The sequence below is a fragment of the Theobroma cacao genome, chromosome 9 (genome assembly GCF_053813885.1).
Source record: "Theobroma cacao isolate CCN51 chromosome 9, ASM5381388v1, whole genome shotgun sequence".
Classification (NCBI taxonomy): Eukaryota; Viridiplantae; Streptophyta; class Magnoliopsida; order Malvales; family Malvaceae; genus Theobroma; species Theobroma cacao.
This window is the reverse complement of record NC_142647.1, coordinates 12,093,807-12,151,794: the sequence shown is the minus strand read 5'-3', so window position 1 is coordinate 12,151,794 and position 57,988 is coordinate 12,093,807. Positions and strand designations below refer to the sequence as shown.

The 57,988-nt window shown below is 32.3% G+C and overlaps 1 protein-coding gene across 1 annotated transcript; it reads left to right on the top strand.

The window, feature by feature from the left end:
* Window positions 1-36,068: 36,068 nt before the first annotated feature.
* LOC18589218 (FGGY family of carbohydrate kinase) lies at window positions 36,069-47,276 on the top strand. Its single transcript, XM_018127977.2, has 15 exons — window positions 36,069-36,414; window positions 37,027-37,106; window positions 37,301-37,418; window positions 37,552-37,730; window positions 39,060-39,142; window positions 39,252-39,436; window positions 41,742-41,803; window positions 42,008-42,116; window positions 42,205-42,324; window positions 42,670-42,789; window positions 42,869-42,989; window positions 43,083-43,239; window positions 44,698-44,770; window positions 46,228-46,355; window positions 46,954-47,276. Exons 1-15 carry the CDS (start codon window positions 36,195-36,197, stop codon window positions 47,074-47,076), a joined length of 1,878 nt encoding a protein of 625 aa, XP_017983466.1. The 5' UTR covers window positions 36,069-36,194; the 3' UTR covers window positions 47,077-47,276.
* The last annotated feature ends 10,712 nt before the right edge of the window (window positions 47,277-57,988 follow it).

Sequence of the window (57,988 nt, the reverse complement as noted above, 5' to 3'; positions counted from 1 at the left end):
ATCCATTAATATGTGTCCCTTGCACCATATCATATATAATAGCTCATTTTTTTTTCAAAGTCTTTACTCTAGACTCTACATGGGGCTTCGCTTTCTAGTTTGCATTTGGTAATTTTGTTGCAAGTATATTTTCAAGTTCTATTAAATAACCCCTCTAAAACCAGTGTCAACATTGTATTTTCTTATATTGTGCAAATCAGCAAAGCTGAAATAAGTGTAACATCTTCATGATAATTCCATTTTCTTTTGGTTCCCTTTGAACTTTAAGAAGTTAGGGTTGAAGATACAGACATTGTTTTCTACCATACACCAAATATTTTATTATAAAAAATTAATTATAATGCTAAAAAAATAAAAGTTAAAGAGATATAACCAATAATATATTAAAACTTGTCCAACTTTATTCACATGATTAAAAGTATAATATAAACAACAATTAACAACAACAATTGACAAAACATTAAGACACTAATAACAAATTAGAAAAAACACAACTTGTACCGACAATGGAAAGAAACACTAAAACAATCCTTCAATTAACATTATGCCTAACAAATGTCAATCATCATTTTGCCTAGATGCTTGCCATTCATTAAACATTTGATTGGCTAATTCCTTTATCAAATTAACCCAAATATCAGTAGGATCAATAGTACTTATAAAATCTTCCTCAACTGCTGTGTTGGTTTCAATATAATTCCCTAAATTCGCTTCAATAGGATCAAAACTCATCTCTTTGCTAATAAAATTATAAAGCAAACAACAAGCTATAATAATCCGATTATGTATCCTAATCGGATACAATGATGGACTCTTAAGGATACCCCACCTCATTTTCAACAACCCAAAACACCTCTCTATAACATTGCGAGCAGCTGCATGTTTCATATTAAAAAATTCTTCTGGATTGCTTGGTCATGGCCTTGATGCCATTCATTCAAATGATATCGTTGACCTTTAAAAGGTGCAAGAAAGCCCTCACAATTTGTATAGCCTGCATCAACTAGATAGTAATAACCTATATAAAACAAACTAAATAAGTTATTTATTTATTTAATTAGAATAATCATATAGTACATAATTTGAAATACCTTCTTACTATCATAGGAAAGCTTACCATGAGGCACTTTAAGTCCATTTCTTCTCCTTAGTGCATCTCGAAGAACTCTACCATCAGCTACAGACCCTTTTTAACTAGAAAGAACAAAGACAAATTACATGTCAGGCGCACATACACCTAACATATTTGTTGCAATATCCCTTTTACGAGTGCGATATCTAGGTTTATCTACACTTGGCACCTTAACCCTGATGTATGTCCCATCTAGAGCACCTAAACAATTCAACAAATCCAATGTAATGAATTACTTATAAGTAAACCTATTAATGTTTTGTATATATAGTTATAAAGGTAACAAGATCAATAATCTACCTAAAATCACTTCCACCGATTATCTGTTGAGTTTGTTGGAATAGGCTTAAGTTTTTTAAACTAATGTTCTTGCAATTTCAACACTGCATTTAAAACATTATGAAAGTGTCGACTAATTGTCTCTCCTGACCTTTTAAAATTTAAACTAATTACTCGATTCTTAACATGATGAGCACTAATATTTAAGAATATTGCTACTTGCTCATTTACAAGCATGTTCTTTGTTGAATTCAACCCTCCAATACTTTCAACATTTCACATAATTTAAAAAAGACTTCTCTATTCATCCTAATTTATGAAATACATGAAATATCATTATCATACATAAGTCACCTCACATACTCTCGATTTGCAACAAAATCTAATGCACAAGATCTTACTATTGACCTATAAGTACATAAAGTCGATGCTGCAGACAGTAAAGTCAAGAATGAACTAACAGCATGACAAATCTCCATATAAAATTGAAACATAGCTAGTAGCCTTTTTGTCGTTCAGCATACTCTTCTCAAACACAAACGAACCATGACTGCAAAAAATAAATATTCTAATCTATTTTATTATGTACAAAAAATATTAAAGCCATATGACATATAAAAGTAAGAAAATAAAACAAAATAAATAAATAAATAAATAATTTTAATTTATGACCATGCTATATGTATCTTTGCATCAATACCCAAAAATAATGGATTTAATTTCAACTAACTTTCCCAAAGGCCCTTTACCTTCCTTAATTGAAATCTTATTTCAAAACCCTTTACCCTAAATTTTTTCCTTATTCACTTTTTTTTTGAACTTTTGCTTGGATAAATAGAAAGCTATGGATAATGATAATAAGTTTTAAGGTTTAATGTATAGAGTTGAACACCTAAACCAAATAAAAAGAATATAGTGACATGGGGATTAAATTATTACAGTGATGCAAGCAATAGGTTTTGTTTTCAATTTAACAACATTGTCTTGTTTCTAAGTCTTTGTTTAAAAATTAAATGTTTACCAAAAAGAATGTTGTGGTTTATAATGAAGGAGGTTTTTTGTTGTTTATTATTATTATTATTATATTAATAATAATGGGATTATGTGAAAGAGTTGGTGAGCATCTTATATAATTGTCAGCACATGCGTTATCTTATTTAAAGAAGTTGAATTCGAATTCTCTTATTTTAAAGTTATATTTATCAAAGAAGTGAATTAAAGATTTTATACATTCTTCTCAATTAAAGAATGACATGAAAGGTGCTATGAAAATTGGCATGTGTCATTGTCATTCCGGAGTTGGATCAAACCATTCATTTTTAGAAAATTAATTCAACACAATTAGATCTGCTTGTATGGAAATGGTTAATAACAATGTTTTTAATTAATGCTTATCCTCAAATGCAATTAAAATAAACTCAATTTTGAATTTTTAGCTAAAAGATCAATTGAAGATTAAGTTGAAACTCTGTTTTTCCTGTTAGCTTTCTGTCCTTGAACCTTCATAGCAAAATTAGTGTTTATTCTTTGAAAATATAATTGATATTTTAGATCATTGACTGCTCAACAACAACAACCTCAGTAAAAAAATGGACTTGGGTATGGGTAAGTGACCTCATGAGCACATTTCAGCCCTATAAGCATATAATTAGAAGGCATAAATAGGCTATAGTATCCTTCGCATATTCTTATTTCTCTTTGTAACTGACTAATTACTTTGCTTAAAATTTTTTTTTGAAAGCGAATGGATTTCATTCACAGAAATCATAAGTTCCCTGGATACAAAAAAAGCACATGATTTTAAGATGCTATGCCTTGATCAGCATATCACCTCAAAATCATGTTGACAGTAAATTAGGAGAAGCAGGTCAAAAAATAGACCTCCAACATACTTTGCCTAAGTTTGTTAAAGGGAATTCATGTATCTATTTTTTTTCTTAATCAAAATTGTTTTAAATTGTGAAAGGTGGTGCGGCTGGGTTAGAGAGACAAGCAGAGAAAAGTAAATAATTCATGTTTCTAAATGCTTGCTAACAGAAACAAAGGAAAGATCTAACTTTGATATATACCACAACAGTTCTATTGTGTGCTACAAATTGCTTTAACGTCACAAACATATGTGTTTTTCATAGTGCAGTGATTTAAAATTAGCATATCTAGTCTAGAGATGCTTTAAATATATGCTTAAAAAATAGATGAAAAAATATTATTTAAAAAGCAGTTGAAAAAACATCACAAGGAGAAGTGAAATATTAATTAGGTGCTATGTGATACTCATGAGGAAGAGGTTTCTCAATATAGCTTTCTTGTATAACAGAGTATTGAAAACCTCTTAAAAGTTTCATCTTGATAAATGACAAATAATTGTGTTGACCATTCCCTTTTCATATCCTTTATCTAGTACTTATCCCTTGGTTTTGGTTTGACACATTAATTCCCCAATTTCTAGGTGACATTTCCTTCCTTGGAAGAACTACGGTTGGAACAAAAATCTTTTTTGAAAAAGATTTGGCTTAGACAACTTCCAGCTATTTAGTATTTCCCTAAACTAAAAGTCTTGAAGCTCGTACGCTAACCTAAGCAATCAACTAATTTTTCATCTTGCTTCTTTTGGTTTATTTCCTATATTCCCAAGGTTATTGTGAGTGATGCTTCCTTTAGTAAAATATTCCAATGAGAAGAATTAGATGGTGAGGAAAAGCATGCATGGACACCAAATCAACTACATGAACTAAACCTATCTAAACTTCCTGAGCTAACACATCTTTAGAAGGGAAAGTTTGAACCCAGATCAGTGTTCCAAAACTTGAAAACCCTAAAAATATTATGATGTAACAAACTAAAGAGTTTAGTGCCTTCTTCAGTATTTTTGCAAAATCTTTTCAAATATTGAGAAGTGTTAAAGTGTCATGGACTTATAAATTTGATAACATCTTCTACTACTAATAGCATGGAGCAACTTGAAATAATGAGGATAACTGATTGCAAAGTTATAAAAGAAATCATAGCAGTTAAAGGGGATGACGGGAAGGATGGCATTGCTTTTCCCAAATCACAGCCATTAAGCATAATTTATAATATTAACAATGAATCAAAGAAAAAAAGGAGAACAAACTCGACCTACAAAGAAAATATCGAGAACTACATAAGTCAAATAAAAGCAAATCACATCATTTTCAAAATAATTCAACATTAGGTCATGCCACCTTCAACAGAAAACAAGAGCACAATAAGCAAGTACCTGGGCTATAGAAGAGAGTAATGTAACTAGAAAGGTGGATGAGAGAGGCGTGCTACTAGCGAAACCCTAAACCGTGGAAGAGAACCATGCAACTGAGAGAAAAAGGGAAATGAGGAAGAGAGAGAGAGAAAAATGTTTTATATGGATAGGGTTGTAATTTTTTAAATCTAAAAAGGGTAATTTAGTCATAACAAGTTGAACAGCTATTCCATGAAACATGGAATAGATAATACCAAGGGGAGGATCGAGTTTAGTTGAAGAGGAGTTTTTACCCATTTTAAAGAATAGATATTACTCAGAGATTCCTTTACTTGTTGCACTACTAAACCAAACAAAGTTATAACTAGCAGCTAGGAATGTTATTCCCTATACTAAACGTGCAATTTGAGTTAGTTAGTGTATGGTTGATAACTCTATTATATGGAGTTATTTTGACATATTTTAAGGGCTTAAGTAGCTAGACTTTTGAGATTTTATATTCAGATTTTAGCATTTTAAGTGTTTTTCTAGTTTAAGTTTGATTACTTGTTGAATGGTTAATTTAAATTATTTTAGTTTAATTTTATGTTATTTTGTTTAAAATTACTTTAAGAGTAGTATTACTAATTTCTCTTATTGCTTTTGTAGGAACTTTAATGAAAAGGACTCATTTGATGAAAATTCGTGCAAGTATGGTGTTAGCTTCATTCGTATATATTTTGGTATCTTAACCATATCTCTTACTACAAAACTCCAAATGAGATGATTGTATAATCACTAGAATTCTAAAAGGAAGGGCTACAACTTTTATGTTTACCACTTTACCTAGTTCTGATCAAATCATGGTCAAAATATTTATCTAAGTCAGAGCATTGAGCAGCATGCATGGACTAAATATGATGAGGTATTGGGATCATATCTTTCAATCCAAAAGTCCAATTGATGTGATTCTTAAGCCATTGAAATTTAAGGGATAGGGCTACAACTTTTATGTTTATCATATTTCTCAATTTGGACTAGATCAAGGTGAAATCCACATTCGAAGTTGATAGACTGTTGTAGCGTTAAGAGAACAAGGCTGCAACATTGGTGAAAGGAAGCGCACTACACATTTTCCCAAGGCTAGAGTGTCGCAGCACTAGAAGAGGATCACTGCGGTGATACTTTAGCAAAAACTCGATGCCACAACATCAAAAAATCAAGGTTAAAGAGTGGGGTAATTTTTCGAAATTAAAAATAACGAGATTTTGGAAATTAGGTTACTTGGAGCCTATTTAAAGGACCTTTTTCATAGGGAGGCAGCAAGCAACTATTCAGAAGATGTGGAGCCAAGAACAAAGTAAGAAAATAACTGCACGTTTGGTATGATAGCTATTCCCCCTTTATTCCTAGCCATTTATTGTACCTTTGTTTGGTTTAAAAGTGTAACAAGGAATAGGCATTCTGCAGTAACATCTATTCCTTAAAATGAGTTAAAAGTCTTCTTTAACTGTAACCAATTCTCCCCCTGGTATTATCATTCCATGAGACATGGAATAGCTGTGAAATTTGTAATGACTAAAATACCCTTATTAGATTTACAAAATTACAACTTGATCCATATAAAATAATTTTTTTCTCTCTCTTCCTCCTTTCCCTCTTTCTCTCAGCCGTTTTTCCCCTATTTCTCTCAACTGCTCTTCCACGGTTTGGATTTTGCCAGTAACATCGCCTCTCTCATCCAACTTTCCAGCTACGTTAGTCTCTTCCATAGTCTAGATACTTGCTTATTGTTGTCTTGTTTTTTGTTGAAGGTGAAAATAACCCAGTGTTGAATTATTTTGAAAATGCTTTGATTTGCTTTTATCTGACTTGTGTTTTTCTGGATATTTTGTTTGTGGGTCGAGTTTGTTCTCCTTTATTTCTTTAATTGTCAATGTTGTGATTATGCATGTTGGCTGTGATTTGGGTTTGTTGTGAAAATATTTTGAGTTTGCTGTGATTATGCTTAGTTTGTTACATCCCAATTATTTTAGGTTTTCAAGTTTAGGAACACTGATCTGGGTTCAAACTTTCCCTCCCAAATATGTGTAAACTCAGGAAGTTTATAAAAATATAATTCATGTTTCTTTCAGCTAATAAAAATCCCCCCTCACATGACTTTGCCAAAAAAAATAAAAATAAAAACCCAACATCAAAATCCAATAAAAATAAAAGTCACGTAATAAATAATTACAACTTAAAAATAAAAAATTTTTCGATTGTTTAATTAAAAATCAAAGAGCACCAGCCCCCGCTCCCATTTTTTCTATCTTCTTTTTGTTGACAGTTTGTATTTTAATAACTATAGTTTCCCTTTCCCCAATCACATTCTTGTATATGTAATCAAGTCTAAAACTACAAATATTTCTTGAACCGTTTGATTAGGAAACCCACGAAAAAAGAAAACCCATTTGTTAATTAAATTCTAATTGACTTTTTATCAATCTGTTTCTTTCACTTTTGTTTTGATATTAAAAACCTAAAAAATAACATCATGTTATCGTGCTTCCAAAGATTTTACTCCTACATTGCTTGCAATAATATTACATCAAATTAGTAGTAACTTAATCCTTCCTAGCTAGCAGGACATTGCTTGCTGTGGCTCCATAAATAACTGTTAATGATTTAACTCGTATAGCTTTACAAGTAGGGATTTTTTCCTGATGAAAAGAAAAGCCATTGATCGGCTTGCAAGTCATAATTGCCCCACTTCTTTTGACCATTTCCTTTGACAACGTATCAATGTAATTCAGGACAATAATTCCAAATCTGTAAATGTTGTGTTTTGAGGATTTAATTGACAAATGGTTAAACTTTACTGGAAGAATACATTTCAATTTTATTCTACTAACATTAATATTCGTAGATATTATTATAAAAATAAATATATAATAAATTTCTTACTCATGAGTATCACATGGCACCTAATTAAAATCAAGACTTCTCTTTGTGATGTTTTTTCAATAACTTAGGCAAAGTAATTAGTCAGTTACAAAGAGAAATAAGAATATGTGAAGGATACTATAGCCTATTTATGCCTTCTAATTATATGCTTATGGGGCTCAAATGTGCTCTTGAGGTCACTTACTTTTTATATGCCATATGGCTTTAATATTTTTTGTACATAATAAAATAGATTAGAATATTTATTTTTTGCAGTCATGGTTCATTTGTATTTAAGAAGAGATGTTGAATGATGAAAAAGGTTACTAGTTATGTTTAAATTTTATATGGAGATTTGTCGTGCTGTTAGTTCATTCTTAACTTTATTGTCGGCAACGTCGACTTTATGTACTTATAGGCCAAGAGTAAGATCTTGTGCATTAGATTTTGTTGAAAATCGAGAGTATGTGAGGCGACTTGTATATGATAATGATATTTAATGTATTTCACAAATTAGGATGAATAGGGAAGCCTTTTTTAAATTATGTGAAATGTTAGAAAGTATTGGAGCGTTGAAGTCAAAAAAGAACATGCTTGTAGATGAACAAGTAGTAATATTCTTACATATTATTGCTCATTATGTTAAGAATCAAGTAATTAGTTTAAATTTTAAAAGGTAGGGTGAGACAATTAGTCGACATTTTCTAATGTTTTAAATGCAATGTTGAAATTACAAGAACATTTGTTTAAAAAACCTGAGCCCATTCCAACAAACTCAACAGACAATCAATGGAAGTGGTTTTAAGCTAGATTATTGATCTTATTACCTTTTGTAACTATATATATACAAGACATTAATAGGTTTACTTATAAGTAATTCATTACATTGGATTTGTAGAATTGTTTAAGTGCTCTAGATGGGACATACATCAAGGTTAAGGTGCCAAGTGTAGATAAATCTAGATATCACACTCGTAAAAGGTATATTACAACAAATATGTTAGGTGTATGTACACCTGACATGCAATTTGTCTTTGTTCTTCCCGGTTGGGAAGGGTCTGTAGCTGATGGCAGAGTTCTTCAAGATGCATTAAGGAGAAGAAATGGACTTAAAGTGCCTCATGGTAAGCTTTCCTATGATAATGGGAAGGTATTTCAAATTATGTACTATATGATTATTCTACTTAAATAAATAAAGAACTTATTTAGTTTGTTTTATATAGGTTGTTACTATCTAGTTGATGCAGGCTATACAAATTGTGAGGGCTTTCTTGCACCTTTTAGGGGTCAACAATATCATTTGAATGAATGGCGTCAAGGTCATGAACCAAGCAGTCTTGGAGAATTTTTTAATATGAAACATGTTGTTGCTCGCAATGTTATAGAGAGGTGTTTTGGGTTGTTGAAAATGAGGTGGGGTATCCTTAGGAGTCCATCATTTTATCTGGTTAGGATTCATAATTAGATTATTATAGCTTATTGTTTGCTTCATAATTTTATTAGGAAGGAGATGAGTTTTGATCCTATTGAAGTGGATTTAGGGGAATATATTGAAACCAACATAGCAGTTGATGAGGATTTTATAAGTACTATTGATCCTACTGATATTTGGGGTAATTTGAGAATGGAATTAGCAAATCAAATGTTTAATGAATGGCAAGCATCTAAGCAAAATGATGATTGACATTTGTTAGACATTTTGTTAATTGAATGACTGTTTTAGTGCTTTTTTTCTTTGTCAATACAAGTTGTGCTTTTTTCTAATTTGTTCTTAGTGTCTTAATGTTTTGTCAATTGTTGTTGTTAATTGTTGTTTATATTGTACTTTTTATCATGTGAATAAAGTTTGACAAGTTTTAATATATTATTGGATATATCTATTCATCTTTTATTTTTTTAGCATTATAATTAATTTTTTATAATAAAAAATTTGGTGTATGGTAGAAAACAATGTCCACATTTTCAGCCCTAGCTTCTCATGGTTCAAAAGGAACCAAAAGAAAATGGAATTATCATAAAGATGTTTCACTTATTTCAACTTTGACTGATTTGCACAATATAGGAAAATACAATGCTGACAGTGGTTTTAGAAGGGGTTATTTAATAGAACTTGAAAATATGCTTGCAATAAAATTACCAAATGCAAACTTGAAGGTGAAGCCCCGCATAGAGTCTAGAATAAAGGCTTTAAAAAAAGAGTGGGTTATTATATATGATATGGTGCAAGGGACACATACTAGTGGATTTGGGTGGGATGATCAAAGGAACATGGTTGTTGCTGATGATCCTGTATGGGAATCTTACATACAGGTAAGTTTTTGGGTTGAACTTATTTAAGTATTTTCATATTAGTTTCTTAATAATAATACAACTAATAGTCTTTTTTTTTTTGTTATTAGAGTCACAAGGAGGCTACCCCTTTTAGAAGAAAGAGTTTTCTTTTCTTAAATGAGCTTAGTATTATTTATGCAAGAGATCGTGCAACAGGAAAAGATGCACCAACTGCAGCAGATATCCTCGAAGAAATGCAGGACTGTAATGATACAATAAATGAGAAAACTGAAGGTGAAAACCTAGTTAGATATAATTTCGACGATGAGGATTTCTCCAATATTCAACCTCAAACATCAGCTCCTAGAAGTGAAACAACTTCAGCAACGAAAAGGAAAAGGCTAAATGAGACAGGTGATCCTATTACATCCGAATCAATTATTGCTGCTGCCACGATATTGGGTGAAAACATAGAAGAGGCTGGAATTTCGTTTAACAAAAGTGTTGGGGCAAAGATGAATATCCAACAAAAGGCTCAAGAGTTAGATGGGATTTTAAGTCAAGTAGAGGGATTGACAGCGAGGGAAAGGGTTCTTGCTTTAATTAAACTTCTTAAATCTCTAACTCTTATGTTCGTGTTTTTTAGTATTGATCCTAACCAAAGACTTGAATGGCTGAGGACAATTCTTGCTAACCGTTAAGCTTGGATGGCTTTGAAACTTTTTGTGAAGGTAAGTTCCTAATATTGTAACTTTTTGGCACTTGTAGTTAATGTTGATACTAATTATGAGGTTCATTAATAAGACTAAACCCTTTTGAGTTGACCGTTGTGTTGCTAGTTTTATAATAGTGATGTTATTGTAGCTATTTTATTAGTTTTATGTATGTTGTAAGTTAGTGTAATAGGATGAATATTCATCCATTACTTTCAAGGTCAGTCTATTTTTGTAAACTAGACCTTGGCTTTTGATTATATATAATAATATTTTCATCTAAAAGGCATTTATAGTATGACAAGGCTCTTTTATTATTTATTACTTTCCATGCTAATATGCACTAGTTATACTTATAAATTGTCAGTTTTTTCCCAGAGATGGAATGCTTATCTATATTGAAAGACATGTTATTTCTCTATTTGACATTTATGTTTCCTCAACACCACATGCTTGGTTCAAAGAAATGATTTTCTTCTTTTTTAAAAGGTAATATGAATTTTTATTTAATATATCAAAAGACATAATTTACATTTTTTGTTAGGAAAAAATTGAAGGCCATCTTTCTAATTTCAAAGATATGATTTTCTATTTAATATATCAAAAACATGATTTTCTAATTCTTAATGTTTTTTCGTTTTTTTTCTCAAATATTTATTCTCCAATATTTTGTCTATGGAATATTTTGAAAATGATTCATAATATGTGAAGAATTTACTAAAAATGAACATCTATATACAAAATTTAATTGATTATGATGGATAAAATATAATATAATTATATTATATTTTAGAATAATTATCCATTTATAAAAATATGTGAGTAAATTATAATTATTTTTAGCAATTGGAATAAAATATAATTATGATGGATAATTGTCTTTTGAGATAAATATGTATTTAAATTATAATAACGATAATTTTATTTTTTATGAAAATAAATGTTAATATAATCAAGGTTAATTTTGTCTTTTTATCACCTATTCTTTTCTTATTTCAATTTTATTTCTACCAACCAAACATTACAATAAGTTATAATAACAATTCTTGCTCTATTCCATTCACTATACCAACAAAGTAATAATTATTCTATTCTATTCCTATTTTATTCTATTCCCACAGAATAACTATTCTATTCTATTTCTATCTATTCCACGAACCAAACGTGCCATAAGAGAATTTAAGAGAGAATTGAGATTCCAAAGCTTCAATAATTAGTTTCTTTCTCTACTTTTGTTTTTCTTTTATTTTCTTTTACTTGGATTCATGACTAAATTTCTTTGGATATTGTTTATATTAATTATTATTAGCTAAATTATCTTTCTAAGATTGTAGTGGATTTCAACATGTAATCTGAATATTTGTTTCTTTTTTATTTACTATAAATAGGTATAGTTTTGCTTATTTAAATATGTTCTTAATGTTTTTAATTGTCTGGTCAACAATTAACTGATTTGTGAATCTAATTGAGACTTGACAAAGAGATTTTAGATTGAACTAAGGTTTGAATAGTGTATATTCACGTCACTTAAGTTATCTGATTCGTGATTCAGGTAAACATACGTCAATTGCCATACATAGCAAAATTAGAACACTAGCTTAATGAACCTTATTTAATTGATTCCTATAAGTATATAGTGACCTAATTAAGTTACGTATTTATGCAAGCATCTCGACAAAGACTTGTATATAGCTTTGGATTTTAGGTTAGTAAAATCACCCACGAATATAAACAACAAGAAAAGTTGGTATCAGATGAAATGTTAAATGAATCCATAATCGTAGGTCTTTAATATACTGTTTTTTCTCAGCTTATTTTGTTTGTTAGTTAATTTAGTGTTGATTTTTAATTGTTTTTAATTAGTTTTTCTTCGATTTTCGGATTACTTAAATAAAATTAATTTATTTTATAATTTTAGTACTTGGTGAAACTTTAGAAACAAATTTTTGTAGGAACGATACTCTACTTCATCACTATATTACTTGTTCAATATATATACTTGAGTGTGAAAAATTTACAACAACTTTTTATGTATGGTACTTTTAAATATTGAACTAATTTCTATTATTGTTTTATATTTGTTTCTATATGTTTTTTTTTTAACTGGATACTTTCACAGGGAAAAAAGGAGGCATGAATGTTTTACAAGTAATTAAAATTGAACTTCATAGATATCTCACTTTTATTTATTTCTATATGTTTATATGAGCTATTCTTTTTTATAGGTTTGTGTTTTGTTTGGTGCAAATATTGAAAAGCTCCACTTGTTTTTTTTCATCTTTGTTATCATTTTTTTTGTAGGATTTGTCTTTTGCAATTTTTGTCAGTGATATTTTGTTTGTAGTATTTTACTGCAAATTAATTTTTTTGCTTGTAAGTTTTGCTTTTAGTGTTTATTTTGGTTTTATTTGTTTTGGTTCTTACTAAATCATTATATTTTGCATGTTATATTGTGTTTAATGATTGTTATCAATTTCTTATATACTTTGTTGAAATTAATATTTCACCTTTGAAATTTTTTTTTATTTGATTATTAATGTTTAGAAATATTTATGAATGAACATTTCAATCTCTTAATTTTCAAAAAAAAACATTTTTCTCTTTTTTTATATTTAACTAGTTGTGAGAAGAATATTGCTCTTGCAATTGACATAAGAATAGATTAATCTACAGTTGAGAAAAGAAATGAAATATATTTTAAATGGTTCCATTGAGTGATACATTTTGATAAGTTTCGTTTATATTTTAAATATCTATTTTCTACCATGTTCTGTTACTCTTTGTGTTTATCTCTTTTGTTTTTGTTTTCTGTAATGTTCAGTTTGGTTTTTTCGTTTTGTTTTCCATAAGAAAATGATGATTAATTTTGACAAGGTTTATTCATAAAATTTTAATAGTTGATTATTACTTTATTAAAGAGACATTCAAGCACTGAAACAAATATACCATAAAGTTGCCAATTTTCCTTTTGCTTTAAAACTATTATGTTTCTTTCATTTCAACTATATGTTAGCTTATTTGGTTTAGGGTTTTGTTGATTCTATTAGATTGTCATAGCTAAATTGTGAATACTTAAATATTTTATTTAAAAAATGGTAGCATTTATTAATGCTATTTAAACATATATGAAAGCATAACATTTTTGTTAACGTGCATTATTAATGATTTTTATTGACATGTTGTTTTTTATTTGTTGATTGTTATGCACCTTTTGAGTTTTGTTATATAATTATTACCAAATAATATTATTTATATGTCCATTAAATATAACAGCTACCAATACCAACTTCAATTTACCTAAAAAATTAATTGTGTTGCTCGTGCCCATCGCATGGGTTACACTTTAGTTATATTTAATTTTTAGTTGAAACTAAGTATGATGATATTTAATCACTAATGATTAATAATAGTTCAAAGAACTATTTGATGGAGTAGATCATGCATATGTGCGTAGTTGTGCAGTTAATAGTCAACAGAGGAACTCATGGGATAATGTTGAAGCAGGTGTAATTGAAAATGACGGTATGTTAGGTAATTTGATTGCCAATGGAGGAACAGATAATCCACGTCAGTTAGTGAGGCCAGTGAAGAAGGGGAGATTGACAAGAAATTGAAAATGACAGTTAACTATTTATTGGAACCAACAGTGCATGAGGGTCATAATGACTTGCACCACTTGTCAAAATGAGGATAATAAGTTGGAATTGTCGAGGGCTTAGGAACCCTTGGACAATTCATATGCTTATCAAATATTTGAGAAGTAATGATCCTAATGTAGTCTTTTTAATATAGACTAGAAGAAATAATATGAAGATGAAAAGGTTGAGGTTGCTCACAGGAATGGCTTTTTGCTTGGCAGTGGACATCGTGGGATGAGTTGGTGGACTTGTAATGTTATGGAAACAAGGTATAAATCTTTCTATAAAATCCTATTCTAACGATCATATTAATTCGAAGATAGCTCGGTGTAGGGAAAGTTGGAGATTGACAAGGTTTTATGGATATTTAAATGCTTCAAAGAGATTTAAAAGTTGAGACCTTCTCCAATTACTAAATTCACAAATACGGAGTCCATGGCTTTGTTTTGGGAATTTCAATGAAATTCTTTTGATTATGAGAAAGAGGGTGGATTAGGTAGACCAAAAGCACAAATGAAGGATTTTAAGGATGCTTGTAGTGATTGTGAATAACGAGACTTGGGTTTCAGAGGACTACTATTCACATGGTGGAACAATAAAGAAGAAGATGACTTCATTAAATGTAGGCTTGATAGGGCGTTTACAGTGTCTCCATGGTCTGACAAATTTCCTTGTATGACAATCTTTAATCGAGTTGTGGGTGCATCGGACCATTTGACTCTAAGAATTGATTTATTTCATAGAAAGAATGTTAGATGGAGGAAGAGGTTCCACTTTGAAGTTAATTGGTTAAATGACGATAACTTTGAAAAAAATAATTTTAGAAGAATGGAGCAATCAAGATCACATATCTGGCGAGTTTATCAACAGATTAGATATATTTAAAGAGAAATTGAAGCTGATCAAGAGTAACGCATTCAAAAAGATATAGAGTAAAATCTCGATAAAGAAAAAACAGCTTCAATGGGTGCATGAGTCCTTAACCCAAAATTTTAATACAACGCAATTCAAAAAACTTCAGAATGAATTAAATATATAGGTTAGAGATGAAGAACTAATGTGGAAGTAGAGGGTGATGGTTGATTGGCTTTGCAAAGGAGACAAAAATATGAAATTTTTCATCAAAAAGCTACAAAGAGAAAGAAGAAAAATTTATCTAGGCTCTAAGAAAAGATAATGGCAAGTGGGTGGTGCGACAAGAAGATGTGCATGAGTAAATTCATGAATTTTTTTCCAAACTATTTGCTACATCCCTACCATCTTTAATTGATGAAATTTTAGAAAAGGTGCTGCCAAGAGTTGATGTCGTGATGAATGAGGGACTTATTAGTGAATTTTCAATGGAAGAAGTTAAAACTGCTTTATTCCAGATGAATCATCTGAAAGCTCTAAGGTCTGATGGTATGCCAACTATTTTCTTTCAAAAGTATTGGCATATTTTGGGGATTGGAATATACTGGTTTGTTGTTGATTATCTAGAAAGTTATATTGGTTTTGGCAATTTCAATCACACATACATTGCCCTTATTCCGAAAATGTCTCAACCTGAATAAGTTAGCCAATTCAAACCCATTAGCCTTTGTAATGTGATTTATAAGATCACATCAAAAGTGCTCACTAACCAATTGAAAATCCTACTTCCATACATTGTATATGAGAATCAAATTACGTTTGTGCATGGACAGTTGATCTTAGATAATGTGATTGTGGGGCATGAGATTATTCACTATCTAAATAACAAGAAACAAGGGAAAGTGGGTAATTTTGCTTTTAAATTGGACATGAATAAGGCGTATGATAAGGTGGAGTGGGCTTTTGTTGAGGGCATACTAAGGAAATTGGGTTTTGATGGGAAATTTGTTTGTATGGTTATGAGATGTATTTCGTTAGTTACATATTTAGTGCTTCTTAATGGTACTCTAGGAAATAGCATTACTCCATCTAAAGGTCTTCATCAAGGGGATCCTTTGTCCCTTTTCCTATTTGTTCTTGTTACGTAAGCTTTATCTATTATGTTGGATGTGGCTAAAGGTAACAAAAGTATTTCGTTAGTAGAGGTAAGTAGAGGTGGTCCCAATGTTACTCATTTATTCTTTGCTGATGACAGTTTAATATTTGGGAGAACAAGGACACAAGATTTTGGCAATTAAAAATATTTTGGATTAATATTAGCAAGCTTCTGGTTAAAAAATCAATTTTGAGAAATTTGCTATTTTGTTTAGTAGAAATGTTGGTGACATGGAAGTTGTCAATATATGCCAAATTTTGGGAGTTAATAGAGATAGTTGGGGAGGAAAATATTTGGGTACGCCGATTATTTGCTGGGGCTTAAAGTGACAAATTTTTAGATATGTCACTAATATGGTACAAAAACGAATTTTAAATTGAAAAAACAAATTATTATCAATAGCTGGCAGGAAAGTTTTGATCAAAGTTGTGGCTCAATCAATACCAACTTATGTAATGAGTAGCTTTAGATTGCCAAACTCAATTTGCAATGATATTGACTCAATTGTGGCATAATTCTGGTGGGGAAGCAATGACAAGAAATTTAAGTTACATTGGAAGGCTTGGAAATTTATGTGCAATTCAAAACATTCAGGAGGAATGGGTTTTAAAGACACAAGGAATTTTAATGTAGCTATGTTAGCTAAGCAGGGCTGAAGACTTCAAAATAAAGTGCTTTCATTAGCTTATGAAGTTCTTAAGGCTAGTTATTTTCCAAGAGTGGATTTTATAGATGTCGTAACCCAAGTTATGTATAGAGAAGCATTAGGGAGAGCTAAAACCTTATGAAGAGGGGTTTTATTTGAAAAGTTGCAGATGGAGGGATCTATTTGTGACGAAAGATAATTGAATTCCATATGATTCCCCAAGACCAGTAGCTTTATGTGATGATTCGGTTAGTGAATATATGTTTGTTAGGGAATTAATTGATTTGGAAACAACGTCTTAGGATGATTGCAAAATTAAGAGATTGTTCCTTTCATATGAATATGGGCAGATTAAATCTATCTTTTTGAGTTTTAGAAGACCGAATGACTCAATAATTTGGTTGGATAATCCTAATAGGGAATATTTTGTTAGATCGGATTATAGAAAACTATGTTTAAGGAGTATGGGTCTTAACAACGTGGGGACATCGCAGAGCAATACTACTTTTTGGAAAAAATTATGGGACTTAGCCATCTCAAGGAAGATATTGTTGTTTGCTTGGAGGGTAGTTACGAGTATTTTTCCTACAAAGGTGGAGCTTAGTAAGAGGAGAATTAATGTCACAACCCGAAACTCTCATCGATCCCGTGACAACCGCCGCGAAGCCTTGACAAATATTCTTCACCCCAACTGCCAATCGAAACCTCGCAAGGCTCTCGTATCAGCTTTCACAATCAAATATCGTAATTCGAAGGATTACAAGTCATTTCCAAATCAAATCATAACATTTTGTTTTCTAGCTCACAGGGGCATTTTCGTCATTTTTTGTCGAAAATCTCAAAACTTGCTAAAAATGTAGTAGGTAAGCAGAAAATATATGTTTAGTGATTTAAAAACAAATCAAGTATCTAAAACGTTCATTTGAAGTGAAAATTTGACCATTTGAATATAATAAAGATATTCAATAAAATAAACTATTTTCTTGTAAAATAATTTTTAATAAAGCTATCGGTAAATAATTCTTATAGCGTAAAAGTTAATTATATTCATATATACTAATAAGCAAATAACCAAAGCATAAAATTACTTTTACAGTGACACATGAGCCCCTAACTGACCAAAAAGGTGTAGGGCTACGAACCCTTACTTTTTAGGATGCAACTCCGAGATTAATTCTCGTCTTAATCAACTATCAACAAACTGTCCTGAGCTTGAAAAATGGATAGGAAGAGGGGTGAGATTACATAATCCCAGTGAGGAAACAGACACCATCTAAACTATCTAAAGGCGAGTAAATGGAGACGAATTAAAATATTATTTCCAATATATGTTTCATAACATGAATATTGAGTTTACTCAAGTAATCAACATGGCTTATATATCTCACAAAACTTGGCTCCTGCCAAAAATCATTCCCGGGGATGCCTTGGCCTAGGCATCTGACCGAGACCACCAAGGCTGTTAAATGTCTTTACATCCGAAATTCTAGCCATGCCTTGGCAATGGCTGAGTCTCACTCTCACGCGGTGGTCCACATGAAGTGCACTCAAATCTTTACCTCAAGAGATACTTCATCCAATATCTCCCCCCCGGAGGTAAATATATAATTAGGTTATCGTGCCCCTCTCATAGGCAGACCACGAAAACCCCCACTACTGCAGTGACTATGGATTATTTTATCTACCACCTGATTTATAAAATCTTTATCTGCATGACATGGCAATTTATCGCAATCTAGCCTCTCAAGGCTGAATACATAATATATATAATTTTGATACAAATACCGACTTTGCCATTCATGCTCACATATTGCTATAAGCCATATAATTTAAAACACAATTTATAACACAAGCAGATAGTCTCCAATTACTCTATTTTCAAAATCAGTATTCAATTTTTTAGAAAATTTATAAAATCATTTTATAATATCACAATTTCTCCTAAAACATAGCAATTTACCATTTAAACCCATTTTTTATAAAATTACACAATTGTATAAAACTACTCTAGATAATTAAGACGATAATAAGTTTACTCACAGTTTTGGGAGTCAATGTATTCCTAATCTCAGTCTTCAAGCACAATCTCAGTACTTTTACTAGTGTAATTTGCTCACCACCTATCCACAATGTACAATACATAATTCACCACATTAATGTTTGACCATTATAAATCAATTCAGACTCGGTGTATATGCATGATATGATATGCAACTTATCCGACTACTGCTTAAATGCGGTGCTAACCTAATTCGACCTATTACCCGATTAAATGACAATTGTGTCCGATTTGGCTCCAAATTGCTCCATTTCATTTCTAGTACCTCAATTCACCAAAAATTATTCAAATAACACCAATTTCAGCATCAAAACCCTCCCATTTCTTCATGGAAAAATTCGGCCATTATAGTGCACTAACACCGTGATTTTTCCTACTTAATTTTCTTACCATTATTCATCATTTTCTAAGCCATTTCTCTTGACATAATAATAATCCATCACCCACACACATCAAGGAAGATTCGACCAATGAAGATTCATGGGGAAAATAGATTCCTTTCTTGTTGTTTTGCTTCTAAATATGCTAAACTAACTAAAAACACTAACATATCTTAAAATCAAATCAATCCAACATCTTTCTCTCTCCTTACCCATTTTGACCAGCCATGAATTCATCATGAAAACATGTAATTTAAGCATGAAAAATAAGGAAAAATGCTTAAGGAAAATAGATTTCAAGCTTAAGTTGAAAAATCCTACCTTTTTCACTTGTTTTCCTTGATTTTTCACACTTTTTCTCTTGAAATTCTTCACCTAGGGTTTGTTCTTCCTTTCTTTCCCTCTCTTCCTTGCTTGGCCGAATATTTGGAGAGATAATGGGCTGATTTATGCTGATTTTTAAGTTAAATAATAAAATATCCTAAGCTTGACACATGGCATGTTTCCATTGGTCCATTTTTAAAACTTTAAAAATTTTAAACCTTTTATCTCCACCACATGATTAGTCAAAGGTGAGGATAAGGGAAGACCATGTGCTGGACAAATGTCCTGGTGGTGAAAAATTACAATTTTGCCCATGGGGTGGCAAAATTACCATTTTACCCCTATACTCCAAATTATACTGAAAATTAAAATTTTTCACTTCTAAATCTCAAATCATACTTAAATACTCAAATCATACTCTACTAAGTCAAATGGGGCCAAAAAAATCTTTTCTAAAAATTTTCATTTTTTCTCCAGGTGGCAAATGACCATTTTGCCCCTGGATAGTGAAAATTTCGGTTTGACTCTAAATTGATCTTCGAACTCCAAATTACCATTTTGAGTCATTCCTGAACTGTAAAACTCTTAATTTCACCTTAAAATTCCTATTTGAACTAGTTCGGGGCTTAATCGACTTAATGGTACCATTAGGGGCAATATCCTCTTTTAACGATTCCTCGAATTTTCTAAATATGCAAACATTCTATTGAGCATGTAAATGACGTCGTAATTATTTTATAGAACAGGGTTTGACAATTAATGTCGAGTTGGTGTGTCTGGTATGTGGAGTTTGTTGGCTTCACTAGGTTTTGATGATAATAAAACATTCCCATTCATTTGTGTCTAATATCCCTACTTAAGTGTGCAGGACAAAATTGTATGCCAAGAATAAATAAATCATTCAAAGGCACATATAAAAAATTATATGAATAATGGAGCTACAATTGATCAACAAAACAGAGATTGTTAAAAAACTTCTTAGAAGCCTACCCAAAAATTAGAAGCCAAAGGTGACTGCCATCCGTGAAGCCAAGGACTAAATGTTATAACTCTGGATGAAATTTGTGATTCTCTTCTTACTCATGAACTGGAACTCAAGGAAAAGGAAGAAAAAGATAATAGGGAAGCAAAGGAAAAGAAAAAAAGTATTGCCTTAAAAGTAAGCATCCTAGAAGAAGAATTGGATAGTTTATCCTATGATAATGATAAGGAACTAGCTATGGTTGCAAAAAAGTTCAGAAAGCTTATGGGCCAAAGAAACCGGAGATTGGCTAGAATAGGGTATAGAAGAGATCAAGGCTCTTCATGGAAAACCAAAAATAAAAATGAGTCCAACAAGAAAGAAGAGCTTATATGCTTTGAATGCAAGAAGCTAGAACACTTCAGATCAGAATGCCCCTTGCCGAAGGAAGAAACGCCAAAGAAAAACAGAAAATCGAAGAAAGTAATGGTGGTTGCAACCTAGTCAGATAGTGATACTTCAAGTTCTGATGATGAAGAAGAAAAAGTTGAAGAAAGAGCTAATCTATGTTTGATGGCGAGGGATGATGAATCCGAGGTATCTTCATCCCCTTGTGATATTTCAATTGATGAATTACAAGAGGAGTATGAATGTCTTTATGATGAATTTGAGAAACTTGCATCAAAATACAAAACTTTGAAAAGAAAAACTGCATCTTTTGAGACTGATTTACAAAAGATAAAACATGACTTCAATTTTGTTTTTGAGCAAAGAAATTTTCTGCAAATTGAATTAGAGCATTCAAAAACAGATTTTGAAACTCTAAAATTGGAATTGGAAAACAGAACAGAAGCCTTGCAAAAAGCAATTGAAGCAAATGCTAATCTTAAAAGTTTGAGGAAAGAAACATAAAGGAGGAACACATACTTTAAGAAAAACTATGATAATGCTTCATCTAGATGTTATAATTGTGGAAAATTTGGACATTTATCTTATGACTGTTATAGAAACAGAAGCATGCAAAAAATAAGAAATATTTGGGTTCCAAAAGGATCTTATATTGCAGCTAACCTTCAAGGACCCATCAAGGTATAGGTACCTATTAAGAAAAACTGAAAATTTGTTTTGCAGGTTGAGCTGAATCTAAAAGACACATGTTCAAGAGCTTAACTAAAGGAGAAGCAACCTTGGTATATGGACAGTGGCTGTTCAAGGCACATGACTGGAAATGAAATGTTGTTTGCTTAGCTGGATAAGAAAAAGGGAGGTACCATTTCCTTTGGTGATGACTTAAAAAGTAAAATTTATGGTATAGGAACCATTAGTAAGAACTCTTAAGCTCGAATTAGTCATGTGTTGTTGGTTAAAGGTTTGAAACATAATTTGTTAAATGTCAGCCAATTGTGTGATAAAGGATTCAAGGTATGCTTTGACTCAAATAAGTGTGAAGTGATAGATATAAGTACTAACAAAGTTTCATTTGTAGGAAAAAGAATTAAGAATATGTATGTTATATTTCTTGAAGATCTTGAGGTGAATTATGAAACATGTCTTATGGCAAATGTTGAAAATGATGGCCGGTTATGGCATAGGAGACTTGAACATGTGAACATGCATACTATTTCAAAATTGATAAGAAAAAATCTGGTTATAGGATTGCTTGAGCTTAAATTTAAATATGATCAAATTTGTGATGCATGTCCACTAGGAAAACAAGTTAGAACATCTTTCAAAAGTAAGAAGAATGTGTCAACCTCTAGACCACTTGAATTGCTGCATATTGATCTATTTAGCCCAATTAGTACAACTAGTCTAGAAGGAAAATCATATGGCTTTGTGATAGTTGATGACTACTCTAGGTATACTTGGGTCTACTTTCTTGCTTATAAGAATGATGCACTACCAGCATTTATAAATCATTATAGGAAGGTTGAAAATGAAAAAGGACTTGTCATAGTTAGTATTAGAAGTGATCATGGAGGAGAATTTTAGGGAGATAAGTTTGAAAACTTTTGTAATGAAAAGGGGTTGAATCATAATTTTTTTACACCTAGAACACCTTAGCAAAGTGGAGTTGTAGAAAAGAAAAATCGAAACTTGAAAGAGATAGCTCGAACTATGCTTTGTGAAAATAATTTACCAAAGTACTTTTGGGCAGAAGCTGTAAACACAATAGCTTATATCCTTAATAGAGTGTCAATAAGAGCCATGATATCAAAGACCCCTTATGAACTATACAAAGGTAGAAAACGAAATATCTCTCACCTTGGAAGCTTTGGCTGCAAATGTTTTGTCTTGAACAATGGAAAACATCCTCTAGGAAATTTTGATGCTAAGAGTGATGAAGCTATATTTTTAGGATATGCATTGAACTCAAAAGCTTATGAAGTCTTTAACAAAAGATCTTTAACCACTGAAGAGTCAATCCATGTAGTTTTTGATGAATCAAATGCCTTACAAAAGGAAATTCCTGCTGATGAAGATGATACGGATGATTTTAAAAGATAAATGGAAGAAATGAATTTAGATGACAAGAAAAACAATGAAGAAAAGTCCCTAGGAAGAGAAACAGAACCTTCATCCTTAGAAACCTTGCAAAGGATAAAAAATCTACACAATGATCTTCCAAAGTGCTGGAGGTATATCAAGGATCATCCATAAGAGCAAATCATAGGTGATATATCTCAAAGAGTCAAGACTAGGAGAGGAACTAGAGAAACATGTAAGTTCACAGCTTTCATTTCACAATTGAACGTAAAAGCTTTGAGGAGGCAAAAAAAGAAGAAAGTTGGATATTGGCCATGCAAGAAGAGCTTGATCAATTTAAGAGAAACTAAGTATGGACACTAGTTTCTAGGCCATTAAATCATCCCATTGTTGGCACAAAATGGGTCTTTAGAAATAAGGTAGATGAGCAAGGAAATGTTATTAGAAACAAAACTAGGTTAGTGGCTCAAGGGTATAACCAAGAGGAAGAAATTGACTATGATGAAACCTTTGCACCTGTTGCTAGAATTGAAGCCATTAGATTATTGCTTGCATTTACTTGTTTTATGAGCTTCAAATTATTCCAAATGGATGTAAAAAGTGCATTTTTAAATGGTTTCATTCAAGAAAAAGTCTATGTTGAGCAACCCCCCGAATTTGAGGACTATGAAAAACCAAATTATGTGTTCAAACTTCATAAAGCTTTTGTATGGACTAAAACAAGCTCCAAGAGCTTGGTATGAAATACTCTCTAAGTTTTTAGTTGAGAAAGGATATAGTAAAGGAAGCATTGATACAACACTATTTGTCAAAAAATGCTTGAATGATTTAATTTTTATTCAAATCTATGTGGATGATATTGTGTTTGGTGCAACTAATGAGGCTTTGTGCAAGACCTTTGCTGAAAAGATGCTGAGTGAATTCGAAATGAGCATGATGGGTGAGCTAAAATTCTTTCTTGGGCTCCAAATCAAACAAAGTGAGGAAAGAATCTTCATCAGCTAAGAAAGATACATTTAAGACATGCTGAAAAAGTTTGGCCTGCTAAAGCTAAAATCAATTAGCACACCAATGAGTCCATCCACCAAACTTGATGCTGATGAAAAAGGAAAAAGCATTGATCAAAAGCTTTATAGATGTATGATTGGATCCCTGTTGTACTTAACTCCTAGTAGGCCTGATATTCAGTTTAGTATGTGTTTGTGTGTACGGTTTCAATCACAACCTAAAGAGTCACACTTGACTGCAGTAAAAAGAATCTTTAAGTACCTAATAGACACACAAAATTTAGGATTGTGGTATCCTAAAGGAACATCCTTCAATCTTATTGGATATTCAGATGCTGACTTTACTGGAAGCAAAATAGATAGAAAGAGTACTAGTGGAACATGTTAGTTTTTAGGAGATAAGCTTGTATCCTAGTCGAGTAAAAAACAAAACTCAGTTGCACTCTCCACAACTGAAGCTGAATATATTTCTTTAAGTAGTTGCTGTGCTCAAATTTTGTAAATTAAACAACAATCGAAAGACTTTGGCATAAACTTGCATAATGTACCAATATTTTGTGATAACACTAGTGCCATTATTATATCAAAGAATCCTGTACAACACTTTAGGACCAAGCATATTGAGATTAGACATTACTTTATTAGAGATCATGTAATTAAAGGAGACATTAAAATTGAGTTTGTTAGCACCATGAAACAATTAGTTGATATATTCACCAAACCCCTAAATGAGGATAGATTTTGTGAAATTATGAGAAATTTAAAGATGATTAATGTGTAGGAGCTGCAAGAAAATTTTATGAGTTTTCCATTCACAAAACAGAAGGGACTTAGTCGATTAAGAATTTCTTAGTCAACTAAGAGTGTTCTGTCTCTTTAAATAATAAGACTCAGTCAATTAAAGAGAGAATAAGTAAAATAGTGAAAAGGAATAGTCTACCGAGCAAAGAAAATGGGCAGTCGCCTAACTGAAAAATAAAAAATGAGACTCAAAGTTTTAAATTTTGAAAAGGAGAAAAAGCGACAACATTTAAAGGGGAGTCAGATGGTTTCTCATAACTCCTCATCCACATCCTCCATTTTCTCCTACCAGAAACCTCTACTTTAAAAAATCAAAACCCATTTCTTCCTAATCCTCAAACCTTAAGCCAAAAATATCTCAAAACCAAATGGAAAAATCCACACTGTCAAAAGAAATTCTCAAAAAGAAAAAGGGCAAAAGGCCAATGGAGGAGAGTCAACAAGCAGAAATTCAGAAAAAGAAGAAGAAGATTGTGTCCGCCTCTGAGGTTGAGAAACTTAAGAAAAAGCAAACCGAGAAGGAACATAGAGCAGAGAAAAAGAAAGAGAAAGAAAAATCCTCCATGAAAGGTAAGGTTCTGTCCTCAAAGTTTAGAAATAAAACCTATGAGGATAAGTTCAAGAAAATTGATAATGCTCCTATTACTTATGGAAAATTTATTGACTGGAAGAGCTTTAATGAAAATCCTGAAATTCAAGTAGTTCTGTCAAATTACTTTGAGCAAATGAAACTCAAAAAATTTAGCACTTTCAAGAACCGAATCTATAGTCCTAGCCTTGTAAAAGAATTTTATGCTAGCATAGCTTTAGAAGAAAATGAACTAGAAGATCCTGAGATTTCGTTAAAGATGGTCTGAATGTTTTTCATAAATGGAAAGGAATTTATTGTGACTGCTGCAGACTTAGGAAGTTTGCTTAAAATTGAATGTGAAGAGGGAGATTTTGAAATGCTTGAGAATTATGATCCATCATCTCTTTGGGAGATTATAACAGGAAAGAAAGAAAAATACTCTTCCAAAAGTAATGTTGGTCTCATTACAAGCCCTCAAATCAGAATTTTGCATTACTTTATTACAGCAAACATTCATGGAAGAAGTGGTAGCTTTAGTTATGTTAGCCTTCAGGACTTATGGCTAATAGAGCATGTTTTTAATGGTGCTCCATTCAATCTAGGCCGATTCATGATAAAGAGAATGAAGGGAGCCTGTAGAGTTGACAAAATAAATCTACCATATGGAAATGTGATCACCTCACTGGTTAGGAAGAAGGGAATATGGAATTCCAATTATAAAATGGATTTAATGAAAAGCAGAGACCAGGCTATATATCTTGGTAGTTTGCCTAAGATGGGGTATAAAATGGATGGAGAAAAATTTGTTAAAACCCCTAAGGTCACTCCAAGAAAATAATCTTCACTCCCTGCTCAATCTGAGACAGCCCCCTCTCAGTTCTCAAATGAAATAGTTTTGAATTTGCTCTTGAGAATTGATGGAAAGCTTACTGACCAGGCAGTGAGGATGCAAAAAATAGAAGAAAAGATGGAAGAACTTGAAAATATGATGCAAGGAAAAGGGAAATCGACTTCTGAGCCTACTACTGCAAATACCTCAGCACCAACAGGATAGGCTACTGAAGCCCCTGCTTTTTAGGCAGAAGGTTCAACTTTTCAAGCTGCAAGTCCTGTCTTTCATACCGAGGGTCCTGAACTAGAAATTGATCAACCAAAAAAATCTTCAACTCTTGAGCTTTATAGTAAAGATGAATCAGATCATGGCACTGAAATGTTAGGCTCATTTGAAAAATCTCTATCCCGTCATGAACCGTAGCCATCTCCCCCCAATTTAGAGGAAGTCTCAATAATGGATGTTTTCCACCAAATGGTCCACGAAGAACAAGCTGAAAAGGAAGCAGCTAAAGGGAAAGCACAAAAATCAGTATCTCCACGAGAATCCCCTAAACCAGCTTATGCTATGGAAGAACAATCGGAGAAAGGAAAAGAAAAATCTGCTACAGCTCCACAAGCCAAGTCTAAACCATCTGGTAAAGGCAAGAAGACAATGGCAACCAAGATTAAATTCCTCAAGAGAAGGAAATCCTCCAGAATTACTGAAAAAGCTAGACCATTAGCCATATCTTCTCCTTAAGACCCTCTTAAAATTTCTGATAAATCATCCCCTGAACCCTCACCACAAAAATCACCACCAAAACCATCTCTTGAACCCCTTAATGTTTTCTATGGCACTGATGAATCTAGCCCTTCAACCTCTTCAGAAATTGATTGAACACCCCTTAGTTTGATGATGACAAAAAAAGGGAGAATTATAGAAAATTTTAAGAGAGATAAAGGGTAGAAATGATCTAGGGGTAATTTAGGAACATTGTTTACTGCTTTTGTTTTTCTATTTTTTTTCTACTGACAGCTGAACATTTAAATTTAACTTTGTTGGTTATGTTATTGTGTTGAAAATGAGATGCTGTTAAGTTGCTTATATTATTTAGTTGCTGATGGTTAAACATTCAAATGTGTTCTTGATGGTTATGGTATTTTGACTGTTGCTGTTTAATGATTTGGTACTGATATTGGGTTGTTATGTTGATAATTAATTTTTGTTATGATATTGTGAATGGAACTTGGTTTAGAATGTTTATGGATGCTGAATATACTATTTTCGCTAGATGATTAATGGCATAAATAGAATTTGGTTACGATATGCTGATGACAGACAGTTAGCTGAAATATTGATGACATTTTGTCAATCAGCCACCTATTGTTGATCACTTTATATGTCTGCATAAACATATTCTGAATATATAATGTCATTATCTGTATGACATGAATAAAAACTTGTTGAAATGAATAATAAAATATACACACACTAAGGGCGAGCACACACTTAGGGGGAGGAAATCCTCCATTTTTCTGTAGAACAAAAAGAAATCAATAGACACTATGTTGTTAATCAAGGAATGTTTTGTCATCATCAAAAAATGAGAGATTATTGGCTCCATTAGTTTTTGATGATAATAAAATATTCTCATTCATTTGTGTCTAATATCCCTACTTGAGTGAGCAGGACAAAATTGTATGCCAAGAATAAATAAATCATTCAAAGGCACATATCAAAAATTATATGAATAAGGGAGCTACAATTGATCAACAAAACAGACGCCTCTTAGTTGGATAATGAAGGGTATTAGTTAGCTAAAATTCAAATTAGAAGTTGGCGAGTTCAAGAAATTTGAGAGACAAAGAAGACTTAGTCGACCAAGAAGTAAGTCAGTCGACTAAGAGCATACTGTAAAAAATCTGGACTTTAAAACAAAAACAACTTAATCGACTAAGAAGGAAGTTAGTCGACCAAGAGCTCACTATTAGAAACTGGGATCAGAAGATAGAGACGACTTAGTTAACTAAGAACGCAGTTAGTCACCTATCATCATTCTGTAAGAAAATTTGAATTGAGCACTAGAAGATATATTAACGACCAGAACTGCCACCAAACTGCTTCCAATGGTCAAAAACTGCCTAATACCTATCAGAGCTGATTCTTCAAGTATTTAAGAGGCTCCCAACAGCTAGAAAATGCAATTAAGGCTTCTAAGTTCAAAGAAAGCTCAAAAACTAGCAAAAACCTTCAGCATGCTTACTGCACTTCACTCCTATCTTTGTATTTAAGATAAGCACTTCACTTTGTACCACTTAGATCAAGTCAGTGATTATAGGTACGCATATATTTCTCTTCTCCTTGTATACTTAAAGTGTGAGAGACACTCTAAGAGATTTATTCAAGCTTGGATTGCTTGATTGAGTGTATAGGTTCTAACTTAGCTTAGAAAAGTTAATTGTTGGGTTTTGGTTGATCCCGGAAAAAACCATTGTAAAAGGTTGTGGCTGAGCCTATTAAGAGCCATTGTAAAGCTTAGTGGGAGCTTGGAAATTCCACTGTTTTTAGTGAGTTTATTTCGAAAATCCTTGGTTGAACAATCAAGGTAGTGGATGTAGGTCCTTGACCAAACCACTCTAAATTCTGGTGTATTGTCTACTCTGTTTTTGTTTTTATTTTCATTCCTTCTTAAATCATTCCCTCATCTTGCATAGAACCAGTCTCTATTGATCTTAAACTTGTCCTTAACTTAGAGCTAATTTGAGTAAGAGCCAAAAAGTGCTATTCACCCCCATCTAGCACATTTACTTGGGACCAACAAAGTTGAGGAGGAAATCACATTTCATTGCTTATGTACGTGTAGCTTTACAAGGGCTGTTTGGATAACTTCAAGGTGGGGTTTTAAGGTTATTCAAAATCAGTGCTCGTCGGTGACAGAATGGCTCATGTTGTTGATTGATAAGGTGGAGCAAACAGATTAAGAGGAGATTATATGCACTATATGGTCAATATGGAAAGTCAAGAACAATTTAACATTCAAGCAAGAATGTTCGAGCCCCAAAAAGATGATGGAGCTAGGACTAAACATGGTGCAGCAGTATATAATGGCCAATATTTCCACTCATATTGTCAAGCCCAACTCTATAAAATATTTGCCATATTATTCATGTGCTTGAAAATATGTTTGCATACTTGGAAAGCCCCGAAAAATCGTTAAAAAAGTTGGTAGTGAACCCAGTGGTACAACTAAGCTAAATTAAGCCTCGAACTAGTTCAAATAGAGATTTTAAGATGAAATTGAGAATTAAAAAACCCCAGAATGACTTAATATGGTGATCCGGAGTTCGAGGATTGATTTGGAGTTAAATTGAAATTTTCATGACGTAGGGGCAAAATGGTCATTTTGCCACCCAAAGGCAAAATTGGAATTTTGCACCACCATGACACTTGTCCAGCCCATGAACTTCATCCATCATCATTTTGGTCCATGGATAATTTTGTGGCGGTGAGAGAATGCTTAATTATTAAGTTTTATGCATGGACCAATGGAATGGTGACAAGTGGCAAGTTTTCATTTGATTATAATTTACATTAAAAATCAGCACATGACTCACCCATTTCACTCCCATATGTTCGGCCTCACCAAGGAAAAGAGGAAAGAAAGAAAGAACAAACCCTAGTGAGCAAAAATTCAAGGAAAAATTGGTGGATTTCAAGGAATCAAGTGACAAAAGGTAAAATTTCTTGATTTTAGCTTGTGATCTACCTTTCCTATGCATTCTTTTTCATTTTCCATGGTTGAGAATCAAGTTTGTATGAAGATACTTTTGCTGACCGGACATGGGGGGAGGGGTTTTGATCTTGGATTTAACTAGATAACATGTTATTATAGTGTTTTTAGTTGGTTGGTGATGTGTAGTATGAAAAGCAAACAAGAAAAATTCATGTTCTTCCATCACCCTCATTGGCCGAATCTTCCTTATAGTATGTTGATGGTGGATTTGATTTTATTTCAAGTGATTTGGTTAGGAATTAATGATTTATGGTGTAAAAATCAAGCATGAAAAACTATAGTGTTTATGCACCCACCATGGCTGAATTTTTCAAGAGAAAATGTTGAGGATGATTTTGCTTTAATTCATGTTATCTAGCTTATATTTGATGATTTGAAGTATTGAAAGTGAAATGAATTTATTTGGAGTTGAATTGGATATTTTGGTCAATTAACCTGTGTATAGTGTGAATTAGGTCAATACCATTTCAGCCCCATACACAAATGAACCTATGTAGAACACCGCATTTAGATAATAATCCGAACATTTCACATCCCATTTCATGCATTCATGTAGAGCCTAAATTAGTTTTATAACGATTTAGCATAAATATAGTAAATTGCTTGTTGTGCATTATGTCTAGGTGGTGAAACTTCCGAAAAGGGTAAGGAGATTGTACCCGAAGATCGAGATTAGGAGTACCTCGACTCCCGATATTGTGAGTAACCTTATTATCGTCTTAATTATCTAAAGTAAATTTTATTCATTTTTGTGATTTTATAAAAAAATGAGTTTAAATGGTAAATCTTTATGTTTTATAAGCAAAATGTGATTAAACGAAATGATTTTATAAAATTGTCTTGAAATTGAATGATGGCTTGGAAAATGGAGTAATTGGAGACTATTTGTTGTGTTATAAATCATGGTTTGAATTGAATGGCTTATGATAATGTGGGTATGTCACGACCCGAAACTCTCATCGAGATCCAGAACTCCCCATTGGGCCCATGACAATCGCCGCGAAGCCTCGACAGACATTCTTCACCCTGAATGCCGATCGAAACCTCGCAAGGCTCTCGTATCAACTTTCGCACTTCCCCGATGAGCAATAGTTATCAAATATCGTAATTCGAAGGATTGCGAGTCATTTTCAAATCAGAACATAACATATTGTTTTCTGGCTCACATGGGCATTTTCGTCATTTTTCGTCGAAAATCTCAAAACTTGCTAAAAATGTAGTAAGTAAGCAGAAAATATATATTTAATGATTTAAAAAAAAATTAAGTATCTAAAACGTTCATTTGAAGTGAAAATTTGACCATTTGAATATAATAAAAATATTCAATAAAATAAACTATTTTCTTGTAAAATAATTTTTATAAAGCTATCGGTAAATAATTCTTATAGCGTAAAAATTAATTATATTCATATATACCATAAAGCAAATAACCAAAGCATAAAATTACTTTGACAGTGACATGTAGGCCCACATCTAACCAAAATGCATCGAAAACTGAAAACCTACAGCTTTTGCTTATTCAAGTCCAAATGAAGGTCCTTGTCAAAGTCAGCTAACTATGGAATTCCCCAAGCCTGAAATGTGAGGAAATGAGGGTGGTGAGATTATAAAATCTCAGTGAGTAAACAGACACCATTTAAACTATCTAAAGGCGAGTAAATTGAGACGAATTAAAATAAGTTATCATATTGTAATTTCATTACATTTCAACTCATTTCAACCAAATAAACAACTAGGCTTATGATTTCCTGAAAAGCTTGGCTCGTGCCAAAAATCATTCTCATATTCAGTTATTAGGGATACCTTGATCGAGGGTTATCCCAACCGAGTCTGTCAAGGCTGTTAAATGTCTTTACATCCGAAATTTTAGCCATGCCTTGGCGTTGGCTGAGTCTCACTCTTACGCAGTGGTCCACATGAAATGCACTCAAATCTTTACCTCAGGAGATACTTCATCCAACATCTCCCCTCGGAGGTAAATATATAATTAGATTACAGTGCCCCTCTCATAGGCAGTCCACGAAAACCCCCACCACTGTAGTGATTATGGATTATTTTATCTACCACTTGATTTATAAAATCTTTTTCTGCATGACATGGCAATTTATCGCAACCTAGCCTCTCAAGGCTGAATACACTGTACAAATAATTCTAACACCAAAATCAGTTTAGCCATTCATGCTCATTTATTGTCATAAGCCATTCAATTTAAAACCATAAATTTACAACACAAGCAAGAAGTCTCCAATTATTCTATTTTCAAAACCAGTATTCAATTTTCTAAAAAATTTATAAAATCACAATTTCTCCTAAAACATAGCAATTTACCATTTTAACCCATTTTCTATAAAATCACACAATTGTATAAAACTACTCTAGATAATTAAGACGATAATAAGTTTATTCACAGTTTTAGGAGTCGATGTACTCCTAATCCCAGTCTCCAAGCACAATCTCTATACTTTTACCAGTGTAATTTACTCACCACCTATCCACAATGTACAATACATAATTCACCACATCAATACTTGACCATTATAAAATCAATTCAGGCTCGGTGTATATGCATGATATGATATGCAACTTATTCGACTACAGCTTAAATGTGGTACTGACCTAATTCGACCTATTACCCGATTAAATGACAATTGTGTCCGATTTGGCTCCAAATTGCTCCATTTCATTTCTAATATTTCAATTCACTAAATACAATTTCAATAATCTAAAATTCAGCCTAACAACCCTCACAATTCTTCTTGAAAATTTCGACCATTATGGTGCACTATCACTAAAAATTTTTCCATTCCATTTTCTCACCATAAATCATCATTTCATCAATTTTTCAACCAATTCACTTGATCACAAAATCAATTCATTACTTCTACACTTCACATAGGGTTCGGCCATTGAAGGTTCATGGGGAAAATGGATTATTTTCTTGTTGTTTTGTTTCTAAATATTCTTAACTAACTAAAAACACTAACATAACTTAGAATGAAATCAATCTAACATCATTCTCTCTCCATACCCATTCCAACCAGCCATGAATTCATCATGAAAATATGTAATTTAACCATGGAAAATGAGGAGAAATGCATGGGAAAGATATATCACAAGTCAAAATCAAGAAATTTTACCTTTTGTCACTTGTTTCCTTGAATTTTTACCAATTTTCCCTTGAATTTCTCCACCTAGGGTTTGTTCTTCCTTGGTTTCTCTTCTCTTCTGGTTTGGCTGACCACTATGGGAGAAATGAGCTTATTTTTATGCCTTTTTATAACGAAACAATAAAATAATAAAAGTATGACACATGGCATTTTCTTATTAGTTCAAATTTTAAATATTTGACTTTTAATTCTTTAATTCTTCACCACACATTTCTCATGTTTATCCATTTCCATGATGAATAAAATCCCTTGGTCTTGACAAGTGCCGGGGGTGAAAATTTATCGATTTGCCCTCGGGGTGACAAAATTATCATTTCGCCCTTATACTCCAAATTATACCGGAATTAAAATTTTTTACTTCTAAACCTCAAATCATACTCCAGTACTCAAATCATACTCCAATAAGTCAAATGGGGCCAAAAAATCTTTTCTAAAATTCTCATTTTGTCCTCAGGTGGCAAATGACCATTTTGCCCTTGGATAGTGAAAATTTCAGTTTGACTCCAAATTGATCCCCGAACTCCCAATCACCATTTTGAGTCATCCTTGGACTGTGAAACTCTTAATTTCACCTTAAAATCCCTATTTTAATTAGTTCGAGGTATAAATCGACTTACTTATACTTCTAAGCACAATACCGACTTTTAAATATTCTTCCAAGGCTGTTCAAATATACAATCACTCTATCAGTCTCATGCGTAACATGGTAGATAATTTAGGGCTAGGCTTGACAAGGCATGAGTGGCTGGATTGGTAATTGTGCTAAACATATATGAACTGTTGTTTGCCTTGACATGCTGTGTTGTAAAATAATGCCACGTCATACTGTTGGAATTTTATTGATTTGGTGGAATATCGATTAGCTTACTGCAGTGGGCGGGTTTCCATGGACCAGCCTATTAGAGGGGCACGATAAACCCCGTTATATTTACCTTAGTACGAGAGGCGCAGAGGGTATCTCCTAAGGTAAAGCTTTAGAGTTCACTACACGCTAAACCACCGCGTGATGGTGAACTCAGCCAACGCTAAGGAACGGCTATGCTTTTAAACGTAAAAATGTGTTTTATGCGTATATGAACTTTTCTTTAACAGTCTTGGCAGACTCGGTTGGATGCCTTGACTAAGGTATCCCCGAGAATGAGTTTTGGCATGAGCTAAATTTTTAAGAAATTCATAAGCCATGTTGATTATTTGAATGAAATGAATTTATTTTGTTTAGTTGAAATGAGTTTGAAATGTTATGAATCATAGTACGATGAACTCTTTTAAGTTGTCTCCATTTACTCGGCTTTAGATATTTTAGATTATGTTTGTTTACTCACTGAGTTTATATAAACTCACCACCTTCCTTTCCACCAATTTCAGGCTCAGGTTAGTTTGTAGATAACTGATTTCGTCGAGGGCTACAGTTGGATTTGCATCCTTAAAAATCGTAAGTTCGTAGCCTTCATTACTTTTGGTCATTCGAGGGCCCACACGTCATTGTAAATTAAATTATATACTCTGGTTATTTGTGTTATTGTATGTATGAATTTATTTTGCTTTTACGCTAAAAAAATTATTTACGGATATCTCTAAAAATATTATTTTATAAAAAAATAAAATATTTTATTTAATATTTTTATTTTATTCTAATAGTTATCATTTCACTTTAATGAATGTTTTAGACATCTAAACTTATTTTTACTTATGAAATATGTATCTTTCACTCATATACTACATTTTTAGATAGTTTCAAAATTTTTAGAGAAAATTGACCAAAATACCCCTGTGAGACGAAAATTATTTTTTTTATTGTTTTGGTTTGGAAATAGCTTATAATCTTTTAAAATATGATATTAGCAACTGTTGCTCGCAGGAGAGGTGAGAAAACTAATATTAAAGCTTACGGGGTTTCAGTTGGCATTCCAAGAAATAAATGTCTATTGGGACATCGCGACGGTTGTCACGGACTCGAAGATAGTATCGGGTCGTGACACGTATATCTGAAATTGGTGTGAGAAATAAGGAGAATAAATGGAGATTATTACTAGGGACCAAAGCTAACGATGCTGCCATCTTCAAATTTAAATGGTAAGGTAAAGGTTGGTGTTGGTTTCGTTGTTCGTAATAATCATGGAGAAGTTATGCTTGCTGGATTAAATACATATAAGCAAAAGGTGTCCATTGTAGAGGCGAAGATCAAAGCGTTAAGTTGGGCTTTATCTATTTCTGATCAACAGCAGCTACGAATTGATGAGGTGGAGATAGATTGTATGCAGCTGGTTAAATGGTTGAATGATAAGTGCAGTAGTAGAAGATTGGGACACAGTGGAAAACTGCCTCATGTTGTTGGAGAAGACTCGGTGTACACAAGTCTGTCATTGTTCCAGGGAGGAAAATAACGTGGCTCACACAATAGCACAGCACGCAAAACATACACAGGAAGGTACCTTGCCATGGAACAAACGTATGATTTTGCCCTTTTCTATAGGCAGTGTTGTGGGTCAAGATAAGGAGTCATTGTAGTGTCCTGTCTTGGTAGATGGTTGCAGTATGCAGTATAGGTGTACACTCGGAAAAGTACTTTTTTTTTTTTTTCCTTCTTATGAGTTCTGTCCCACAGGTTTTGGCGATGAGAAAGATTTTAATCAGGCTCTCCTAGCATGCAAGGGTAATGAGTGAGTTTTGTTTGGTAATAAAGTGCCAAGAAATGTTTTCTATGGTTCGGATGTAATGCTTCCATGATTTGGTGTTAACTTTATTTCCAAAAAAAATAGTTAATTATGCTTGGTAATTTTCAAAGAGTATTTAATAAAATAAAATCAATGACAAGATGGAAATTTGTCCGTTAGCTTTGCTAAGAAGTAATTTGCATTCCTTTTTTTTTTTCATTTCTATTTTCTGCAGGCCAAACGGCATGAGTGGTTTCGAAGCAAATCGCAATCAGAAACAATCATGAGATGAACCAAATGGAAACCACAAATTAAGCAGAAACACAAGTTGATAGAAATTAAAAGAGAAATAAAGAAAAAGAAAAATGTCCGGTATAAGGAGAGGCTGGTCCGATACGACGCCGCTTATCCGCCAACAGCAACAGCCTCATCAAAAAAACCGGTCCGCGACCTCTCCCTCCGCTCATTCACACAGCATCTCCTCCCCTTTGTTCCTCGAAATGGCCGCCGCTATCTCCTCCTCCTCCGCTACTCCTCGCTCTGCCTTCCTTGGCGTCGACGTAGGTACCGGCAGCGCCCGTGCTGGTCCGTTTTCTCTCTCCCTTTTTCTTCTCTCCGTGTAATAATGATTACGTCATTAATTATGGTTTTGATTGGAATGCGTACTGTTGGATTCCTTGTTTGTTTTACTGTCAGCTTAATCTTATATATATATTCGATTCATTGTCCATTAATGCTATGCGCCTTTCTTCATTGTTTGTGTTTGTAAGTTTTAAGGTTCCAATTGATGTGGTTTTTGCTACTTGCTTTAGAAGAAAGTGAGGATATACATGTTGGATTAGTGTAAAATTATGAATTAAAATTTTATTGATGATTAAATGATGATTTTTTTTTTCTTTTTCTGGAACAATATGTTGGATATGGTGTTTCATTTGAACCATGTGGGTCTTTTTGATCAAATATGATTCTTGCTATTTGTCATTTTGCTTTTGCGTTCAACTTTTGATGATTCTAAAAGCGAATTGCCAATAGCAAAGTCAACAGTTGAACCAAATTTAGCAAATTTCAATTTAATCATGAAACTTGCTTTGCTTTCTTTCTTCAACGTAGTACAAACAGGCACATCATGCATTTTTTTCCCTGGGGCTGAACCTTATTGCTGCATTTTGTTTGTTTATATATCTCTGCCTGCTTCAGGTCTCTTTGATGAGAAAGGGAAGCTTCTAGGATCTGCTAGTAGCCCAATACAAATATGGAAAGAAGGTGACTGTATTGAGGTAAAAAGAACTGGAAAATTTCAAATGGCTCACGAATTTAACAGACTAATTTAGTGGCTGAATTAGCTTGCTATGATCCTATCAATTTGTGAACGAGTTTATACTGGATTTCCTTTGATTCGGAGAAACATTACTGTAGGGGGCGGGGTGTGATTATATATTGGGATAATCAAAACCATTTCTTTTTATACCAGCAATCTTCAACGGACATCTGGCATGCAATCTGTTCAGCTGTGAAGTCAGCATGCTCTCTTGCAAAAGTTGAAGGGGAAGAAGTGAAGGGCATTGGATTTGCAGCTACCTGTTCACTTGGTTTGTATTTGGAAAAATATTATCTTATACGGTGTTTGAATAAGAACTCTTTTCATTTGTGCAGTATGCCATATATTTGACTGAAAAGTAAACATATTCGTAAGGTTAAGGAAAATATGGCATCTTCTTGTAGTGGCAGTGGATGCCGATGGCTCACCAGTTACAGTTTCTTGGAGTGGTGATTCAAGAAGAAATATTATAGTTTGGATGGACCATAGAGCTGTGAAGCAAGCTGAGAAGATTAACTCTCGTAACTCACCAGTGTTGCAATACTGTGGTGGATCTGTTTCGCCTGAGATGCAGCCACCAAAGGTACCTAGTCAATGAGTCTAGTCATCCAATGGTTTTGCATAGCCTATAATTCTATGTTGAATTAGTTCCCAAGGCAAATCTACTCTGGATACACAGCATGTTTTGATAGAAAAATAGTCATAGAACCAACTTATTGCAAGTGTTTGTGTTGGGAAGATAGAGAACCCCTCATTCAGATATACATAATTAAAAAAATTGAATTTGAAGTTATTTTGAACCATATCCTATAGGCTTAATCATAGGTATCATAATGTGGACCTAACATTATGATGCATGGTTTGTAGGCCCACTATAGGGAGAAAGGAAAGGAGGACATTTCTTCAATTAAAATGGGATAAGGAAGCTTAATCTATAAAGCTTCTCCCTTGAACCCATCACTTAATTTGCCAATGTGGGATCTTGGTAACCAAGAAAACACCACACTATCATGAAGTTACTAATGGGATTGGGAAGGGAGGCATACTTCATAAGCTTCCCCCTTCGCTAATTTATCCATTCTCATCAATGTGAGATCTTGTGCAACATTAGATGAAGAAATAGATGGGGGAAACCTACTTTACGCCTTTCCCCCACTCATGCTCCATCTTCCCCTTTGATATGGGATAAATTGATTTGGTTCTTTTAGTTTTTCTTCACTTATTTGTTTTTTAATATAAAAATAATTTTGTTATTTTCATTTGTTTCAGCTTTTCAAATGTTAAATATTTTATATATATATATATATATATATATATATATATATATATATATCAATTTAAATCTAATATCCTTAATATACATATACAATTAAATAATTAAGTACATAACTATATTAGTAGGTAAATAAATGTGCAAAAAAGCAAATAGATTTTTCATATAACAACTTTGATCTCATAGAAAAATAATAATAAATTTGTTGTTTATAAATATAAAATATTTATTAGTAGTTAATATATTAACTGTTATTTTAATTTAATATAATGTGTTAATATTTTCATTGAATATATTTATAAGATTTTAAAACTATCAAAATAATATATAAAGTATACATAAAATATCATTACTACACTTTTACCTCAATTTTGTTAGTAGTTATGTTCTCTTCTCACCACACTGCCATCACTATATTTAACAAACAGACATCATCTCTTCACTGATTTCAATCTTACTTTTGCAACTCCTATCTCCGTGCTACAATTACCAATCTCGCTGACATTTCTATTTTCAATCTTACTGCTGTGCTAAACGTGCCCTATTTATAATTATTTTCATATATGATTGTTAAGTGAAACTAGTTTAGCTATGCTTGTGTGATATACAGACAATGGTTGATAAAATATATTTTTGCAGCTTTTGTGGGTGAAAGAAAATTTGCAAGAGTCTTGGTCAATGGTATTTAGGTGGATGGACTTGAGCGATTGGTTGTCATACAGGTCCATCGATTCTGCCGCTCTTCTATATCATAAGCTTCTTGATGCCAAGACATCGGGCTCTTCTCTTACCTTAATGAATTTAACCTTATTTTTGTACTTTCTTTTGTAGAGCAACAGGAGATGATACACGAAGTCTATGCACCACAGTGTGCAAATGGACATATCTTGGCCATGCACACATGCAGCAGATGAATGAGAAAGATTCTCGAGACATGGAAGCTTGTGGATGGGATGATGATTTTTGGGAGGAGATTGGCTTAGGTGATCTTGTTGAGGGCCACCATGCTAAGATTGGTATGCTTTAAGAATTTCATTTCTTCATCTTATTCTTTGGTTGGACTCAAGAGTTGAGAAAGACATAGTTTCCTGTTTACGTGGATATTTTTCGACAGATTGATATAACAACAACAATGAATTGAGCCATTTATGGGTTGGCTATGTCAATCATATTACAGCATTGTACTCTATTAGGACCGTATACTCAGTAAGCCTGATAGATAATAGTGTCCTTCATCCTAATTTTCAACTATATTCTTTTTCTTCATCTCCCTCTCTTGACATGGTTATCCTCTGTTAACTTACATCTTGTAAGTCTTTTTTCTAAATGTCAAAATAACCTTGGCCTTCATTTTACCCCCAATGGTGATACACACTTATGCATAATTTTATCTTGCCTTGTATGTCTACACATTCTTATCTCATCCTTTTTTTGGGGAAGAGAGGGGGGGGGGAGGTGTTATTGTGGTACTTAGTTGCCCAGCAGTTATTACTGTAAATCATTAGTGGTCTTTTCTCTATCTTGTGATTTCCTTCAGCTTATGGGTGACATCTCCATCAATATCTCCGATCGTTTCTGTAATTGAACCAAGATACTTAAAATTTTCACTTTGCAGTGTGTCTTCATCTTCTCATGCTCCATTCTGTTTTGAATTTACGTTTCAAATACTTTATTTTAGAGCAACTGAATTGGAAACTCTTAAGATTCCAAAGTCTCTTTCCATAACTCAAGTTTGGCAGTAAGCATTCTTTTTTTTATCAACCATACCCTATCATTCAGCAAAAAAGCTTTCAATAGTATATAATATCCTGAATATATCTGGTAAGTCATCCATTACTAGGGCAAAAAGGTAAAAGACTCGAAGCTGACTGCTGGTTTAGGCCTATTGCTATTCAAAATGCTCTGTCCTTACACAATAATTGCTTGATTACATGTGTTTTATCGCTTGGATATAAGTAATATGTACACATTTCTTTTAACATGTTGATTGATAATAAAAGGAAAAAAAAGGAGTTGAATAGAAGTTGTTGGCAGGATTGACTTGTCGTTTGTAACAGTCTATTAATACAAATATGAACAGTTTTATAAATGCATGATAGGGCTTTTCTCTTGCTAATAATTTGGAAAAGTCTTTTATTGTCAGTGTTTCAATTTCCTAGTTGTTTACATGAGTCAGAATCTTCCATCTAATAGCATAATTTTTTTGTTTTTTTCCTTTCTTTTTTCCTTTAAAATTTTTATTGTTCTTTGTTGATTTTCCTTTAGGATGTGGTTGTCAGGGTGGTTGGATAATTCAGCATTTAATTCTGGCTGTTGTTTGATATGTCTTCAACTATTATGACATTTTAGATTTTGGATGTTATTTCTGAAATTTATTGCTGAAATTAGCACACTCTGGTTGGGTACAGTGAGAAATATTGACAGACGTGTAGAAAGTGATGACTTGCTATGACTTATCTTTTTGTGATTCTACTTTTCAAAAAAATTTCTTACTACACGGTATCCAATGCAAAATTTCATCACAGGTGTCCAGTTGGCATTAAATGGGTAGCCAATTGATGGACTTCATTTTTTCTTGATAATTGATCTGTTTGTGTAGTTCAGTGGAGAATATGAGTTGAAAAATCCAGACTAATGGGCCTATGATCTTTTTTTCCTTCTTTCGTACCTTCACAAATAAAATTTAAAAAATGGATATACATATGTATTCACCTGTTATGTTACTTTGTTGTCCATCAAAATTTCAAATACAGAAGAGCACTTGACAGTGGCATCGAATGTAGAAATGCAATGAATTTGTCATGACTTATCTTAATGTGATTCTACTTTCCACAAAATTTTCTTACCATATGGTGGCCAATGCAAAATTTAATCACAAAATTGTCTAGTTAGCATTAAATGGATAGCCAATTTGTGGTCTTCATTGTTTCTTGAGAATTGATCTATTTGTGTAGTTCAGTGGAGAATATTAGTTGAAAAACCCACAATAATGAGCCTCTGATCTTTTTTTCCTTCCTTGGTACCTTCACAAATAAAACTTAAAGAATGGATATACATATGTACTCACCCGTTATGTTACTTTGTTGTCCATCCAAATTTCAAATACAGAAGAACATTTGACAGTGGCATCCAATGTAGAAGTGCAATGAATTTGTTAGTTCTTTTTTGCCAGTTTTACAGTCTTCAACTTTGATTATGCAGATATTGTATCATGAATGTACCAAAAAACATTGAAATGATGAGTGGAAGGAACTTGTTGACTATGTTTTGATCATTGTCTTTTAGTTTCATTTTATTACCAGCCGTTTTTTATAATGACAGGACGAAGTGTAGCTTTTCCTGGCCATGGTTTGGGTTCTGGGCTTACTCCTACAGCTGCGAAGGCAAGAAATTTTGTACTGAAGATTTGACATTGATTTCAAGTGGCGCTCTTGAGGTCTATTAATAAAGCAAATGTTTTTATTTAGATATAAGAATACAAACATAATCCTTTTTTGTGGGCTTTGGAGGGTGCTTCTGTTAATTGTTGAACCCTAGGTCTTGGCTAATTGTTTATTCATTCAAAATTGGTAACTTATGTTTTTCAGGAACTGGGTCTGCTAGCTGGAACACCTGTTGGGACATCGCTGATTGATGCTCATGCTGGTGGTGTGGGGGTAATGGAAAGTCTACCCAAGACAGATTGTGAAGCTGAAGGTTTATCAATGAAGAACTATTTCACCTTTTCTTCAATTGCTTTATTAACAGTAATTTTTTAACTTTTTGGAAAATGGCACATGTTCAGAGAATGATAATGAAGCTATAAGCCATCGTATGGTGCTGGTGTGTGGCACTTCTACTTGTCATATGGCGGTATCGCGGGACAAGCTGTTTATTCCTGGAGTATGGGGACCATTTTGGTCAGGTATACTCTGAAAAATCATAATCTTGGTTATTTAGTGGTCTATGAAACTGGGTTTGCTAAAACCATCAGATAAACTCTTGCCAACTAGACATCTATATATTTTCTCATTTGTAACTAGCACTTACACACAGTCACACATGGCTATACGTAATGTGGATTGGGTTAGAGACTTCTCTCAAAGCTAACTCATTCCTTAACCAGTCTTCTTGGTCACTTACATTAATTCCCAACGGTATAATGTGAATGACTTTGTATTTTTATTATGTAAGGTTACGTACTTAGCTTGTTAATTTTGGCAGATCCTCAATATTAATGGTAATTCTATGTTTCCATTTGCCTTTATAGCAATGATACCTGAGTACTGGCTCACAGAAGGTGGGCAGAGTGCTACTGGTGCATTATTGGATTACATAATTGAAAACCATGTTGCTTCTCCTCGACTTGCAAATCGTGCTGCCTCTCGAAGTAAGTAATTGGCTACTTTCCCCCTTTTTTCTGCTTCTAGGCATTGGCTTGACTTCCTATTCTCTGTTCTATATCCCAGATACTTCCCTGTTTCTGCTACTGAACAATATGTTAGAATCAATGATGTCTGAGATGCAGTGTCCGTTTATAGCTGCTTTGACTGAAGACATACACGTCCTTCCTGACTTCCATGGAAACAGGTAAAGCTTTTAAAGATTTTATTTATGAGTTTCCTAGTTCATACTACATACTTATCTTTATGAGTTTTAGAATTTACCATTGTGATGAAACAGGTCTCCGATTGCAGATCCAAAAGCAAAAGGAGTAGTGTGTGGATTGACTCTCGACACTAGTGAGAAACAGTTGGCTCGACTATACCTTGCCACAATCCAGGGTATTGCATATGGTACACGTCACATTGTGGAGCATTGCAATGCCAATGGTCATAAGGCAAGAAATGCATATCTCTCATTTTTGATCCACTTATTTTAAGCAGATATGTTTGTTCAGCTGTTAAACTTTACTAGTTTTAAAGTTCCATGTCTATAAAGCAATCTGCTCTCCATTCTGGGTTTTTGAATGAGTTTTTTCCTATTGACAAAATACAGATGGTAACTTTTGCTAGTTTCCCTGACATTGTGTCACTTGTCTATGTCTTTAATAAGAGTGGGTGTATTACTTTCACTTTAAAATTGTTTTCTGAAATCAATGTTAATTTGTTATGCTTCTGTGGGATGAACATATGTTTTTAGTTTTAAAATACAGTCCATGAAAGATAGTTATCCTATACCTGCGACAGAATTTGGACCATTCATTATCATGAATATGCACAGCTTCAAATGGTTCCAGAACTCCAGTTAGTATGATCCAGTGCTGCTATTTCTTTGCGCATTAGGAATTTGCTCTCATCCTCAACCAAAACTCAAGATTTGCATTGTTAATTTTTTGCCTTAAAATGATAGAGTGGCTATAGAGGTCTGCTCTCTCTCTCTATCTCTTTGGTATTTCAGATTCATCTTCCAATGTTGAAAATTTTGATCTATTTGAGTTTTTCCCCCCCTCACTTGTGACCAGTTCAATACTATGTTCTTATTGATTGAAATAATTATGAAATTAACAAGGGCTGTTTGTGATAAACAGCTTGGTAGCAGTTGACTTGGAATTAAGTGATTGCATAATGAAGAATTAAGCAAGGATTAATTTGAGCTTAGAACTGAGAGCACCTAATAATTTCTTGCAGAGTTCAAAAGATCCACAAAAAATAGGCCACCTGCCTTAATGGATAAAACTGGAATTAGCTTATCCTAGGACCAACCTGGAAGCAATCATTTCAGTCCAGCCCATGATGCCTGTTTTGGCTGTGTGATAAAGAGTGTCAAGCTTCCTGTCTAGTTGTCAAATGACGATCTAGAACAGCTGCTGGCAAATGGCCTTACTGGTTGTCAAATTGGCCCACTTTCCACTCTCTGCTCCCCACTCACACCCCTTCATTTTCCCTTCTTGTATATACAACAAAGTTGAACCTTACTGATGATTAGGGAAAGCTTAATGGTTCAATTGGTTTTTTATTTTATTTCTTAAATAAGCAAGTGTGAATTACACCATTCTTGCAAACAAATATTTAATATCTTTAGGAATTTGTGCCTCACTGACTGGTAAGGTTTGGTTGGACCATATCAATTGATCTTGGTTCCCAAATGCAGTCCCTTGACCTTGATGTCCAGATACATGTCAACTTGCAAGGAGCTCAAACTTAAAGCCATCTAATTATTTCTTGTTAATTGAATATGTTTCTGCTGCTGTTTATGACTAAAGAAGAGGGTTGCTCGGCATTGAGGAATTGATTCTTTATAATTCATTTCGCTAACCCTTGAAGTCCTTTCTTATTATGTCTTTCTTCTTGTGCAGATTGACACATTACTTGCATGTGGTGGTCTCTCAAAAAATGCCCTCTTCATTCAAGAACACGCAGATATTATTGGTTTGTGCATTTGTTTTCTTTCTTTTTGCATACATGTGCTGTACTGTGCACATGTTCATGCATGCGCATACCTTTATTGACTAGTAACTTTCATATATCAATTTATCAATAAAATTTAGTGCGTTTATAGCAACATAAAACCTTTTTTTTGTAGGGTATATGATTTTTTAGACCAATGATTCTTTTTTGATGCACTTGAATGCTGAATTATATGTTGTCGTACATATTGTTAAATTTGAGAGGAAAAGACAAATTTTCTAGCCATAAACAAACTTTTAAATGTGAAAACTTCTTAGGTGCCATTTGGCACCACAGTATGGTGGGGTTGGAGGGACTCCTCACCATACTGTACTGTGGTGCCAAACGCACCCTCAGTAAGACAATGAACTGTAATTTATAGAGGTTTTGGTACAGTCAAGTTTTGGATCCAACTATAAAGAGAAAGAAAAGAGCACGAGTGGATAGGGTCAGTGCAAATAATTCCTTCAGGAATGATTCAAGTATGCATCATTTAACTTGGCATTGTTGGCATGGATATGTTTTTGTTAGGAATAATTGTAGAACTTGTTCTTCTCCTTGATAAGTTTTGTGGGCTTGGCATTTGACTTAGCTTACCATTGGATTTCATATCCTTGTGCAAGTCATTTATTGAATAGCGTGTCGAGCATTCCACTTATTCTAATGAAAAGAGAATTGGTTATGAATTTGAATCTCCCATGAATGATGGACATTGGCTAGATTTAGTATGTACGATCCTAAATTACGATCAAGTGGGCAGGAAAAATCTTGAAACTAACAAAATGAGGAACAATGTAATACTTATTAAGTTTTTACACCTGTAAATTTGCCCCATCTTAATGTGTAAAGAGTAACCTATAGATCTCCCCTTGAAAGTGTGATTTAATGGATGAAAACTGACAGGACCTCGCTTTGATTGAGCTTTCTGAGGATATGGCCCTGAATAGATTTTACTGATTCAATATTATATAGCTGCCATAGTAGGAAAAGGCTTACTTTGTTGTTGTAGATACATGGGTGTGTTGTTATTAATGTGCTATCTTCCCCTCTCTCCTCTTAATTAGTTTCATGGATAAGATGTTCAAATTCCCATCAGTAGGCAAGTTTGTAGTCAGTCATGGAGGCAGTTCGTCATATTAACTTGAGTACTTTGTACATTCATTGAAATCTAATTTAACTGAAAGTTGAAAACACGAAGCAAATTTAGTATAGAAACATATTATTCTTATATCACATTTGTTGTAGAAGACACTCTGAACTTGATTTCTGTAATTGTCTCATAAATCAAGTAAAATGGGTCATCTAGAAGGTGTTGGATTTAGCAATGGCATTTATTATTGCTGGGAACATGTTGATTAATAATTGTGGCTTTCTTGCTCATAATTTGTTATTCCTTTTTGTTTGTTTTTTTTTACCATTTGCTCTCAAAATTTTTTCAGGTTGCCCTATAATACTTCCACGTGAAAGTGAGTCGGTGCTCTTAGGGGCTGCTATTCTTGGTGCAGTTGCTGCGAAGAAGTATTCTTGTCTCAGTGACGCCATGAAAGCACTTAATGCGGCTGGTCAGGTATGCAAAGTATTCCTCGTTTGTTTTAATTGTCAATTAGCTCATGCTTTTATCATGAAAACATGTGTTACAAACATGCAGAAGCTCCAGCCAAAAATTGAGCTGTGTTATGGTTTTAAACCTTACATAAAGGGGTTCAACCTAGACAAGTCAACTGATGGCAATGCATAAAATCTGGCATGCAATTGTGGTCTTGTTTGCTTAGTTGGCCTAGGAGCTGTCTCTCATAGATTGGCATCAACTAATAGGAAAAGACATTTCTATGTTAGGCATCAATTTTCAATTAGGTCCATGATTGGGCTGGTACCTAGCTTGTTGATATAATTTTACCCGACTGGCTAAAATTATATAAATCGGATCCTCAGCAATTAATTCAATATGCATCTCGAGAGTTAATTACACGACCCATATCATATCACTTGTTTTATGTGGTTCAATAGATGTCACTGACACTGAACTTGAGCAAGTAGGTAGTTGCAGATGCCCCAGCGAAACCTTCCCCTTTGTTTCTGGTGTTGTGTTCTTTCTCATAACTAGAGGAGCAAGCCATCTTAGATTCATGCCTATATTTGGTCTTTGACTTCTTGAAACCATGCAGGTCATTCATCCATCAAAAGACCCAAGGGTGAAGAAGTATCATGATGCCAAATACCGAATTTTCCTTGAACTTTATAAGCAGCAGCTATCACAGCGTTCAATCATGGCACAAGCATTGGCCTAGATTGTGAGGTACATGGTTGCAACTTGTGAATGCTTTTCTTGAATTGGGTTTTTGAATGTTAAGGAAGTGGGACTGTGTAAAGTTACTGGATTACTGGTAAAGATACTTGTGTAAATAATTGGTGTTGTAGTTGCATGTGAAACCTAGCACAGACCAGAGGACCCCGAATAAAGATTAATGGATGAGTTTCACATTTTTAATTCCTTTAGCGGGAAATCATCTCTCATGTAGTCAATTTGTAAATGGAGGAAATAGAGGGGGTAAAGAAGAGAAGGTAGGAATTTTGAATGAAAAGGGAGTCTTCCCATCGCATGCATCTCTTCTTGCTTATCCTAAAATTCTGAGTCCTTCAAACTGGGTGTTATTTGGAAACAAAAATAAACGCATAATTTTATGGCAAATCGGGTTGAATTGCTTTATTTTAAACTCAAGCTGCTTGCTACAACAGTTTGTTTATTTTATTATTTTAAAATTAAACTTTAATAAAAAAAAATTGTATTATTATTGATAAAATAAAGTAATCCGATTTAGTTGGGCTCGAATTTAAAAAATTATGTCCAAATTCAATTCTTAATGAGTACGGACACTTGGCATGGATTTACATTTCTAATCCAAAAAAATGTGTATTAAATAGATAAAGGTTTTTACTTGTAAGTTTAAATATAAGATTCGTGATTTTTTTCTTATTTAACTGTGTAACGTTATTATTGCATAGATTCTTTTATCTATAAAAGAGACAACATTTTCCTCCACTCAATTAAATACTCTAAGTGTGATTTCGTTGAATAGTTTGCACTTGAAATGAATTTGACGAAAAAAACAATACTCAGAATGGGCAGACTGTCGAGCATCAACAGGGTTTTTTTTTTTGTCACATCATCCATTTGATTAATGAAATTAACGAGGTGTGTAATGTGCTTCATGGAATGAAAGTTAAATTACTTAATTGCAAATTTATTTTCTTCTAGTGCCAAATAAATAATTTCATTATAATTCAGTATGAAATGTTTAATTAATCCGATTTTATTTATGCTAATGATATGTTAAATATAAATCTAATATGGAGACATATTGGAACTAGTCAAGGTTTTACCTATTATTATTAGCTTTTCAAATGTCAACACCTTTTTTGTAGATTGTTTACTATGTTGGCATTTTGTGAACCTTCACAAGAATGGTAGACCATTTTATTATAATATGCTTGAAAACAAAGGAAAGAAAATGGAGAGGGAAGTAGCACTCGAGCGTTTAGGTAATTAATTGATATATGATCTCTTTGCTTAAATCTCTTCTCTCAAATCTAACAAAAAAAAAATGGAGATGGAAGCAAAAGAGCATGAAGGAAAATTCACATTCCTTTTGATTCTTTGACATTGTTAAATGCAAAATTAAAGAAAAAGACAAGAATTAACTGTGAATTACAAGTAAAGCAAATCCTTTAATGAAGTTAGTGTAATATGTTTTAAACTTTTCATTCAATTTTCTCCTTGCTACTAGTGGAATAGATAATTATTCTAATAATTATCTGGATTTGTTCTTATTTATCATTAATAAAATTTAATTCCAACAAGTTAAAAAAAAAAAAGAATTGGCTCTTTTACATTTTTTTTTTCGATTTGGGTGAATGAGGGTTTGAATCTTGTTTTTTAAACAAGAAAATCATGCATCAATCAATAAATCAATTGCTCGGGTGTCTCTTATATTTTTTTATCTATTATTTTAAAGCATTTATTACGACTATCATACGTGTAAGATTCATTTATAAATTGTGTATCTCCAATATATGAATGGTAATTAAAGATATAATGAAAGGAATGAATATAAAAGCATTGAAAAAAAAATTTAAAAACCCTTTAAAAAAAAGGAGAGAAATTGAAAAGTGAAAAAGTGCCTTGCATGATAAGAGACAATAAATAAAGACTTTTCTCTTAATTGATCCTAATAATTGGTTATAAATTACTTCAAAGTACAGCTGCAATGTTTAATTCATTGTGAAACAAGGAATTATCTTCAAGTAAATTTCGCTAAATACTTTTTTTTTCCCATCCTCATGGTTAATTACCAAAAGATGCTTCTCTTTTAGATTTTTCATACATATCATTTCAACTTATTTTCAATTAAACATAAAATAAGAAAAAGGTGAAATACAAAAATCTTATGAGATTTCAGTGAAAAAATATTTAATTTTATGTCTAATTTGTAAAACATCTCTACTTTTTCAACAAAAATAATAACATTAACAATCTATTTAACGTGAATTGATGTGACATATTAGTAGAGTTTTTTAGTGATTATCTCATCCTATTACTTCTTCAAAGAAAATAGAGTATTTGATTCTAATAACCAAAGTCGTTAAAAGAGTATAAACAAACTCCTTTGTTGACAAGCTCCTTTGTCGACCTTTTTAAACATCTAGAGCTAAGTCTTTCAAGAGTTATTATTTATCAAGGCACAATGAGATATTCTCCTTATATTCACGTAAGGAGATGAATCATTTATTGATCATTAACTTACCTTTACGTATTTCATGTTATACCCAATATTAAATCTTTTTGAGTATCTTTGATTAGGACTATTTTAAATGATATCAAAGTATAGTATTCTACACATAAGGTAACCAAATGATTTCAAAGTCTAAAGATAATTTACACAGCTATCACAGGAAAATTCATTTCATAGACACTTTAGTGATATACCAAATAGATTCTCATGACCGCTCATATTCAATGAATTTGTTCTTATAATAAGCACCCACATGTTAGTTCAAGTATCCTCATATTTCAATTTATAAGATTGATTGCTCATTTCACAAGTGATAACCATATGCTTTATGTTTTATCAATATCTATTTTTCTTGATAAAACTTTGACTGAGTTATTCAAGTATAAAGCTGTGATGCAATAATGTTCTCATAATCATAACCTTTTATAATACCTTTTACAAAGCATATAACATTTCATGAACTTTATTTCAACTAATCGATATTTGTAGATCTTTTGAAAATAAAAAATCTTTTTTATAAATAATAAATGTTTAAATACAAGATGTATTTCTATACAACCAATCGATTAGTTTACACGGGCATATAACTACACTATCATAACATTGAAAACCTTAATCTGTATGACCTATTAAGTTCTCGATACGGTGGCAAGGATTAGATGAATGAAACAACTTGTATTCGTCATCAATTTCCTACTTGATTACTCAATATTTATAAGTCAAAATTGACATTTAGTAATGTCTCATGACTATCCAAATATTAAGAAAAGTCAAAGAGCTTAGCCTATCAATGTAATTTAATCTTTCATAATCCAATATCCTCGATAAGACACAAAGTATGATGAAGTGTCTACTCTATATTTGTCATTATAATTTTAGATTTTGCGATCTTCTAAACTTATTAATGAATTTTGAAAATTGATTTTCAAACCTCATTTAACTTTGGTCAAAGATTTGATTAAGCTAAGTCATACCAAGAATTAATAGGGCGACGTATCCTTTATCTATAGTTCATTTATCTTCATGTGTTCATGCTATACCAATGTAAACTCTACTTTACATCCTTGGCTAGAGCTACCTAAAATAATACCAAAGTATTCAATCTCCACATAAGATAAATTGATAATCTCAAGTCTAATGATCATTTGCGTGATTGACACATGAGAATATTTTCATAAACACTTGAATAATATACCAAATGAAATTTTCATGGTAGGTTATGTCCAATGCACTTGTACTTGTAATAAGCATTAATATGTTATTTTTAAGTATGCTAATATTTCAATTTATGAAATTGATTGATTGTTTCACAAGTAAAGAATATAACATATGCTAGTCTTTCAGTTTATATGAATATCTTATCTTAATAAAGCATCAGCAAGAACCTGTTTAGAAGTAATGCTTTAATGCAATGAGGATTTCATAATTATAACATATTATAATTCTTATGTAAAGTATATTTACTTCAAAGATTTTATCTTATAAGTAATAGACATATGAAAATATATAAAATTATAGATAAAAAAAACCTTTATTACTATAATGCATTAAATCAAGAATAATGTTTTCTCAAAACATATCGACTGGCTTGCAGGGCACACATCAACTCTATCAATATGTGATGATCATGACTTGAATCTATGGCATAGAACAAACATCTTGGTTGATGTGGCAATGGCTTTAACAATTCCATCATGGTCAATCAGGGCCTGCATGCAGTGCATTTAAAAACCTAGCTATGTTTTGTTAGGTGAAGATATAATTGCACATGTGGGAAATTTTGGGGTTACAAAGATCTTGTTTGAAAATAAAGTTGCAAACTAAACCAAGACTTTAGGCACCATTAGCCACATTGCACTAGATAAACATCCGTTAACTCACTTTTTTATGCATTCCACCATTGGCTACCTATTTGGTGATAGTTAATAAATGGTGTTGGAACAAACCTTTTTTCTAAAAAAGAATAAAAAAATACTAAGTAATTACTAGTAGAAGATAATCTTTGTTAATTGCTATATTAACATAGAAATCACGATTAAAAAAAGAGTAGAGTTCAGAAGGAAGAGTTTGGACAAGAGTAAACACATATAGCTAAGGTATATTACTGCTTGAAACAATTATCAAAAGAAAAGCAAGAAATGAGATGTTTGAATTTAAGGCAATGGGTAAGTGCATCACTTTCTAATTCTTTTAAAAGAAGTGGTTGATGTTACTTTACTAGAGATTTTGGTGCAATACATGATTGTCTTTTATCCATGTTGGAACTAGGCTTAAAGTGGACATAAAAGATATAGTGGGAAAGCTAAACAAGAACAAATTGAACTTCTTAGAGACACTGAAATTAATATATAACTAGTTACTGACTAGCGTTACATTGCAAGAATTATTAATTGACATATAATTTGATTAGTTAAATAATTTGATAATATATTTTATTATGAAAAAACAAATTATTCTTCTACAAATAAAGTCATTTGATTATGATGTAGCCTTGAATCAGGTTAGGTAAGAGTTTACTACAATAATATCATGTATGCTATCACTGCATTTCATGTTATTAGTTAATATTTTATGTAACTACAAAGATAATTCATTACAAAATGTACAAAAAATTATTTTATGTTCAGTGATGAACAACTAAACACTTTGTTGTCTAAAAAACAGAATGAACTTTGATATGTACAAGCTATTTATGCAAAAATCTAAAACAAGGCATGAATTGGCCTCAAATCATGTCAAAACTGGTGAAAAATTCCAAAACTAGTTGGTGCTACACAGACGAAGAGGCAATGGATTACCCAGTTCAAAAAACTTTTACATGTGACATAATGAAAAAGGCATCTATTTAAACTTTGCACAAGAACACAATCTTCTTTAATTATTGAGAAAACAACAAAAGACAATAAGAAATTTAAATTTCATTATTGAAACACGTCTTATAAGATCAATTCTTTTTTTCATTTTGCATCGTCCATGCAATAATCAAAACAATTAATAGTTTTAGGTTAAAGAGTTATTTCTTCACCAAATTAAAGAGTCAAATTTATTCATACCCAAGACGGCTTGAACAGTATTCTAAATTTCATTTGTTAATTTCAATTTTGCAGGTAACATCTTTGCTTGTGTTGTTCTTGTGACCCATATAAGTTATTTTAAACCTCTTTAAGGATGAAACAAAGATCATAAGAGAAAAGTTGAACAAAGATCATAGGAGAAAAGCTGAACAGGAAAAGCTCATTTACCAACAAATAGTTAAATATAACCAATACATATAAATTGTTATATGTTCTTAAATACTTATAACTTTATCTCAAACCATTGAATTGCAGCTCATTTTTCTATTCCACAATCATCTTTGATAATATCTGAAATCAGCCATCAACAAATAAATTTGTTTGTTGCCACCAAACAGAACGATAACAATCATCCATAATGATGAGTACCATACCTTTGATTGACCAAATCTTAATAGTGTTGTCCATGCCACAACTTGTAATGCAATAAATATGTGAAACTCCAAATTTTTAAATAAAGGTAAATAAATAAATATTGAATCCAAGGGTAAAACGATCATTTAGTGATTTTTTTTATCAAATATTGTACATCAAAGATATTATTTGGAAGAAAATATTACTTAGAAAAGCTTTTAAAAGCCTCAAGAAATTGTTCTTCCCTTTTTATCTATGACAAGGTCGAACTTTATATCAAAATAATATAAATAAAATATTATTTTATTTTGATGAAGAAAACAATATATTATTTTGATGAAAGTAAAATAATGTATTATTTTGATGAAAGTAAAATTTGTAAGAAATCGTTGATTTTTTTTAGAAAATAAAATAATTCAAACTTTTTTTTCCTTTCTTCTTTTTCTCACATTGGTCGGCCCCCCACACATTTCATTTTATTCTCATTTCTACACATTGGTTGAATTTCCCTTGTCCTCTCCATAGTTCTACATTTTTCTACTTTGTTCTTCATTTTTATTGTTTTATCATACTATTTCAACTTTCATCTCTCTCTTGTCCATTTTTACTTGTCAAAAACCATGAGCATATGTTCTTTAATCTCAAAGTTAAATTAAGGTGAGAAATTGAAACACTAAATATTATTAATCAGGGGTTTTATATTGAGGATCATTTTTCCTAAATTTAATTTTTCTTGTTTTTATTATTTTGTTAGGAGTTTATTTCAATTTTTCTATATTTAATCTTAACAAGGTAAGACTTTAATAAACACTTAAGTGATTAAATCGGTATGGGTTTTGAGACGGATGTTGGAGAAAACTTAGTTCTAAGGATGGGTTACATGGAAGTGTTAAAGTGATAAATTATATTTTCTCTAGCTTGAAAGAATGTATGTGAAAGAAAGTTTTCGAGGAAAACCTAAGTTGTTGAAACGGGTGTGAAAATATGAAGGTAGAAAAAGGAGAACTTAAAACCTAAAGGAAAAATTGGTAGAGGTTGTTAAATGATTTAGCTAAATCTCTAGTCTAGAAGTAAATGTTGTATTCCTTTACTATGTTGGTTGTATGTGTTAGGCTCACTTAAAACTCCAAGATCAACTAGCTAAATGAGCTTGGTTAAGTGGCTTGGCCTTGATTTGGTGACATATAAGGTAAGAGACATGCATTTAAATTGTTTTTAAAAATTTCATGCAATGTTTGATTATGTTATGCTCAATGCTTTCAAAAATGTCCACAGGAAACGAGCTCTTCATATTATATGTTTTGTTTTTAACTATGTCTAAATTGGTAATGTTATTAATTTGTTTGAAAATTATTAAGTGTTGTAAGCATGTATAGTTTCTATGATTAACTTGTTTTATGAAATGTTATGTGTAGTATGACTATATTCTTTTTAATACATGTTGGACATAAAGCTTTTTTAGAAAGTGAAATAAGCTATAAAAATAATGTGAAACGTTTTCAATGTAAAGCACTTAAATGAAGACCTAAGATAACAACAGTTTTGTTAACTATTGTGCATAATAAGACTACCCTAACTAATGAGGGGAAATGGGATAAATAGCGCTAGCCTTGTGGTCGAAGGATGATATAAATGATAATAAAGCTAGTAGGCCAGAGTGCACCGACTATATGGGTTGGTTACCTATCATGTGTGATATATTTGTATTTTGTGTTTCTTAAGTTGCTTCAATAGTGTATTAAATTTTGATAATGATGCTTGGACTATTTGATATATATTGTTATAAGGTTTTCACTTCTTTAAAATTATATGAACATGCTAGAATTTAAATTTTTTCTAAATTGTGTGATTAGATTAAGTGTGGTAAAGTTTTGAAATAAGAAAAGCACAATTTTGAATGAAGTCTCAAGACTAGTTTCTTGTGTATAAATACTTATCCCATATTTTCAATAAAAATGGTTATTTTTAATGTGATTTGAAATATAAGGACTTTGATTTTTTGGAATATGATTTTTTTAAAAAAAATTAAATGGGATTTCATTAATCACAAGGAAAAACAATCCTTGAAAAAAGAAAAACAGAGTCATGAAAAAAAAAAAAGGAAAGACGAACAGGGAATGCCAACTAAAAAATTTGAACAACCCAAAGAAATAGTCAAAAAAACAACTAGAAAAAGAAATGCAACCCAAGGGGAAACAACACAACAAAAAGAGCAGAATCTGAAAATCCACAAGAAAGTCAACAAGCAACAAAAACACAAGGAATATGATTATATCAACATTTTATAAATAAAATATGATGCATTTTGAGTACGTGTATGCATAGTTTTATGTTTTCAAATAAAATTGCATGGTTTCAAACTAAAATAGCATGGTTTATTAAATACTCTTCCGTTAATGCTTGTTTTCCCTCCTTATCCCTCACCAAATTATCTGTACTCACCTTTTTAAAATTTATGTTTTTAGCTTTCAAAATAGGAGTTAGTTGGATCGTAATGCAATAGTTCCATCCTTATCCAACATCATGGTAGGTGTTACTATGGCATTCACTAGGCCCTACCAACTTGTGTCACTCCGTTGTCCTATCATGTTCTATCTTGTACTTAATAGAAGTCTAGTAGTGTTGATGTAGTCACTAGATGACAACGTGTTAAATATTTATAACGGAGAATGTATAAAGCTAACGTTAGTACTTGATGTTATAATATTGAGTTAAGGCATGCTAGGTGTTTGGATATGAGTAATATATGAATTTGATGGCATTTTGCTAATATGAAATGTGTGTTAATCCAACTGATATAGGTATAACTATAAGGTTTGTTTAGACTTAGTGGGCTTTGTTTATTGGGCTGCACTAGTTATGGCTTGAGATTAATTGTGACAAAATATCTGAAAGATGGAAATCTTGCAATAGCCATCATAACCATTTGTTTATGTTGGTAGAAAATATGGAAAGAGAAAAAGTAGCAATTCTCTAAGGAAAAACTCAATATTGTTAACTCAATATTGTTAACTCAATGTTGTTTGCATTTACCACACTCAAAAATGAATAAGCTTATCAACTTAAATATAAAAAACATATTATAAAATGACAAAAAACACAATAAAAATAGAGAAAATAAGAAAATATTGTTTAAACAAAATTGTACTCATAGTTGTATTTTTTTTTAACAAATTAAAAATTAGAAGAGATGGAAGAAAAGAGAGAGAAAGTTACCACAACCATTAAGGGCAATGCATTTCATAACCTATGTTCCAAATACTTTTCTATCACCTTTAGAAAATCTCCTTACAATGGATCTTCTACCAAAAACTCATTCTTTTTTATGTTAATCAACAGAAAATCCAAAATAAACAAAAATGAAAAAAAAAAACAGAAAGCCATAAAGAAAAAAGATGTCTTACCCATAATTGCGGCATTCATCTTCTCTTCTTGTTGTTTTGCTTAGCGCTAGTGAGAGAGCCAAAGAGAAATAAAAAAGCGACTTTCAAAAGTTCAGTATATCATTTTCTACGTTCAGATGAACAGGCAAGAAACTTCTAGATTTCTGCAATAAATTACAATTTAAAAAATTAAGATAGTGAAAATTAACAAAATGAGGATCCATTAAATAAACACCTAAGTACTTACCATTCAAAACCCAAGTAATATGGTGAACAACAAAGTTGTAGAGTTCATCAATGAAAGAGGAGGGGAGATTAAGAAGAAAGTAAAAGAAGAGAACATTTGGGAAGTTTCCAAAGAATAGCAAAAGAGAGAGGGGAAAATGAAAAAAAATAAAGAAGGAAGAAAAAGAAGAGAATGGAAGCTTCCAGAGAAAGGAGAAGAGCAAAACTTTAAAAACACCATTGTATTTCAAAGGAAAAATCGAAAACGCCCATACCTTCTATCTAAATTATCGAAATATATGAGGTTTATGTCTAAAAATCCAAAATACTCTCCAAATATGTTAAAATAGCAAAGACAAATATCAAATTCCTTTTGAGAAGACGTTTTCACTTTTCACAATTTATATTTGTGTGTAACTTCTTGTGCATATATTTTTTGCTTACTTTGTTTCATGCACTGGTTCTAGGATTTGTAGACACTATTTTTATATTTTCTTATTATTTTTATTTTATTTTTAATTTTAGTTTTATTATTTATTTATTTATTTTAATTTGATTATATTTGTCTCAATTTTATTTATTTTTTATTAGGGATCAATATCAAGCCCAAATTTGAACTTGGGTTTTCTTGGTCTTCAACAACTCTGGATTTTGTTGGGCTCGCAATATGTCTAAGCTTGTTAGTAGAAACAAGCCTAATGTGGCTAAATTGATGGTAAACAGATCAAACAAAGTAAACAAAATCAAAATTAATCAATTTGGATTAAAGTTAATCAAGATAAAGAACAATCAGGAAACCACAGAAAAAAAACAAAGAGAAAATGAAAAATAAAATTGGGGAGCCAACTAGGCATGGCTAGCACAGCAAGGGTGTGTTTTACACTCTTGCCAGTACCAACACCTTGCTAGACGTGAGAGATTTCTTCGTTTGGCAAGGCATCTCATAGTGCTGGGGAGCCCAAATAGCACACCCAACACCCAAGGAAGGCAACTATAAAGCTATCCTCTTCTAAAAAATATAAATAGTAACAAAGAAAACCCTAAGCAAATTCTCAAAAAAAAGAAAACCAAATTTCCAAAAACCCTAAAATTCCCTAGTTTACTAGCAATCGAAAACCACAATCAAAACCAAAAAAAGAAAAAGATAAGCTTAAGATACAAAAACCAAAAAAACAAAGAGGAAGCCGGGAATGATATGGTGGGGATGGTGTGAAGCAAGAGGGGGAAGTCTGAGAGATTTAAGGGTTTTGTTTTCAATCTTTCGATCGTTGATAGAGAGAAGAATGAGCAGTAAGAGAAATAGCAAGATGTGGTGACGCTTCGGACAAGAAAGGGAAGAAAGGCTTTTGAGTTTAGAGAGAAGGGAGAGGAACC

Excerpts from the sequence above, each read along its gene's own strand:
- LOC18589218 (XM_018127977.2), top strand. The coding sequence starts at position 36,195 with ATGTCCGGTATAAGGAGAGGCTGGTCCGATACGACGCCGCTTATCCGC. Across the intron at positions 39,143-39,251 it reads AGCGATTGGTTGTCATACAG|AGCAACAGGAGATGATACAC; the intron begins GTCCATCGATTC and ends TTTCTTTTGTAG. Across the intron at positions 41,804-42,007 it reads TTACTCCTACAGCTGCGAAG|GAACTGGGTCTGCTAGCTGG; the intron begins GCAAGAAATTTT and ends TATGTTTTTCAG.